The 72,089-nt window shown below is 41.0% G+C and overlaps 1 protein-coding gene and 1 long non-coding RNA gene across 2 annotated transcripts; one reads left to right on the top strand and one right to left on the bottom strand.

Moving 5' to 3' along the window:
- Positions 1–21,634: 21,634 nt before the first annotated feature.
- Positions 21,635–23,596, top strand: olig2 (oligodendrocyte lineage transcription factor 2). The gene is made up of 2 exons (XM_084361819.1): positions 21,635–21,741; positions 22,158–23,596. Exon 2 carries the CDS (start codon positions 22,180–22,182, stop codon positions 22,996–22,998), a length of 819 nt encoding a protein of 272 aa, XP_084217945.1. The 5' UTR covers positions 21,635–21,741; positions 22,158–22,179; the 3' UTR covers positions 22,999–23,596.
- Positions 23,597–33,155: 9,559 nt separating this feature from the next.
- LOC311262057 lies at positions 33,156–43,226 on the bottom strand. The gene is made up of 4 exons (XR_014623203.1): positions 40,797–43,226; positions 38,220–39,454; positions 37,678–37,846; positions 33,156–36,017 (listed from the first exon to the last, which is right to left on the bottom strand). It is a non-coding gene; the product is annotated as an uncharacterized lncRNA (long non-coding RNA).
- Positions 43,227–72,089: the final 28,863 nt, after the last annotated feature.

Raw genomic sequence — 72,089 nt, 5'->3', positions numbered from 1 at the left:
GGAAGCTGTACCCACGAGAAAGGCGCTACTCTACAGTGGATTCCCTCAAATACTACCTGCTTGGGAGGGAGTTTGTCCTGGAGACAGACCACAAGGCCCTGAAGTGGCTACAGAAGATGAAAGATGCAAACAGTCGCATAACACGCTGGTACCTAGCCATGCAGCCCTATCAGTTTGAGGTCCATCACATCCCAGGCAAGATGAATGTTATGGCAGACTACCTGTCGCGTTGCCTCAGTGAGAATCCAGAGGAGGGGGAGGGCTGTGGTGGCTACACATCGTGACTACCTTTAAGTTGAGTATTTTGTTATTCTTTTTATTCTTAATAATGACACACATTCTTTTCTTTCATAAATCTTGTTTATTGACAGTTGTTAATTAATTTGAGTGCACGCATTTTGATTAACAGGCTGTTCATTAACATTTTCTTTGTTTGAGTTGAAACTCACAGTGTGTCTTATTGTTTGCAGCTCTCCCCAGCTCTGGAAAGGAGGCGGCGCCTTCCAAGATGGCCACTTATGGAAGCAGGAACAGGAAGTGGAGGAGGCCACCTTGGAGGTGCCGGAGGGGAGGCTGTCTTTTTCTTTGAGATTTATTTAATTTGAGATTATTAAGGATTTTAAGTTTGCTTTATGATTTGAGTGTTTATATTGAGTGAGTATATATAGGTTTTCAGTTGTAGTCTCTGTTCACTTTATCTTTAGTTGAATTAGGGAAGTAGTAGTGTCTATCTCCCCCTATCGTTTGTGTTAGGCTAGCCAATGTCTTTATAACCCCCACCTATTGTCTCATTTAACAGGTCAGTTATGTTGAGTTAAATTGCTGTTTGTTTAAGTGGACCTCAGTTAATTTATTAGGGCCCTTAGTTAGGTGTTATTTTCCTATTTTTTTTGTATTTCTATTAAGATACTTTTTGGATATTGTTTCCTTTGAAATGAGTTGTAAATCACTTTTATTTTTTTTTGACAGTTACACCTTGAGTTCTTGAGCCTTTCTGTTTGGTCCCTGACAAGGGCTAAAAGCTAGGATAAAGCTCACTCCTCATCGGCTCTCTCTACCAAGCCTTTTCCTCACCAGTGTTCGATCCCTGCCGAACAAAATGTATGATCTGCGGCTGTGGATCACCACCCACAAATGGATTATGGACTGCAACATCATAATTTTCACTGAAACCTGGCTCAATAGCGACGTACCTGACAGTGCTATCGCGCTAACGGGGCGCTACATCCTCCGAGCAGACAGAATAGCTGTTGACTCCGGTAAGACCAGAGGTGGAGGTTTGTGCATTTCTGTTAACCCTCTAGGCGCCAGAGTTTATTTAGGAAAATATTCTGTTTGGATTTTAAGATTTCAAAAGACAGTAGCTTGGAAGTGGTGAGAGATAAATCCATAATGTAAATGAGAAAAATATTTACAATGACCTAAAGTTTGTGATGGGAGTAAATGTACTCATCTAATTTGCATATTGTGACGTCACCAGGTGGCAGCCATATTGGATTGTGTAACTTTCAGTAAAACTGATTTTTGAACATATTTACAGAGAAAAAAAATATTTATATTGTCATCTCATCCTCAAAATAAAGGAACAGGAGTGTGATTGGAGTAAATTTACTAATGTATTTGTATATCACCAGGTAAAATTCAGTAAAATGGAATTCTGAACATATTTACACAGTAGATTTATTTTTCATTTCATTTCATTTTTTCATAGATTTTTTTCATCCTCTCATCCTCAGAGTAAATGAACAGGAATCTGATATGAGTGAATTCCCTAATCTAATTTGTATATCACCAGGTAAAATTCTATTTTTATATATTTTTTTTTTGTTGTTTTTTTTTTGTCTTTATAGATTTTTTTTTTTGGGAGGGGGCGACTTGAACTTATATACATCTATCAAGATGGCATTGTTTGGGTTTTTTCAGTGTGTGGTATCTCTCGTTGCAAGGCACGGCACACAGACCTACTCCACACTGACTGCACCTGAACTGTGTCTGGAATCGCCCCTTAGGACGGGTGCGATCTGAGCAAACTACGCAATCTGGACGATCATCAGTATTGCAGAGCCAGTGGCGTTCAGTGAGCTGCGGCATTTCTCCCCCTTCCATTGAAGGCCTTCCTCCCTTCTTGCCTTCCTTCTTGGAGTAACCCTCAAGTAAAGCAGTTACAATGTCCTGGATGAAGGCCTTCAGTGGTTTGTGTGGGCCAGGACTACACCGACTGTAGATGATGTGGGCATTGACCACACTGATACTAAGAACCGCGTTGATAATGCGGTTGTACCATTTCCTGGATCGGTGTGGAAAGAGGTATGTTTTCATGCGCTGATCAGTTGTATCAACTCCCCCCATAAAGGAGTTGTAACTGTCAACGCACTCTGGTTTCTTGATGTCGCGAAAACCAGTCGCATTTGCCTTTTAACGAATACATTTCTGAACGCATGTGTTCCCGTGAACTGATGTCAGCATGGTGAGACGCTTTGTGTCATGCCATGCACAAGCCAGCAGTTGGCCATGTCGCATGAACACAGGCTCACCTCCCCATTTCGAAGGCAACTGAGCTGGTTTCAGGCCCCGTGGCATCCCTCGCCTGTTGCAGTTCACTGTCCCACACAGTCCAGTTCCATTAGCTGCTAACTCGTTAGCTAAGGCTGGTGATGTGTAGTAGCTATCCATATACACCTCCTGCCCTTTTCCAATGTATGGAGCCATCAGCTGACGGACAATACAGTGGGTCGCACCGAGATGATCATCCTCATCTGCTGTGTGTTTTTTTTGGATTGTACAGTTTCAAGGTTGACCTCCCCTTGAAAGCAATGGTCATTTCATCCAAGGAAAGTTCCTTGAGTGGACCATACATGGCTGAAAAACGGGGGATGACCATATCAAGTACTGCACGCACTTTGAATAATTTGTCATAGCCTGGCTGACCCCTCTCAACTTGCTCATCATTATTTGCAAAGTGGAGAAAAGAAAGGATAATCTCAAATCTGTTCCTTGTCATCACTTTGCCAAAGCCAGGTGTGTAACTTGGCCAAAATCCTGCCCAGTAGTCCTCAATTTCAGGTGTTTCGATCGTCATCAGAGGGCAAATCGTCCCCTTCTGAATTGCGATCAGCAAAGATCTGTGCAAGCACCTGATCCGCACTGTAAAGTCCTCTGGGCATTTTGTTATTTATTGCAATCTCTTTCTGTCTCTCTATCTGTCCAGCACGCTCATTCCACTACTCCGCTGCTCTCTCCTCTCCCACTCTCCAGCTCAGCGCTGCTGCTCTGACAGCTGGTGTCGGGTTTCAAACTTTTTTTTCTCAGATATTTTGCATAGAAACACACCCACAAATGATGTCAGGATTGAAGCTGAATCTAGTGGCCATCTAGTGGTAGCAAGCAGTAACAGCACAAGGCAGTAGATTTAAAGATATGGGCTGTTTTATTCAGCAATGTTGCCTGTCGCAATAATGCGACTTTGGCTCCTAGAGGGTTAACAAAAATTGGTGCACGTACACTACCATCATCGGGAGTCACTGCTCAGCTAACCTAGAGTATCTCATGGTTAAGTGTAGACCTTTCTATCTGCCCAGATAGTTTACATCTACTGTTGTGACTGCAGCTTATATACCACGGGATGCTAATGCTAAGATTGCAATGACACGTGTTAGACCCACAGTGAGGATAGTTAAAGTTTGGCCAGAGGGAGCAGACTCTGCACTTCAGCAGCATTTTGGAAACAGTGACTGGAATATGTTTGCCACTCAGGCCACCCTCAACTCCCACACGGACATTGACTTATATGCCTCCTCCGTTCTGGACTGTGTCAACTCCAACATCAACAGTGTTACCACCCTCAAACGGATCACCACATTCCCTAATCAGAAGCCATGGATGAACAGAGAGGTCCGACTCCTGCTGAAAGCACGTTACACTGCCTTCAGATCAGGCAATGCTCGGGCCTATAGCTCATCCAGGGCTAACCTGAAGAAGGGCATCAAAAAGGCCAAGCACAGCCACAAGCTAAGGATCGAGGACCACTTCAAGAACAACTCTGACCCCTGACGCATGTAGCAAGGCATCCAGGCCATCACAGGCTACAAACCCATCAACACCTCCACTCCATCCAGCAACCTCCTTACCTTTGTTTACATACATATATACATCTAGCAGACACTTTTGTCCAAAGTGACTTACAGTAATTCATACATTCATACACTGATGGCAGTTGCCATGCAAGGAGCAGTTTGGGGTTTAGTATCTTGCCCAAGGACACTTCAACATGCAGACCAGGGGAATCGGACCAGTGACCTTCCGATAACAAGGCGCTGGCTCTACCCCCTGAGCCACAGCTGCCCCTTACCTGATGAGCACTTCTATGGCCGCTTTGACAGGGACAACAAGGTGGTGACAATCAAGGCTGTGCTCCTTGCAGACCACCAGCCCCTCACACTCTCTCCCACGACATGCGAGCGGCACTGAGCAGGGTTAATGCACGGAAGGCTGCTGGTCCTGATGGTGTCCCCGGACACGTCCTCAGGGCCTGTGCTGTGCAGCTGACTGAGGTCTGGACTGACATATTCAACCTGTCACTAGCACAAGCAGCTGTCCCCGCATGCTTCAAAACCACCTCCATCGTGCCAGTGCCAAAACACTCCACTGCAGCAAGCCTTAATGACTTCCACCCAGTTGCACTCACCCCCATCATCACAAAGTGCTTCGAGAGGCTGGTCCTGGCTCACCTCAAAACCAGTTTACCACCCACACTGGACCCCTTCCAATTCACCTACCGCCAGAACAGGAGTACAAAAGATGCCATCTCCATGGCACTTCACTCCACCCTCTCCCACCTTGACAACTGTAACAGCTATGTGAGAATGCTGTTCATCGACTTCAATTCAGCATTCAACACCATCATCCCCTCCAAACTGATCACCAAACTCAGTGACCTGGGCATCAATACCTCCCTCTGCAACTGGATTCTAGACTTCCTAACCAACAGACCACAGTCTGTTAGGTTAGATAACCACACCTCCTCAACCCTCACCCTGAGCACTGGCGTTCCACAAGGATGTGTGCTGAGCCCCCTCCTTTACTCCCTCTTCAACTATGACTGCACACCTGCACATGGTTCAAACACCATTGTTAAGTCTGCAGACGACACAACAGTGATTGGTCTCATCAGCAGCAATGATGAGTCGGCCTACAGGGAGGAGGTCCAGCACCTCACAGTGTGGTGCGCCAACAACAACTTGGCTCTCAACACCAAGAAGAACAAAGAGCTCATTGTGGACTACAGAAAGTCAAATGGTGACTTCTGTATCAACGGGATGGAGGTTGAGCGTGTCACCAGCTTCAAGTTTCTGGGTGTCCGCATCTCCGAGGACCTCTCTTGGACTCTCAACACCTCCACCCTGATCAAGAAGGCTCACCAGCGTCTCTTCTTCCTGAGGAGACTAAAGAAGGTCCATCTGTCTCCTCAGATTCTGGTGAACTTCTACCGCTGCACCATCGAGAGCAGCCTTACCAACTGTGTCACAGTATGGTATGGCAACTGCTCTGTCTCTGACCGGAAAGCACTGCAGAGGGTGATGAAAACTTCCCAACGCATCACCAGATCCTCACTACCCTCCATCGATGCTCTCCAGAGCAAGCAATGTCTGCGAAAGGCGCGCAGCATCGTCAAGGACTGTTCTCACCCCAACCACAGAATGTTCACCCTCCTCCCCTCCGGGAGGCACTACAGGTCTATCCGCAGCTGGACCAGTAGGTTCAAGGAAAGCTTTTTCCCTGCATCTGTCATCCTACTGAACTCCACACCCCGGTGACGACCAACTGCACCCCACCCCTCCACACTCCACACACCCAGCGACTGATCCCCCCCACCCTACCCGGACACTGCACTACTCTTGACTATTTTTCACTTCATCTATATCCCACCTTTAGTACTGCTATAACACTTATATACTGTACAAACTGTATCTTTCTTTAGTACTGCCAGTAATATTTATATACTGTACATACTGTGATATCTGACTTTGCTGCACTATTTATACTGTACATACTTTGCACTTTACTGCTTTTTGCACTTCTGGTTAGACGCTAACTGCATTTCTTTTCTCTGTACTTTTGCTGTGCACAATGACAGTCGAATCTAATCTAATCAATGTAGAACTGCTGTCATAGAAAGTGTTTTTATCTTCGAATGAGCCATGTTGCACTCCCATCCAAGAACAAGATTGGTTGTGTCTTGTAGCATCTTTGATATCATGCATTTTTCTCTCTCTTGCCTTAGCCAAGGCTGTTCTGTGAAAGAAAGTAATTTTTGTAAATTACTATGATAAGTAAAGTTTCTTATCATTTACTCCTCCTTTCTCTGCTTTGATTTGTGAGGTGAAACAGGTGATTATACAATGTGCAGGCAATTCTGACTTGTCGCACATTCCTTCTGAGAGGGTGGGTGAACCCATATGTGTATGTTTTGATAATAAAACATGCACATAAGCCTGTAATAAAACAGGCAGTTGTTGTTGAAGTTTCATTTTTCTCACCTTGCTGTTGGGTAAAGAAATTGCCGCAACATAAACATTGTAAATTAATTTCCTTCTAAAAAAAAATAGAAAGAGAAGAAAATTATGAAATAAGTGTCCAGATTGTATATAGACTGTGTGCTTGTTTTGACACTCCCATTACGGAGTGGGGTTGTCCTTTTTAAAATAAATGTTTAAAGATTAGTTTTTGGCTACATAAGCACGGTAATTCAAATTTGAAGCGGGATGTTGAAAGTTTGTCTAACTATGGGTGTCTTGATCCATCTGACTTCTTTTTATGCTTTAAGTTTAAAGAAAGATGGTGGTCAAAGTTTAAAAAGACAACTTTGACTGTTAGAGGAGACACTTCATCAGAGTGGATGCCAATCCACCTTTGACATTTTGCTGCTCTTCTCTGTAAGTTATACTTCTCCCTCAAGGTCACCAGCTGGAGCAGGAACAATTGGAAGTACAACTTTAAAAAATACAAGCATTGGTTGAATTTAATTCCTTTTGCCAGATATTTATTTATTTTTGGCAGTTTTGCCTTTTTTATTGAATAGTTGATCATAGCGATACATACAGATACAAAAAGCGGCAAAGGTCAGATATAAACCAGAGACATTACAATTACATGGTCTGTGCCTTGACCACTACAGCAGGTCGCAACAATTAATCTTTTGTGATAGTAAATAAGGTTGTATTGAGTGAACAATTCATTTTGCATTGGGGCTTCTTTTCTGTGCACACTGCATTTATGTTTGTAAGGCCTTTTTGTATATATTGATAATGGAATCTTTACAAAATGTCTGCAAAACGACCCACTGTATGAGTTAAAACATTCAGAGGTATAACAAATTAAATAATCAGATAAAGAGTTTGATGTTTAGCAAACAGCTTGATTTATCTGTTTGAACAAATGGACCAGTCTCAGTGGAGGAATATGCAAATAAAAAAAGTGAGGACACATTTTGACATTCTTGATTCTGACAGGTAAGGAACATCAACCTGGAGTCCTATTAGACCCACATTTAATTAGAGAAGAAAAAAGTTTGCCTGCAACAGGTTCCTCCTAAAAGACTCCCTCAGATCCTTGCCATGTGGGTAGCTGTTTCCGCGGTGGCTGATAAAGGAGCATGTGCGGCATTCAACATATAAGCATATGTGTGTGTGTGTGTGCATCCACTCCAGGGTGCTCAAACTTTGAGGACAGCCCCTCCAGAAAACACAGGCCTGGTCCTCCAAACTCAAAGCACAAGCTCCATTCACCGCCTGGCAACGGTGCTGAGAAATGGAGAAGAGATGGGCAGAACGGAATGGGTGGGCAGTAAATTATCAGCTTTTAGAGGTAAAGACACGATATTTATTTATAGCATTCAGCTGAGCACTTTGGGAGAGTTGAAATAGAATGGGGGTGTGCGTCTTTTGCAAGGGGCATCCTAGGTGGTCAGCATTGACCTGCACTAACCTCTTGTATCCTGTCTCATTCTCCCACCCTTCACACTTGTCTTGTACCCAAGCTCCCGAGACCTCCCTGGTAATTAGGGAACAAGTCACACCCACTCCCTGCCCCCAAAGGCACTAAATTTCCGTCCTTCTCCTGGCCTTGTAACACGCACACTCACATATCCTCAGAATTGAAGCTGCAAGACACCATTCAGCCTGATCCCTACTTGCTCAATCCCCCACTCTACATTTTATCACCACCCCTTGTTTTGTTTTGCTGTCTCAATCCATCAATCTTCCCATTAGCCCTCCATATTACCGAAACCCCGGGGAACGCCCCCTTTACACCAGCCCTTCAATTCTGTCTTCCTCCTTGCACCTCCCTCAGCCTCCTCGACTCTGTCCCTCTATCCTTCAGTCCAGCCTCATTAGTCCTACCTGTTGCTCTCAAATGATCATACTCTTCCTTGTCCTATGTCTTCTTCCAGCTTGAGGTGACATCATATTGTCCATGGAAGACGGTGGAAATAATGGAGATGGAAATGGGTGAGAAGGATTGGGGATGCTGTGGGTGGATGGTAGTGGGGGTAGCAGCACTTTGGGTGGTATGTTTCCTGCGAGGGTTGAACACAATGCCCCCAGTGTTCAGGCAGGCCCACAGGAGCTTGTTTTACAACAGGGGAGGGGCGGGCATCAATGGTCAGATGATGTGAACCACCCTGAGCCGATTCACAGTGACAAACAGCCCCCTCCAAGCACACCCCACCCGCTCCTCCTCCTTTTTTCTGCTTTCTTCCCATCGCCTCCCTCCTTCTCTCTACATATTCTGTTCTGTCTGACCAAAATCAGGGCAGCAGAGAGTATGAAACCACACCGCAGCTCAATGGACTGTAGGTGAGGGTACACACCCACATAAATACACAGACAAAATGTGTATAGATGTACATAGTCAAAATTTCTCATATACATAATGGGCATACATGCATCAACTCATGAGCGCGGAAACACACAGAACAGACCCTTTCTGCCCTTCTCTGAATAATGCCTCAAGCAGTTTGCTGGATCATGAATTGGTATTAGTTTAATTGAACCAGTGTGGCCCTTATTTGTGTTCCTCTCTTCATTCTCCAAAAGGCATAATGGCTTGATGACAGCATAATTGCTGAAGAATTGAAGGAGAGCTAGTGTGTTGAGTTGCCAAGTGGGCCCTATTATTCCCCCCCAAGGGCTTGTAAGGGCAGTTCAGTTTTTCTGACCTGCCACCTCTATGATTAAGTCTGGTCTAGTTTAGGTAAATAAGGCTGCTTGGTTAAGTTCAGAGAATGATCGCCTTCAAGGTTAAAACATGTTGACTGATAGTAGAAGAGGGACACCTGGGATGTCGATTAAGGTCAACCCCAAAACATTGTCTCTCCAATCGGTGCTGAAAGTTAGAGGAAATTTAAACTTCTGTCAGGAGATGGGAGGTGGTGTTGAAGTGACACAAACGCATGCCAACGATCCACCAAAACCTCCCCACTCAGAGTAAGTCAACAGTAAAAATGGGGTGAGGGAGGGGCAAGCATTAAACAAACAAATCCTTCTTGCTGGAATCGAACTAACTGCATTGTGGTCATGTGGCATGTACTGTTACCATTCGGCTACCAAGGTGCACCAGAGAAATACTTCAGCACCGTAGTACTTGCTGGTTGCTAGTCTTATAATGACAGGTGATTCTGAATGTCAGGTCAGAGTTTTGGAATGGAACGTTTGGAAAGTCTACCTGTATTCCAGGACACAGTTCATTAGGCACTGAAAAGGAAATTTGTAAAACGCATCAATAAGCATTAAATAGTAGGCTAATACCAATTTTTCATTTAAAGCTCAAGCTAATTTTAACAGAACACATAGCCATAGCCATAGCCTATAATTAATTAATCGTCAATCTTACTGCTTCCATGTGCTCCTTCAAATGAACACTGCTTTCCACTTGAGGATCATTATGGCCAATCAATTTCGATTTTCGATTTTTTTTTTTTGAGCCTCTGAAACTTGCTTCCCTTTTGCTCTAAGCTTTTCAGCTCCTTTACTTTTTGATATTTTCATCTGTTGTTGATACATGTCTCTAGATTGTTAAAACAACATTTGTTTGACCAAGCAAGGCGTTGGTCAAACAAATTTCCCAGCAAGTCGTCCTGCGTAACCTTTGGGAAGAAAACAACCAAATTAAATAAATGGTGGATAGCACCATGAAATGGTAAATGGTCTGCATTTATATAGCGCTTTTCCAGTCCACTCGGACAGCTCAAAGCGCTTTACAACACATGCCACATTCACCCATTCACACACACATTCATACACTGATGCCGGAGGCTGCCGTGCAAGGCGCCAGCTGCTCATCAGGAGCAATTTTGGGGTTCAGTATCTTGCTCAAGGATACTTCGACATGTAACTAGGGGGAGCCGGGATTCGAACCAGTGACCTTCCGATAACTAGACGACCCGCTCTACCTCCTGAGCTACAGCCGCCTAATCTAATCTTAGTCTAATGATCATTTGTTTTATTTGTAATAAAACACTTTTTGGACATTCCCATAGCTGAAGGCAAAAAATACAAATAGATAAAAAATAAGTTGTAACTCAAAACCAACCATAATAGTGAATTACAATGAAGGAAAGTGGTATATATACCTGCTAGCTTGGCATTTTCTGTGAAGGTTGATACATTTGGAACTTTTAACTCAGTTGATTGATGATAATAACTGGTAGAAGGGATGGCTGGCCCAACGATGCAGCGGTGAACCGGGATCTGTGCCAGATTGCCAGTTCACCCCGGACAGAAATATATCAATTATAAAATCTGTATTGAGTATTTAGTTACACAGAGGTCAACAGAAAGTTGGCCTCCTTACATTGTTGCCACACTGTAAAGACTGTAAATATTTCCTGTACCTTTTCAAAATTTAAGTTACAGGAAAACAGCAGTTGACCTCACCATAACCACTCCAAACAAAAACACAACTTTAAGAGTCAACCTACAAGGTGTGCGCATGTCTGTGTATGTGTATGTCTGTTTGTGTTGGGGGGGTGACAGCCAGTTAGCAGTGGGGTGGTAATAAAGTAGTCCACCCTTTTGTTAGGAATGATGAGCTTATGTGTATGTGTGAGGGGATCAGGAGGCTGGTAGTGAGAGTAAAGGAATGTAACCCGGCCTCTCAGAGCCTCCAACAGAGCAGGAATGGCCTGGGCTGCTTGTGTACACCATTGTAACTCCTCAGCCTGTTGTCTCTGGCCTTCTGACAATTGCCAACTGAATCAGAGCATGTTAAGCCTGGCAAATCTCTATCATTAGACCCCTTTACATCTATTGTAATGCTGCGCTGAGGATATTGTAGGGCTACCAGTGACTTTAAGCAGGACTGAGGCCGTGTCCACTATGACAAAGATATATATGTATATATTTATTTATATGTTTTGTTTGTTTCAACTGTGTGTCCATCTTTGGATGCTTGTTATTTACTCTTATTTAACTGAGGATTGCAAAGAGAAATGTTTAAACTTTTATCACCCAGTGTTCTCTCCATGAGACACTACTGCTAGTGTTATTAAAGTTTACATGAATATATTCAGTAGGCGATTTGAAGAGGGATGAGGGGGAACACCATCTCCTTGTTAGCAAAATGACCAAAATGCGTCCCCCTTGTCAACCTGCCGTCCCTCTCTATCCCCCATGTTGGTCTGCACCCAGATACTGTCCTATTCCGACATGGACCTATAACCTATAATAGTGGTCATTGTATTCATTTTAAAAAAGGCTGTTAAGTTGTAAATACACACACACACACACACACACATATATATATATATATATATATATATTCCAGGTGGACTACACAGCATAATATACAAGTGAATCCTTCAAAATAAGATACAGTATGTAAGATATCAACAGTTCATAGCAATTTGGCAGTCCGACAGTGTTGCAAAACATTCAACCCAATTGAATTCATTACAGCTGTCTAATTGTCAGAAATAGTCCATTTTTTTATTCAGGCTTTTTAACGATTAAAATATTTTGGCTACTTGGTAACACTTTATAATAATCAGCATTAATGAATGATAAATGTATGTAATTTGAACCTTAGTTAATAGTTATTTAACTGTTAAAAACAATGAAATACTTATAAATCGTTTATTGAGGAATTGAGGTTATAAACACCAGCTACAATTTTATGATGGCCATCCAAATAATGTTTTTAGATGAATGACACAGTATTCCTTAACCATTTAAAAAACCTTATAAATATCAGTTGCAACTTTGCAATAAGCAATTGTGTACTAAATGGCTTATAAATGTGAACAGCGAAATAACTAAAGTTTAATTTACAATACATTTACCATTTACTAATGGTTATTATGAAGTGTTGCTGAAGCATTAACATTTGTATATCTTTATTGTGTGCTGTAAGAACACCATGTTAGCCAAATAATTACCAGGGATCTAATCATAGTTTTGTGCAGTTGTTTGACAACAAAAACTGATATGTCAATGACAACACCTGTGTTCTAATTTCTAATAATACAAGACATACAATCACACATGATCAAAGATAGTTGGAGGTGACTGAACAGAGTTTTATAATGTGTCCATTCAATCCTACAGCAGATCAGATGATGGTGCTTATAAGCAGGACTAGGAAGAGGAGAGACACACCTAATTGCAAGTTTATTTTGTACACCTACCTTAAACTAATGCAGTGTAATACAACAATCCTGCAATAAATCCTCCCCTTCATGAACGTTATGATGTTCAGTTTCTGTTGAAACTGTTTTAGAGATGTTGATTCAACTTTAGGATCATTTTAGACAATGTAATTTGTGGTGTGGTGAATTGTATTGCATTTTTTATGGAGATGTTTCTGATATGTAGCTTACTCGCATTGATCGAAATGATCAATGCGAGTAAGCTACATATTACTCGCATTGATCACGAAAATAAAAGAAGTACCTGTTAGTATAACACAATACTATTAAAATTTGGCTTGTAGTATCTTTTATCGTTCTGGTCTATACTGCTTGCCTTGTAACCATAAGCCCTTTTCACACAGAGCCTCTGCATTATCGCCGCAACGAACCACTGAACACTGAACCAAGCGGGCTTAAAGCCGCTCTAGTGTGTCATTTCATACAGCATGCCGGTGCTGCGGAACCAAAAGAGGCATGACGGTACACATTGTGACATTGACATCCGTGTGTTTTTTTTCAATCTAAACATTTATCGCGAACTGTTTATAATCATTTGGATGCTGATATAATGTGTTGTGATTGGGACCCACCATGCATCATGGAAAGGAAGTAACCTTTTTTTTGCTCTAAATTACAAATGACATAATTGCCATTAGTAAATAGAAGACCCTGTCTCGGCCGTGGGGGCGGACCATCAGAGGCAGTAACTATAACAACACAATAGTGGAAGGCGACAAAGACAAGGTGAGTTAAAGTTTTTTGCTCTAAATCACGTCACATAATCCCCGCCATTCAGCTGCGGGAGCTGCCTAGCTCCCTCTGCCGGGGACAGCCACTGTTTTTCAGAAGAAATGTGACGAAGACTCGGTAGGGCAGACAGGACGACAGACACTTTTCCCACAGTATTTTTTCCCTCATATAAGTTGCCAAAGACACTACTAGTTACTACATTACTGTTTTTGGGAGATTTCTCTTTTATTTGATGAGTGAAGTGTCTGTTTGGTTGTCAGACTGTGAACACCATCAGAACATCACACCATCAGAATTGTAACCCGTCTCCGCATCTGTAACTTTCACACAGACGGTGAGGCGGAGTATCGGCACGATTCCCGCCTTGAAAGGGCAGTGTGAATGGGGCTATAGACTACATCATAAGTGGACAGAGCTTCTGGGTCTGCGAAGTGAAGTCAATACGGAGGTGCCTTAAACCTGCACCTTTTTTAATGGCCAGCTGGGGACGACTCCACTGGTTACAAAAAGAAGTCCTATTGTATTTAACCCACTGAACACAGACACGTCCAAAAGACGCTAACTAAACATCTTTGTTAAACATTCAAAAAATGCCCACTGAAGAAACAGAATGAAAGTTTTTATCATTTTAGATGTCTTTTTAACCTTCACTATTGACGTCTGAAATACATCTTTATAACGGTTAAATTGTAAGTTTTGCAATGTCTTTTGTAGACCTCTTCTTGAAGATGTGTTTTTAATGTCCACTATTGACAGCTTTTTGCGATGTCATTTTAGACATCTTTTTAATGTTTACTGTTACCATCCAAGTGATATCATTACAGGGTTCAAGATTAAAGTTTTCACGGCATCATTTTTGGACGGCTTTCACTGATTCATTCCTTCTAGCTTATCTCCTTTCTTTTGATAGTAGATTACATGGTGTTACATGCAGGATTGAATGTGTGTAAGTGACAGGCACTTTACTGAGTTAGCTATCTGGCTAGGTGCTAGAACATGTTCCATTAATGGCAATGGAACATGGCAGTGTCCTCAATGCTTCATTCATCATCTTTGTTAAGTAACGTGTTTGTGTCATCAAACCTTCATCAGGTAGGTTATTGGAAATTTCCCCAAAGGTCCACCCCTTTGCAACCCTTGTGTAATTGGAATTAACTGAATAGCCTAGCTTTGAAATAATAACATAACATAAAGGAACCATTTCATTTCTTAATTGCCATTTTCACTGTCATTTAATAATTTTTCTTTATTTTACATGTATTTCATATTACTTTTTGTCAAAAAACTATATGACTATACAATAATGGCAATAAGATTTGTTCGGATGTTGAACATCTGACATCTTAGATGTCAAGATATTTAGCTTTCTTGTATTTCCACAAACATCCAAAAAAAAAGTCTGAGTGTGACGTTCAGAGATTAACCTGTTTTGCACCTCCACAAACATCCAAGAGGGGTCTTAGTCTGACGATCAGACATTAACCAGTTGTTGGACGTCTATGGTCGTCCAAGAGGTTCTCTAGCCAGACATTTAAATATTTAATCCGTGGCACATCCACAGATATCCAAATATGGTCACTTCTGGCACAGATATCATATAAAAACTGGCACCGGATCTGATTGTAAATGAAATGCTTGGAAGGATTAGGCCATTCACACTAATGCACAATGGTTTTCACTTATGGGCATGATCTTAACACTTAAATTTGGAGACAAAGTCTGTGTATGGCTCAATTGTTGCTTTTGTTCCAAACCATAAGCACAAAGTTGAAATGTCTTTGTTTGTGGTCCATAACTTTCTAAACATTGATAAAAAAAGCTTTCAACAGTCTAAAATAATTCCACCATCTTCTCAACAGGTGACAATAGACTGCAACACTCCATGAACATGACACTTTTTTGTCCATATAAGTTTGGTCACAGACCTACTGTGAAAATGAAACTGCCAGCTGGCCTGCTTTGCACACTATGCATCTCAGTCTAGTCTCCATCTCCCTCAAACAAGCATCTGGAGGTCTGGGGAGTGAATACAAGTTTGAATATATTCATCCCCATGCTGCTTTGTTAAATCTCTGGGCGTAAAGCCGTTGTACCCCCATGCCCCCCTGGGTGACCCCCGAGGATCACAGACCAGGTTGTCGAAACATTTGTAACATTTGGCGAAAGCAAATCTCTGGCTGCCTGTTGAATTGAAGCTCAGACCAAAGAGAAGAAAAAAAATCCCCCTGGAACCCTCAAAACACTCCTCACACTGGACCTGGACCCCCCTCTTGTTACTTATCCTTCATGCACACACACTCACACACAGCAAGCTTGGAGGCTCAACCCCTTGCAACCTCCAGCAAATCCCCTTTATCTTTTCCCAGCCAGATGGGGCCGCTGGAATAATAGCCAGAGCCCAATGAGTTCCATTCAATTTGTCATGCCGTCTAAAGGACCTTGTAAGCTTCCATTTGCAGATATGTTATAGTAACTATGGAAGGCTCTACAGTGTTAGGACTTAATTACCTCCTAATAGCTGTTGTAGAGATAAAGCCCCCAGCCAGCATAACACTGTCCAGCCCCTGAGTCACAGAAGTGTGAAGACAGCCAGGATCCACATGGTTCATCATGTGTTTGATGGCCTGAGCCTGACTAGGTTAGTGACCTTTTCACCCCATATGTACTTGGATGGATCTGTAATAGGTAGGTTATCAGATAAGTCACCACATAGATCAGACTTTTGCAGTCAGAGACTTTTGGAGGAACTCCCTTCCCTGTCCCTCCCATGATGCCTTATGGGAATTATGGGCAGAATTATTACAGAACGTGCCAGACGTATCTCTGGCACATTCTGTCACTTAACCGTAACCAGCATTTTCCATGGTAACAGGACTCTAATCCTCTTTCTTAAAGCGATTGGTATGGTGTATCATTCATTCATGAAGATCTTATGGAGCAGATACAACTAACAATATTATTATTGCTAAGCCCACTTAGCTAATGCTTCTAAAGCCTTGAGTGTGCCACCGGTGTCTCAGTTATTATGCTACTCTGTTATTCAGCTAGTTTCAAAGAGCACTGGACAAATCACCAATGATTCCCCCGAAACCCCTCCAGTTTCCCCAGGAAACTTGTGGATAGGAAATGTTCAGATTAATTTTCTCATGTGCATTGATATTTCTTTTTACCATGTACTTATGTGTTTTAATTTCTGTTTTTAGCTGCTGAGTTGTGTTAGTCAGCTCACCACTTACATTCATGGCCCCCAGAGGATTAAGCCTACTGACTTTTGTCATCCTCTGACTTTTCCTCTAGTGCCACCATGAGGTTCGCATTTGTGGTTTTGAGTGAAATGTATCAACACTATCAGAACGGACTGCCATGTGCTTTTGTACATTGACATTAATGCCATCCTCCAATCCAATCACAAGCAAAAAAATTGGCAATGTTTGTTTCTGCAAACCATGGATATGTTGAAACTTAGCACTTCTTTAGGTTAGATTTTCTATTTTATTCTGTGACAACACTGTGTTTATAGTTTGGTTAGATTTAGATACAAAAAAAACACTTGGTTAGGGTTAGGAAAAGATTGTGTCTTGGCTTGCCAGAAAAATGCTATTTTTATAAAGAATAAAATTTGCCCAGAAAAGGCAGCCTTCAATGTAATATTTTAAGGCATTAATTATGTTAATGGCCAAATCTCATGAATGTGGTAATCATCACCATCAGGCTGAAACGAGCAACGTATGATGAGTTTGTGCAATTAAAAGTTTGCTGATTCTGACTTGGAACACTTGTATGAGCAAACCTCACAGAAATAAAGTTTGAGAGTTTTAGGATAAGAATATGAAAATGCTCGAGGTCTTCTGAGCATACATTCTTCCTCTATCCAATTCATAATCATTCATAGACTAGGTGGTGCTTTTCATTCCTGGTCTCTGGTGACCCAAATTGTTCCTAAATCCACCATCACGGAGGATCTTCTGATTCCTTTCATCTACCCTGAGGAGACAAGGAGCAAGGAGAGAGGAGGCATACAGTATGGAGGTGCTTAGAGCAAGGAAACAGGCCTCTTCTAGCTTCCTTCACTCACAGCTCTTCCTTGTATCTCTGTCTCACATCCTCGCTGAAGGAGCTAGGGCATGAGGAAGAGATGACAGTGAGGGGTACCGGGGACATGTTAAGATAATGAAACGCACCCCAAACCAAGGGTGAGGGGCCCCCAAAACAAACAAAAAGTTTGCCTGCAATACAGACCTGACAGAGCATCACCAGGGAAGAAACCAATTTGTTTGGGTCTGAGATGGAAAACAGTCACATTTGTCACCAAATATTACCCTCTTCTGATTGTTCTATTCTGATGATTTTTTTGCATTAATCCTGTCACCTTCATCTCATTTGATGACTATGGTCCTATAGTGACTGTTTTTCTCAGATTTATTTTTAAATATTGTCTATGTCTATGACTTTTTTTGCATTAACATAATTGTTTTGTTTGTGTACTCTTTCACATTATTACTTTTGCTTCTTTATAAACTGACTTCTTTTGGAAATTTCCACCGTCATAGTGAGGAGGACATGATGCAAACTCAGGACACTTTTTTTCACTCCATTTCCTGTACTTGCACTTAACTTTGTCATTAAATGTACAGTAAATTGCTAGGTTAGGAGAGTGGCATGTAAATCTAACTAGGAGACGTGACCACACGTGACACACACAGTAACAGCAGTGGTGGTGGCAACTCACATTCCTCACTACAGATTTCAACAAAAGCAAGAATTTTGCTTCATTTCGTTTCACAGAGAAAGGGATCGAGGGAGAGAGCCAGGACATTATTCATGTCTTTCAGTTCATTTGGCCTCAGCCCAGACAGAAAGAGAAACCTTCTCTCCTGTTTTTTCATCCTCCTCTCTTTTCTGCTGTTTTTGTTTCTTTTCTTTTTTATTTTGGAGGAAGATTAGCAGGATTAAGTATGGCTCACATATGCTCCTCCTCACTATTGGTATTCACCACAGCACTGGGCCTACTGCCACCCAGACTGATGGACAGAGAAGGAAAGATTGAGATGATGGCAGTGAGGAGTGTTAGTCAGAGTCAAAGCTGGGAGGGAAAAGGAAATGCTGAAAACACTGCTGTCAACATACTTTTGGTTCAGGGCTGTTTTCAAAAATTGGTTTGTAGCTCTTTGTAGGACTTTATCGCTACAGCATACATTTTTCAACAAAACTGCTTCCAAAGTTAACAACCTAAATCCAGTCAACAACCTGATGAAAGCCCCTCATGTTTCAACATGTCATTGCCCCCTGTGCATAAAGCCAACTCCATCAAGAAATAGTTTTGGCAGTTTCCATTGGAAGATCGTGAGTCAGACCCGTTCACTGAAAGAATGGACCTCACAAATGCTTTTGTGACTGGATGGGGGCAAATCCAGTCAAAATCTGGTGGAAAGCCTGAAACCAGAAGAATGGAGGCTGATAAAGCAGTAGATGAATGCCCATGGTGTGAGAATCTGGGTTTAATGTTTCTTTCATTCTTTCTTTTGTTTTTGACAAAATAATGAGATATCATATATATATATATATATATATATATATATATATATAAAATAATTTTAGCCATTATTAAGAAATGTATTTGCCTGTCACAAATTGCAGAGTTTAAGATATGTAATGGGAGGCACTGCTTTTCCAGATTATTTGCCACTTATTTACTTATTCCTTCATTCATTAATTCCTTCATTCAGTTATTCATTCATTCATTTTAAATTCATTTTTTAATATCATTTATTTATTGTATCCAGTGTCTAGCAATCTGGAAAATATTTCTGATGAATCATGATGTAATTGCTGGATGGAGGGTTGACATGCACTAGCTACACCGTTGGGGTATGACACATACATATATATACATATTGTGTTTTCTCAGTTCCAAATCACCTTTTTTAGACAAAAACAAAGTACATGTGGGAGAGCACAGCTCAGTCTGATGATAACATTTAACATCAGCCGTTTTAAAATTTAGTAATTTAAAATCACAGGTTTTGGGAATTTTTTTCTTTTGGCTTTCAGATGGCAAAAATTCACAATCAATGGGACCCCTTTATTCAAAGGATATTTCTAAGGATGAAGGCCGACTTTCATTCATTTGATAGGTTTATAATAAAAGCTTGAGATGTATCATTGTGTATATATTATCGATTTGATGCTCCTTCCAGGCTTTTTAAAAAATAAAAAATAAGAGCCTTTCTACTTGAGGACTCTAGTACATCAAGTATTTGGACCTGAAAATGAGTGAGATGCCACAATCGTTGAGAAGCTCTTTTTAAATCTATGATTGAACATTAGGAGAGGGAAATTAGGATTAGGGAGACAATCTTTCTGAAGCAGCCTGTGAGGGTCCAGACTACAACAGAACCTCCATAATTCCTGATAGATGTAAGTAATTTTATTAGCTAGGCTACTTGTCTTAGCCATCTTCAAAAATAATTATGCATAATGTTGAGTTAGAGGAAAGCCAGTCGGCTGTGTGAATCCAGTGTGAGACTGTGGGAATGTCTAATGAAGGAAGTGGTGGCACAGATACAAGCCTCCTGATTGAAAATGCCACTTTAACTGTCTAAATTACCATAATGTTATTTAATTTATTAACACAGCGGACAGAGGACGGAGGAAACAACCAAATGTAACGATGAGAAAAAAAGGAATCTGTGTGTGTGCGCGTTTGTGTGCGTGTCTGCGTGTGAGTTCCTTTGTGTGTGTCTGCGTGTGTGTTCGTTTGTGTGTGTGTGTGTGTGTGTGTCACCCGGGTGTACGACCCTGATTTTGGGACATCCGTTGGCTGACCGTTATGGTCACATAAGATATTCGTTTCTGATTGGCTGGCAGGTAAAATCAAATATAACCCCTTAATCAGCGTTATAAGTCAGTGCGCAAGGTGTTTTAATCTGCAGGTAACCTTGGCAACAACACATTGTCTTAATGGAAACTAACTCGGACTGACCACAGAAAATAAAGAGACAGATACAATTTGCAACACATAAGATTATTTAAATTTTTTTAATTGAGCATTTAAGTTAAAAATATTAGTTAACACCCCCGTTTTAATATATATATATGTATATATATAGGCTATATAGCCTATATTTGAATACATTTTTTGTTTTAAAATCCACAGAAAATCGGACATTTTCTGATCACATACAATTATTGTAAATTAAAACCCATTTATTCATGAACAACTGAGAGAGGATATTTCGAGCCCAGTCTCATTGAAACAGATCAACTTGTTGAGGCAATTAGCGCTGATTGTGTCTGACTGCACAACACAACTTGTCATATTTCGGGACAATGGTGCTGTCAGGTTCAGTTACGCCCGGGAGCAAATCACCGGTTTGGGCCCTTATGTCAGTCAGAGGCCGCCTGAGCGCCAGCAGCAGGCCACACTGCTATCGTTCACGGTAGACTAATTGAAATGTTAGGGATCATAACCGTTAAAAACAATTTTGCACACTTCATTAATCAACGTTAAAGATGCACTTGAACGGCAGCTGCTGGTCGACAGCGAGTAAAAACGGAAAACACCATATTAACACCAAAACTGCAAGAAAGAAACATATTGCGCTGCTTAATGGGTTCCGATCCGTTCTTAATGTTCATTTTAAGGTCATGCCTGATTTTATGGTCGGATTGGCTACAGGTCGGAGGGTTTAATAATAAAAATGTCAAAAAAAAAAAAGAAAAAGGGAGATCAACGAATTTTTACATTTTATTGGATAATGGCAAATATTTCAGGTTAAAGATTATCACAATGATAAGATATTTAAAAGAAACAATTATATAGTCATAGTTTTGTCACTAATGGAATTATCATTTAAATAAATCATTAAAATTTGTTTGGATTTATTGTTTTCCCGTTTCCGGATCTATAATGATACAGACATGTAGTCAGCCAAAATATGACTTTTTCTGTGTGTTATTATAATTAAATCCATCCCCACGCAGGCCAACATTTTCACAAGAAGGGCCCATGTAGGAGGGAGTGTGTATGATTTCACTTAATGCTGTGTGTTGGTAATTACACCCCAAAGTCGTCTCCCCCCCCCCCCCACCCCCACCCCCGACAGGACTGGAGCTGATTGGTCGGACTGAGGCAGCCGGGACAGAAACTGCGTTGTCCTGGTGACCCGGCCTCTGTGCACCTCAGCCCATTATAAAACCCTGCGGTCGCACGCAGGCGTGCCAAATAGGCTGTCAGATGCGGTTTGGAGTAACAAGTGGATTTGACGTTCAGGTTTTACTCACCATCGTCCTTGGAAACTCTCTTGGTAAGTGTTTGATTATTTGTTTTCATGTTACACAGATTTTATGGCTGTTTTATTCTGTTTTATTTACACAGAACCGAAATAGAAATGCAATGTAGAATAGATGCGCACTGACTAGTTGCTTATCCCTTATGCCTCAAATTATTATAAAGATAACATTTTCCCAGAAATTACTTTTAAGTTGTATTTAATTAAATATTAAAGTTCTGCTGCATTCAGGATTAAGGTTCCGCTTTAGCGCTAAACATTAATACAAAGCCACATTTAGTTTTAACATAGGGCTACTTTTAATTATTTGCCCAATTAAGGATGCAATTGCAATAACAAGTGACAACTACATGTGACCACCAAAAAAAAGTCGGTTTTGTTTTTTTGTGGATTTGGAGGTTTCTAAATTCAAAAACGTTTTTCCTCTCCAGAGCACCGTGCTGGAGTAGAACCATGGACTCAGATACGAGCCGCATGTCGAGCAGACCGTCATCTCCCGAGGTTGACGACATCTTCCTGTCCACCCTGAAGAAGTCTGTGCACGGCTTCTCCGGCGCCGTGTCCTCCACACAGAGCGACTCTCCGTCAGATATCCCCGGCATGCGCGGCCTCTCCGCCGCCGACGAGGAGTCCCTCGCACTCCGGCTGGCCAAGAAAGACCGCAAACTCTTGTCAGAGGGCGAGCTGCAGTCCATCCGCCTCAAGATCAACAGCCGCGAGAGGAAAAGGATGCACGACCTCAACGTAGCCATGGACGGGCTCCGGGAGGTCATGCCCTATGCGCACGGACCGTCGGTGCGCAAACTCTCCAAAATCGCCACCCTGCTGCTTGCTAGAAACTACATTCTGATGCTGAGCAACTCACTGGAGGAGATGAAGCGGCTGGTGAGCGAAATCTACGGCACCAGTGGACACCACGGCGGCTTCCACCCATCAGCCTGTGGGACTATGACACACGCGGGGCCCGTACCGGGACACCCGGCGGCTCCCCATGCATCACACCCGGCGGTGCACCACCCACTCCTCCCGCCCGCGGCCGTCTCCACCGCCTCTCTGTCCGCGCCCGGCATCGCCGCAGTCACCTCGGTCAGACCGCATCATGGACTCCTCAAAGCGCCCGCTGCAGGTGCTGGGCCATTGGGCAGCAGCTTCCAGCACTGGGGCGTCGGCACCGGGATGCCTTGTCCATGCAGCATGTGCCAAGTTCCGCCTCCGCATGTGTCCAGCATGAGCACTGTCACCATGCCGAGGCTGGCCAGCGACTCCAAGTGACTCCAAACTCGGTGGAGACGAACTTTTGGGGCTGTCACAGACTCCCTCCACAAATTATTATGCTTTTGTATTTATCTTTGTTGCTTAATTCGTTGCATCGACGGAGCCAGTAAAGACAAATGAACAAATTGATTTTCCTCACTTGGAGTTTGGGGTTTTGCAACTAACTTAGTATTTTATGGTAATTAACCTCAATTGTAACAGGTGTTTCTTCACTGAGCTCCCAAAGCACAACAAAGCTTCAGCTTGTTACTGGAACTATTTGATGGCCCAGAAATCTGTGTGTCTTATTTAAAGATCAAATAAAATCTGGTGATTCGTTGCTTTTCCGTTCTGTGGGCCTGCAGTGCGAAAAGGTTCTAAATCAAACTACAAGTGTAAATATGTAGATGGATTATTCTGTTCAAATAGCGGGAGATATTATATATATTAGAGCCTTGTTAATGTGCGGGAGACCCACCCGCGCGTGTTGCACCTGCTTTATTCTATTCGTCTTCTTCAATGCTTCCCTTCTTACTTTCTCTCTAGTAGGTTGATATTCTCTGTCCGAGGCGAACAATGACCACTTCTTTATTTTTTTAATAAAAAATGAAAATGATATTTATTTACTTATTTTGGACGGCGATTTCAGATGGATCTCTGATTATGTTGGGGTTTGAAATGTAAAATAAATACGATTAATTGAAAAAAGATAAAGTCTGGTCATATTTTTAAAAAATCTGTGTGTGGCTTACACAACAGAAGGATGAACATGTTCCACAACAGCAGCCCTGATCAACCTACAGATCACAGAAACACTGAACACCAATACTGATACACTTTAACACATACACTTGGCTCCTTTTGGGACAACTTTTAATTAAAACATTTAAAGTACTTAAGGCTTAAAGGATTTCACTTTACTGACTTTTACTTTCATAATTATCCTATTATAATTTTCAAGCGACCAGGCTATAAACATAGCTAGAAGAAACCTATTACAACTGAGAAATTGCAAGTAGAAAGGTCCATCTCTTTTCCACCTTAAAGAGAAAGGTGGCCTCAGTTTAGCTTTACACATACCCTCCATTCATCAAGATAAAACTAAGAATAATTTCATTTCATGGATCATATACATAAAACATTTTTTACTTGATTTTATACAAAATCATTCAGTGTACGTGCAGCGTAGATTGAAATTGTCCAATAAAAAAATGTATAGCTGTTCAATTTGAGAATGTGGATTTAGAGTAACTTTAATCTTAATTATGAAATAGAATCATGATGTTCAATCTCATGAAACTGTAGGTTTTCTGTTGGAAAATTGCAGTTTTTATAGATTTAATGGTGAATATGTTTGATAGTTTAATATAGACTAATCTTAATATTTTATGATATAGCCTACTAACCTTTGACAAACTTATTGAGAGCTCGTGTCTCCTGCTGAATGATGTTCAGATGACAAAAAATGTATGTTTGTGATCATTCATACAAAGTGAACACAGCCTACTGGAAATCTCACAAACCAAACGGAGTAATTTTACAGGCTATACGTTCAACTGGACTTTGTTCCTCTTAAACCATATGATGAAAAACTTGACTAGGAATCGTCAGCTTTGCACAATCTCAATGTAAACTGCCGTCGAGGACGCGCACAAAAAGCTCTGTTAGCAGAAAGAAGCCGGTACACTTTAGGAAAAGATAGCAGCTGCATAGCAGATTGCGCATGCTGTTGCAATGTTTTCCAAAGGCTTTTGAAGCTGGAACGATATGAACTAAATCTCTGAATATTCATGCACGCTTTTGTTTATTCGTCTCATTACCGTGATTTAATTATTCAAAGTCCTTCCGCGTTTTGTAGGACGTTTCAGAGAGGAAGAGGTCATTTGGTGCAATACGACAAAACATTCTATTCTATTTACAGTTCAGCTTTACGATGATCATTCTTTAACTTAACTCTTAAACTCTCAGAACAGTAATCAATGTAATTCCTCTGCTCTTAAGCTCACACTTAGAATTTTAAATTTTACTCAGTGCGACTATTGTTATGTAGTACAATTTCAAGACTTTCATCACAACATTCATTTTCACAGCAAGCTATAGTATCTTCTGACTCCTCTCTTGCAGTCAGGTATGGATCCATATTTAGTGACAGAGAACAGATTACTGACCACAAAAAGGAGCAATTTTCTTCTAAAAAAAAATTAAATAAGTTTTCAAAGAACAGGAAACAGCTCATTATAATAACATTAATATTACATATCTGAACAAATAACTGTACAAGATGCAAATAATAAACAAATAAATAAAAAATAAAAGGCCCGAATAAATATTAAAGAGGGAAGAAGGGAAAAAGAGAGGGACTATTTGTTGAAAAATGACATGAGCACACAGAGGACAAATTTGATAAAATACAATGTAGTTCAAGCTGTCTAACATTGACTGCTTATGTCATCAGAAGTATGTCTTAAAATTCTGGGAAAGGTAGGTGTTTTACAGACAATATCCATTACGACCTTCCACAGCTGCTGTTCTTCATTACCTCAGAAAGATTCGAGGCAGCTCCCTCCATTGAAATCATCTCTCGGAAAGTTTGCAGCCATTGTTCCTCCTTTAGTTGATGTATGTCCTTCCAGTTTGTTGCTACCAGTCTTTTAGCTGTCATGCATCCAGTTGTTATCATTTGTTTGGTGTGTTTGTACCATGTTTCTTTGACAGTGTATTTCAGAAGGCACATTACTGGATCACAATGCACTGTATTACCAGTTATCTCTCCAAGGGAGTCCATAACCATTTTCCAGAAGATTTGCACTTTGGGGTAATATACCATGCTAGAAAGTACCTTTATCCTGTTTGCAGTGCCAACAAAGGTCTAAGTCAGGTACACCCATCTTATGCAGTTGGACAGGGGTGAAATATGTTCTATGGACACAATGATAATTTATCGTTTTGTCTTCACTGATTTAGAATTTTTATGGCAGATATGATTCCAAAATTAAGTTTCCAAGGATATACCTACATCAATTTCCCAGTTTCTTTGAACTGCATTCCAATGACTCTCTGTTGTTTTATTTATCAATTTATATATATTTGACGCAATTTTGACCTTCTGTTTGGTAACAATTTCTAGTTTGGACTCAGTTACAGTTAATTTTGGTGTAATCACACTTTCCCTGAAATATCTGGTCAGTTGTGATCTTATTTGCATATATTTTATAACTTTATTTTATATACCGCATGCATCTTTAAGTTGTGCAAAAATTCTCAGTTTACTGTTGTGTGGATTTGTCACGTCGTCTATAGTTCTAATACCTTTTGCATCCCAGTGGTCATTCCTAAGTGGCCTGCCATTCAACATAAATTGTAGTTCAATAGTTGTTCCATAATGGAACAATAGGAGAGTTACTGACCTTAAAATTGATCAGGTTCTGAAATGTTTTTGCAATGGAGCAAGAAAATTAAATTAAAAAGTGTTGTCGACATTCTTACATACGGGGCTGTACCACAGGCCTTGCAAAGAGACCTTTTTCTTTTAACATGTCTAAGTCCTCCTGGTCTATACCCATCTTGTGTCTCTTGAATTAAAATTATAGCCCACTTTCAAAGGATATTCAAAGTTGAATGCAACTTAATATTTATGTATATTCGGAAGGCCAAGACCTGCCTTTTTCCTGTCTACATGCAAATAAGGTTTCTTATTGTTCCATATGAATTCTCTAAATAATTATTAACCTCTTTGACAAAAACTTGCATCCAAGGTGAGGGGAATAGCTGCAATGAGGAAAGTAATCCTTGGTAGAATGTTAATCTTTAAGCTATCTGTTTTCCTCCAAATACTTAGAGGGAGAGCTTTTCCATCCCTTTAATGTCTTCTCTGACATCATTTAAAAAGCTTGTATATTGGATTTTAGAGTCCTGTCAAGATAACGCATCCCATCAGGTGGCAAACTGGCAATATGTGACTTATGGCAATAAACATTTAAAGGCAACACTTCTGACTTATCCCAATTAATCTTGTATCCAGAAATGGCATCTGAATTCATTTTTTTTTTGTCTAGAATATATTCTTAGGAATGTTGGAGGATCTGCAACAATTTTGTTAGCTAAATGTCATTGGTCTACTGACCGCTCTACAAAACTCATCACATTCATCCATTCACAAACTGCCATGCAAGGTGCCAACTGCTCATCAGAAGCAATTTGGGGTTCAGTATCATGCTCAAGGATACTTCAACATGCAGCTGGGGTAGCGAACCAGCGACCTTCTGATTACTGGATGACCCTCTCTACCTCCTGAGCTATAGCCAGGAGCCATTAATTCATTTTCTCTAATAGGTTTGGCCAAGGGTTCTAGTGATAAAACAAAGAGCATAGGACTCAAAGGGCACCCCTGAGGTGTCCCTCGTCTAAGTTCAAATGGTTCAGAAATTATGCTTTTTGTAATACTCTCTGCCTTTGGCACTGAGGATATTGCTGAGATATTATTTATAAATTAAAAGCCAAATCCAATTTTTTTCAATGTTTAAAAAAGACATGACCATTTAAACGCTTATGTAGTGTCCAAGGACACCGCATTTATTGGTTCAGATGTCAAATTAGCATAATGCATTATGTGAAACAGCTTTCTCATATTGTCTGCAATTTGTCTGGATCTTTACAAAACCAATTTGGTCAATGTGAAAGAGTTTGGGTTAAATTTAATCTAATGTCTTTTTGCAAATATTTTTCTCTCTGAATTTAAAAGTGAAGTAGGACAATGTCCACCACAATTTAAGGTCTCCTTGTTTGGCTTCAGTAGAACTGTAATGAGTGAAAAGTGTGTTGATTCAATAGGTTACCATTTCCTTTGGCCTCTATTTTTATAAAAGTTAATACTGAAGATGTCCTCACTGGGAGCTTTGCCACTGGCCATATTGTTAATGGCACCTAAAATCTCAGCTTGAGAAATTGTTTTTTCAAGATTTTCCCTATCTTCAAGGGTTAAAGTAGGCAATTTTACCTACTGGTGATCATTCACTCTGATGATGGCCGGCTAGCTGGTGAGTAGCGCTGTCTATTCATGGCAGAGTCAATGACGTAGATAGTGCACAGTACACACAGTACATTCTCCACTCATACTCTGACTGTACCATAGAAAAGTTTCATCCAAAACATGTTTGGTAAGACAGTTTAATAAGTAGAAGTATGTATTGTTTGCAACAGGGTTGGCGAATAACACAACTGAATATCTGTTCAAAAGTTCTCATGTGTAAAAGTGCGTTGAGATCTGGTAACTGAAAAAGGTAGAGCATTGATCCACATAATTTTGTGTACTTAACACCAGCATTTTTTTTTGTTTCTCAACTCATTTCTAAAAATAAACTCAACACAACTACCAGTCAAGGCTTTTTTGAAACCCTGTAAGCCCACCAGCCTGTAGGTGGGCCGGTTCGGCCCGTTCCAAGTAGGTCAGTACCACATATGAGGATATAGATGTTTAAACTTGTTGGGTTAAATTCTCCACAGTTCACATAGTTCCTTTTAAGGAAACCATGACCACCAAATTATAATTCATTCAGATTTACCAGCATAGTAAACTGTACAGATGGGAAAAATGTGGCAACACCTTACCTTTGAAGCAGTCATAAGGTCCAAATACGTGTCCATGGCTTGATAATTTACATTCCTTTAGTCCGTAAGGGTCCAGTGATAAAAAAAAATGGTTTTCATAAATTTTTCATAAAATTAATCAAAGTTGTGAATATTGTCATGTCACGTTCGTTTCGCTCTGTCTGGAAACTTTGTTTGCAAAACAAAAACAAATCTATTTTTGTGAAGAGACATGTTTTCTCTTCTTCCTGGCTAGAGTTGTTGGGTATGTTTGCTTTCGTTTGGTTGCTGTATACAACATGAAAGGGACCCCATCCCTTTCTGTTTATTTTTCACCCCGGGACAGCCTCTGGAGTATGGCAAGTGCTCCTTATTTGAAAGGCCAGTGGACCCTGTCATGTATCATTCGCGGCCATGCGAGAACAAGGTATTATTGGCTATCAACAAGTCACACTTGTAAGCCAATCATTTTACCTTTCCAACGATAATATGCATGAAAAATGAGGTTGCATTTGAGACAAGCTATATTAGCAAACTATTTCAATGCGTCACTGTGTGCCGTCCCTCCTGTTATGCAGCTGAACACGCAAGCAAAACCGTCACCAAGAGAAACGTTTTGAATTCAGTTCAACGTGGTTTGTCATTATGTATAATATACTAGCATTCTGTAATGTTTTCAATGATTGTAAAAGGTTTTATAGTCATAAAAAAGCTCTAGTATGATTTCCAGTGTCACAGCAGTTAGTAAAGGTAATTCTCACATTTTGGCCACTTGATGGCGCCTTCGACACAACAAACTAAAATGTCCCTGGTTCCCACAAAGTTAGGCCTAGACATTCCAAATTTTACATATGTGAAGCCAACAATATATAGAAGGTGTGTGACAATGTGTCATTAAGCATGTCCTAGTTATTGTTATTTAAATATGACTTATTATAAAAGAGGACAACAAAAAATGTTTTTTTAGCTATGTTTGAACTGATGTAGTTTTGGTTGTGTTGTAGCCATATGCTAAATTATGAATGTTCACTAAACTAGAAGCTATTACTTTTCAAAGGAAGTATCACACTTGCATTTTGACCTTACAGTTCCTCTGTTATAAGCTTTTCCATGCGGGTATGCAAATGAGTCAGACATTTCTTTAAAAAGGGTTTTGAATAAGGGACTATTTTGATTAGGTTTTTTTTAGATTTCTAATGAGAGTTAATCTATTCAACAATCAATTAAACTCCACAATAATTGATAGATAGTAGTTATCTTCATGCTGAAGATTTTTGTCTTTTTGTATTTCTATTTTGAACACATTTTGGACTATGCTGATACAATGACATCTGACACGCATGAGAGAGTTTTTCTTCAATACACCGGATAAACATGGTGCTAAACCTAAAGGAGAAACTGACTGAGAAGCATCTTTTCAGCTCTGCCTGAACACTCAGCTTGGCTTCACATGCTTGTGACTAGAGTTGAATAAACAGCTCTGTATCCACTGTTGGTGGCAGGTTGATTTATCCATTGATGCTGAGAGTCGGAGGTTGATACTGTGACGGTTTAAATATTCATAACTTTGGACAGAAGGGGAGCATCAGTCTTACACTGTTGTAACTGGATTTAAACCTTCCTGAAAACACTGCACAGATGTACACTCTTTCAGCTTTGCGCATCATGTTGTGTTAGCTGAAAGGATTAAAGATTGGTGGGATACATCAAAGGTGGCGGAATAACAGAAAGAGAAACAGAGTCTATGATGGAGCAAAGGAGAAATGAGGGAGAGAAGATAAACAGAGAAGCTGTCAGAGACAAAGGCAGGATTTGGAGTTACAAGGGAATCGATGGAGCTCCTAAGGTGAATTTGAGACCTCAGAGGTCACACTTTCCCATGTTTATTCCAACACAGCCTCATCTGCTCACCCTTAAAAACTGTGATGGACTCTAATACGCACAAAGAAACACTGACTATATGGGTTACACAAGCAACAAGTGGTAGCTTAGCTGAGTATTTAATTGTTTTTTTTGCAGTAAGAAAATGGTAAGTTTTTATTGGCTAAGTTATTTAAAGGTATAGTTGGTAATGTTGGAGAGCTAGCAAGATTTGAAAGTGGCACCTCGTCTAAGCTCCACCCCCTTCTCCCCCTCCCGTCAGTGCTCCGTCCAAAGCCCCGCCCTCACAAACTTGAACGGCATCAGACAGTCCGTCAGCAGGGCAGAGGAGAGCTGTTAGCATTGGGCTAATACAAGCTACAAAAGTAGCTAAGTTGGCTAACGTTACATATTTCATGAAAATAACAAATCCCCCTAAGCAAAACAAATAATTACCTGTCCAACAGAAAGACAGCAACCTCTGCATCACTTCTGGAAGTGCTACTTTTGGCTGCATTTTCTCTGCCATTGTTCTCTCCTGCTAACTGTGCTAACTCTTCTTCTTCTGTTGTTTTATGGCTGTTGGCAAACAACTTTTAGGTGTGCATTACCGCCACCTTCTGACCTGGAGTGGATCTCCTGCTAACTCCATATGGAATGTGCTGAATATATCCGGCAACGGTGACACGTGATGAGTGTGCGCAGGGAGGAGGGGGGGGAACAGAGGGGGGTGCAGGCAGGACGAGACATGAAGGCATCTGATTGGTCTGATTTATTTCCTTCCTTTTTCTGAACACATTATGTATGGACTACTCTCAGGGTGGAAAGACCATTTCACCCAGTATAACAAAAAGTGTTTCTGAACAGGATTACCAACTATACCTTTAAGTGATAGTTAGACATTTTTGGAAATAATCATATTTACTATCTTGCCAAATTTAGATGCGAAAATTGATCCCTCTTTCATATCTGTCAGTTAAATATGAACCTAGAGCCAACAACTGATTAACAATTTCTTGGCTTGCCCCTGTAAAACCACAAATTATTGTTTAAACAGTTCAGTCAATGTATGAAATGAACAAACAAGATGTAATATGCTAATTAATGAGCTTCAGAGGTGCTGGTAGGTGAATTAAGTTACCTTCAGACAGACACGTTAGCTTTTCCCCCTGTCTTTGTGCTAAGACAAAATAACCAACTGCTGTCACTTAATATTAACAGAACAGATATATTGATCTTATCGTCTTAATCTTTTAGCAAGAAAACAATAACAAGTGAACCAAGCATCTTTTTATAAGCAAACTAAAGCAGCGTGGTTATAGGCATCAGTCATCAGTCAACCACTTGGTTCCAAAATGAAATATCGCAATTACATTTTGGATGCATTCCTGTAAAATTATGTACACACATACATGTTCCCCAGAGGATCAATTCTCTTGTTGAAATTTCTGGGTTTAAGTGAAATATAAGTGGGCCTATTGAATGGAAAACCATGACATTAGGCACATAGTTATTATGTTCCCCGCTAGGACTTGTCATTTCATGCATCATTGGGTCAAAATTTTAATTTGTCCATTCCCATACACATATTCATTTTCCAGGCTTCAAGACTCCTCATGGTGGCACTTAGGGTAAAGTGAACAGATGTTAACTAACTTTTGGTGAAAAAGTCACTTGCAGGGGGAAAATGGTGGACAGTGCAGAGTCACACAGATTAAAAATATTTTAGTGAGATGGATTTAAGAGTGTTAATCATTTTAACTCCAGAACTGTTCTGCTCTTTGGCAGTTAGACCTTTTGCCAGTTTATGGCTGTTTTACATTGGCATGATGGCACATGTGGACATGGACAAGTTTAAATCAGTGTAAAAGTGTGTGTTAAAGAGAAACTAAGCTACAACTCCATGCACTTTTTATTCATTGTTTCATCTCTGTTGTCAAAGTCTCTAAAATTGACACTACAATGCAGTGAGTTCTGTACATACTTTTTGCTTTCTACCTTTTTGGGGGATTTTTTTCTTCTCTTTCTGTTATGCGATGTGTCACGTATTGCTGTATGGTGATAAAAAATTCTTGTCAAAATTACGGTGAAAAACTGGCAGCTGTGGTTGCCATTTCTTCACCGTATAAAACACAGAGATCTTGTATATGGATTTACGGTAAGGTATATTAAGACTTGTAGAATCAACATTTTCAAGATGTTACAATAAAGGGGAGTTACTGTTTAAATAACAGTGACACTCATGTAGGCTCATGGTATATAGCTGTATAATTCACAATGCAACCCTGTTGTTTTTTAAGTGAAATACTAACCATTCCACAGCATTCATTGGCCTATTTTACAGTCAATTTCTGTTAAAACAACAGAAATTATTTATGCCTTGACGGTATGACTGTTCAATTTACAGTATAAAGCATTTGTTTTTAAGGTGAATCTCTATTCATTCCACAGAATTTATAACCTTATTTTATGGTTCAATCCTGCTAAACCAGCAGCACAATTGTGTTGCTCAGGCGTAGGATTCACAGTTTATACATGTTGCATTTAAGTGGAATTCCCATAAATTTCACATAATTACCTCATTTAAGAGTCAAAAAGTCCTGTTAAAATCTGAAATAAGATTAATCTGAGAAATACCAGTACCTGTGGATGGCAGCACCACTGGACAATTAAGATTCATTCAATCATTTATTACACTCATTACCAATATTAAACACAGTAGCCAGGTATTCAAGCAGGTTTTTTTATTATATCCAAACCTTGAATAATCAGTTTTGGCGGATATGACGAAAATCCAGGACCAAACAGACAAAATACAAAGCCCTCATGCATTGAAGAGCACATCATACCCATTTCGATAATCCATGTACATTTTGGAAATAACTTGTGCTTAAGTTCAATACATCTGCTGAGTACAACAGAAAAAGCAAGGTCAATAATATAACTTAAGTGACCCTTTTCCATGATTTTTGTTAAATCAAAAGTGCACTCACTTTTGCACCTCTATAACTGCACAAAAATGGAACACTGTCACATGTTATACTATTAACCTTACTTTTCTTTTGTAAGCTCAAAAGATGCATTAGACTTGCACTATGCACATTTTGTGGACGACATAGGTACTTATTGGAACATTGTTCAAAAATGTTCATTGTATAACATAGTAGGGCGCTCTTCAAGCAGAACTTAAAACAGCATTAAAACCATCTCGACACTCAATCAAACTTTGAGGATGAATAGTAGAACCACCAACGTCTCGGGGTAAAAAAAAAGTTACTGTGGATAGCCAACCAAAATCCAGAAGCAAAGCAACACTGCTGAGTTTACAAAAAAGTAAGGTAAATAATACAACTTAATCTGTGTCAGTTGTCAGACAACAAAACGTAGACCCTCGTCTAACAGCTTCAAGCCTTTATTGACAAGACTGTGGCATCTGTTCCCCACAACTAGCCCTTCGATAACATCCTTTAATGAGGATCCTTGCCAACAACCTTTTTGGCAATTTCTGTAGAAGCTTGCTTCATAGGAGACGGACACACCATCATCTCTGTTGCAACGATTCTGATCACTTCTCTTAAACTCGGGATAAGTCTCCTGCCTCGAGACATTGGGTCGACCGCTTTGAAATTCCTACTGAACTTTACGGAGGCTCTGATGCAATCGCTATTAAGCAGGTTTCTGGAACACTGTCAGTTATATTTTACTATTAACCTTACTTTTCTTTTGTAACTCAACAGATTATTAAACGTATTAAACGTACGTTTTGGAGATACCATGTGTACTTATTTTAAAAAGGTATTTTAAATAATCAACTCCTATGTCACAGGGTACAACCCCCAAAATACAAAAACAATTAAAACGTAACCAAAAAGTTAGCAAGTTGGCAAGTATCGTCAGTCATTAAAGGATGTCATCGTAAGGGAAGTTGGTGGTCCAGATACAACAGTCTTGTTCAACAGCTCCAAGCCTTTTCTTTGTCTGCTATGAAGCAAGCTTCTACAGAGACACGCCATCATCTCTGTTGCAACAATTCTGATCATTTCTCTTCTCTTAAACTCGGGACGGGTCTCCTGCCTCGAAATTACTACTGAAAATTTTTCAGGAGGCTCTGATGCAAAGTGGTCAACCTAATCAGCATTAAGCAGGTGTCTGGAACACTATGTCAGTTATATTTTAATATTAACCTTACTTTTCTTTTGTAACTCAGCAGATGTATTAACCTTACTCTATGCACATTTTGCACAAATAGCACATGTACTTCTTGAAATAATGACTATACCCCTTGTGAGGTGATATTTTGAACATTACCTGTAAAACACAGACTTATATTCAAGAGGGACTTTGAAACAACAAACAAAAAAAGAACAATAAATTCCAATAACAGCCCCCACACTTATGCATATCACAAATGTACATCAAGACTGAAGTTGTCTTTTGGACCAGTCCCAAGGAGCTGTCTCGGCACGAGTGCAGGGCGTGGGTCGTTGTGGCTGATTATGTGTGTGCGTGTGAATGAGCACGAGAGAGATGGATGTACCTGAAGGCAGGTGCAGGACAGTATGTGGGCCTACGCGTGTTATGCCAGGTTGGATGGGTGAGTGTGCACTTCTATGAAGCCATCACATTGCTGAAGTGGAGCAGACCTGCTACATTATATACATTCCTGAGCACACCACACTCCTTTTGAAAAATAACATTTTGTATAATATTTCAATTAGCACAAATTCTTTCCAAAATGTGCATATAGTAAGTTTACAACATCTGTTTAGTTTACAATAGCAAAGTAAGGTTGATAATAGATCATTAAATCTGTGTCCTTTGTCGTCTATACAGGCTTGAAGCTTTTTAACAAGACTGCTGCGTAGGAGACGGACACGCCATCATCATTTCTGTCAGTTAAGAGAAATGACCAGAATTGTTGCAACAGATTTTAAAATCCTGAGTTTGTCAAACAAAAAGTGACATGCAACCCCAAGAAAACAAAAAATGTTAACCCTTATCTATATGGGCTTGAAGCTCTTTAAGACTGGTATCCGGTCCCTACGACTTTCCCAGCGATAACAGCCAAAAAGTTAGTTGGCAAGTATTCTCAGTTATTAACAGCCCCCACACTTGCATATCACATATCACTTGATGCATATCACAAATGTCCATCAAGAATGAAGTTGTTTTGGGGAAAAGTCCCAAGGAGCAGTCTCGGTACGACTGCGGGGCGTTGTGGCTGAGTATGTGTGTGCGTATGTACACTGGAGTTCTTTCAGAGGTGTGTGTGTGTGTGTGCGTGCGCGCGCGCACGCACGCACGCACGAGATTGATACACCTGAAGGCAGGTGCAGGGCAGTATGTGGGCCTATGTGGCACCGCTAAAGGAGTGGCACAACTAGATTGGGAGCACGAGTGCGCATGAGTGTGCGTACCTATGAAGCCATCACATTGCTGGAGTGGGTATCCAGAGTGTTAATTAGTCTCTCCACTCATGATCTGCTAGATCAGCGATGAGGGTAAGGACCCTAGGGTTTACCGGCAGTTGCTTCTTGTTTTTTTTCGTCTCGACCTTTGTGCCCTTCTCTGGATTGATGTTGAAAAAGCACCTATGTAAAGTAAGAACACAAAAACACAGTTGTTGAAACACCCAAATACACATGGTGTGCCATGTTCAGACAACTTTGACAACAAAGAAAAAAGGTCAGTATTTTACAATTTCAGCCCCATTTTTGATTAAATTCTGATATCGAATCACTGTATTTCGAGAGGCACTGTCTGCTTCCACCAGCTGGGGGCTATACTACAAAGCTGGTTCAGGAGAAAAAACAGGACCCAGTTTGTCAAAAGCATTGTTGCTAACCAGTTAGCAAAGATGTTGTCGAAAAACACACCCCAGGTTTAGTTGAGGTAAATAATCTAATAGAAGAGCAGAGTCCTCATTTTCTTGAGGACTCCGTGCTCTTCTATTAGATTATTTACCTCTTTACTGCTGAACCAGCTTTGTAGTGTAGGCCCCAGGTGAACTTTGCGGACAACACAAAACTGGTGGGTTTCATCAAGGCTGATGAAACCCACTACAAGAAAGAGGTAAAACATCTGGCTCTATAGCATGGGGAACCCTGAGAATCCACTCCACCTGTATCACTTAGTGGGGCAGAAGCTGTGTTATGTGCCCAGCATTTCAAGCTCACAGTGGCTTAAGAACAAAACAAGTACATGCTGTACTCGGGGACAATGCATGCAACAGAAAAGCGGGATGTCCAACATCTTGAGGTACAGCAACTATTTTCTAAAGCACACCATTCAAGATGGTGTAACTATAACCATGCTTTTCCAAGATTTGGGCAAAGCACTAGATGACAATGCTGTAATGACCACATTTAGGGATGTGAATCGTTTCCATCCTTGAGCACAGTCTGCTACTTTGACCAAACAACAAAGAGTGAAGCAACAGAACTGTGCTAGTTCACTATTTTGAACATCTAGTCCCTTTTCTGAATTGCCCTTAACAAAAAATTAATACCACTACTTTATTAATGTTCCTTGCATGGTTGCTTTGGTTAGGCTAAATAACAGACAGCTGCAAACATCAAAAAAGTGAAGACCACTATATTCTAGACAAATCAAAAAAGGGGCTTAATATTGAAATTAGTGCAGTTTAAAGGGGGAATTGCATTGTGCAGAAATGACACAGAACAGGCCATTAAGTAAAGAACACTAAAACAATGGCATACTTCTGTGACGTACTGTGTCCAGAGCATGGAGGACATGCGAGGAGATATGCCAGTACATCAGGGGACGTTTTACAACCCAGTAGTGGGATCACCATCTCTTTCCTTAAAGGTGCACTGTGTAATATTTTTAGTAGTTCATTTCCAGAAGTGGTTCATCATTCCATTAATGAATTTTACCTTTTTAACAAATACTTACCACCATCAAATTTTAAGTATTCATTATGACTGTTAAAATTGAATTTTCATTTCTGATCAGGGTTGTAAAACGTCCCCTGATCAGAAAGGGACTTTGTGAGGAGGGTTATGAGGGTGCCTTGTAAACAGACCTTAAATGTGGATACCAGGCTCTCATACTCTCCTTATGAAGTCAGTTTCTGATGACTTGACCATCAACATGCAAATTAGTGGACTGAACATTTCATTTTGTAGTGCTCTTCCTGTGCCATCTAGCAGGAGGGGATGGCGATCCCGCTGCTGGGTTGTTAACCGTTAACCCCCCCCCCCCCCTCCCCCCACACACACGCACACACACCTCTGAAGGAACTCCAGCGTTGACCTCAACTGCACTGGATAGTGTATGTTCAGGCAGTAGTAGCTGCCGAACATTACGTTGATGGCGGCGATGAATTGGGTGATGTTGTCATTGACGATCTTGCCATCGATGCTCAGCATGAATCTTTTGGCACTGTAGCAGGAGGCTCCTGTAAAGATTTAAATATCAGGCATTACAGGTTTGTTAGTAGGGTCACCACTCATCTGTTGAGAATGTGAAGGATTTACCCGAGACTTCTACATACAGTATAAGGAGAGAATCTACACCTTTAAAGTGATACTGTTCCATTTTTGGAAATAAGCTTACTGTACACCTTTCCTTGAGTTACATGGTTGAGCTTTACCTTTCTTTCTCCTGTACTTCCTGCCGTTCTGAGTATGGCAGTGCAATTTTTTACCTCTAAGCTAGCAGTTAACATTGAGTCCTATGAGACCAGCTAGCCACCAGCTGGTCTCATAGGACTCAATGTTAAAGGCTGCAGCTGGGGAAAAACAAAACAGAAAGCAAAAAACCTCACTTACCACACACAATGATGCATGGCGTCGCCGGCAAGCAGTCCACCTGAACGTCATCTGCCTGGTTGGTTTCAGCAAAAGCAGCATATCCTTCACGTCCTCCGAGCAGCCCTCCAACTGCCCTCTCTGGAACTTCAGCTTGGTCAATGTCTCAAAGACTCGTCTGGTCTTGTTTGCACAAACAGTTGCCATGAAGTTTAGGAGTCGTTTCCCTTTTTTCCCCACACTTCTCAGGAATGTCTCTGTTAGTGGCTGTCCAGTCAGCTCCCGGTAGTGGGAAGAAATCCCAATTTCGTGAAACAAAAAAAACAACAAAACAAAACAAAAAACCCTTTGCGGATCCAAGTGGATTACTGACCTCAAACGAGTCTTCATAGAGCACGAGTTTTAAACTGGATGGATTGCTCTTGAAAAACTCGCTCTGTTTAAATAAGCTACCATCACTAATGTCATTCAAAACCCCCGTCTCTGACTGTTCTGTCACATGTGCACTCTGATCTAGCCAAAGTTTAGATTCTAGGAAATGTCTCAGAGTGTCTTTGATGGGAACATAATATGCAAATCTGTCTTTCCCATTTTCATCTCTTCCTAAGAGTAATTTCTGTGGTTCCACATAAAGGAACATTTTTTTGAAAGTCTCAGTTCTTGAATACACAGTCCTCATTGGCCCTGTGTGACATTCAGTAAAGAGATCAGACTCTTTGACAGAATCACAAACTTTAGTTATGTCATCATCAGAGAGCGATGTGTCCTTTTGTAGTAAAGAACGAAGTCTGCTCAAAGTATATGCCTGGCCTAACTCGTGAATGTTAACCATTTCCTCAACAATACTTTGAATGGTTGAAGCAGGAAGCAGAAACTTTCCCTGCAATTTCAAATAAAACAAACTCACATTTCTCAAATACAGATCACCAAAATCTCCTGATGCATCCATATCCTCTTCCTCTCTCCCCTCCGTCTCCATCACATTACCAGTCTCGGTAACTTCAGTTGTAGCTACGCCTACCGCTGACTCTGATGGCCGCCTTGGTAAGTCCCTGTACATGTCATTAATTCTGCTGTCTGTAATGTCTCCATGTTTTCGTGAAATGTGAGATGTAAGTGTAGATTTGATTTTAAAAACACTTTGACATCCACTCACCGGACAGCATACTTCATGCCCTTCCTCCAGGTGTTTCTTCAGATGGCCTAAAAGGTCCTTGATCGTTTGGCATTTGTGGCTGCACAATGCAACTGGACACCTGTAAGCACCAACGACAGCACCAACATGATCAGATTCAGGCACATTGTGTTTGCGGTAGAAGTGTGCTTTAAATGCACCATATCTGAAAAATGTCTTGGAGCAACCAGAGCCATAACATTTAAACAAACAATGTGGCTCATTTCTATGAAGTTTGCAATGGAGAACATAACCCCTTAGTGTTTTTAACGATTTCCCACAGAAGTTACACTGCCACATTTCTAGGTAGTTGTTGTACCATATAAAACTGTTACATTTTTTCTTTAGTACCCATTGGGCTTAAACATTCACTATGCATACACAACATTCACTACGGGATACACACACTAGTACAATGTATAATGAACTTATTTCTCATCACAAACTAAGCCTGTGCAAAGTAAATGCCTGGCCTTACTGAACACTTACAGCAACATACAGCAGCTTAAACAACATTCAAATCCTTACAACACTTAATGCATGCATGTGGACTTGGTGAGACCCTGTGCATACACGTCAGCGAAATCTCACAGGTAGCCCAGGATACATGGTTTTCAAACTACTTTGCAACAAAAAAACAACTTCACACTGCTGCAGCCCAACATAAAACCCAATACTGCATAACCTTAACCTAACACAGAAAGAGCGGTACAAAGGAATTATCTGCAATTTCAACAATGAATCGAGTCTGTACAAAATATGCTTCGAAAATGAAAATAACACGTGCGCCTTGGTTGATTGACGCTGCACCAGTGCGCAAACACTATTGAAGCAAAGCCACTCACCCACGTGGGCTGCCTTGCAACAACTATGTCACGTTACTGCAGCCCAACATAAAACAAATTAAGTGGAATCAAGTCTGTACAAAATATACCCGACTAGCTGCTTCGAAACTAAAAATTACACGTGTCTTGCTTGGTTAACACCACACCAGCAGTGAGCAAACACATCTCGAGCAAAGCCACGGTCACACACAGCCAGGGACACCACACTGCTGAAGCCGAATATAAAAGAAATTACCTAACTAACAGAAAAAATGGTGCACTGCAGATATAGACCTGCTATCGATTTTAATAATGCATTAAGAAACTCGCTGAGTATTACACTTTTTCTTGCAGTCTTACCGTTTGCATGCCTGATTAACACCTGATGAAGGTCGTTCAAACTAAAAGTAGCATGGGGTTTCCCAGGCTAGTATGCATGGGCATGCCCGGGCAAATGCCCGCTCTAATGACAAAAAAACGAAGTCTGTACAATGTACACGCCAATGCATCTTACTTAGCGCCCGTGTTGCATTTCACAATCAACAAGATCGACATCATTAACAAAACAAAAGAAAGGCACATGGACATGCTGAATCTCACCTTGGTAAACTGCAACGATGAGGAACTTCTCTCCAATGTACGTGACTTCTGATTCAGTTGGATTGCAAAGGGATTCTTCGCTGTCGTCTTCTTTTTTATATAGGGAGGGGTGGGAAGTTGAGGGTAGGTCGCCACCTTCTGGCCAGGAGTATGTCTCGGAAGTATTAGTCAGTTATTAGCAGTGTTGGGAGTAACGCGTTACAAAAGTAATGTAATTACTGTAATGCATTACGTTTTGCTGTAACGCGGTAATGTAAGGCATTACAAAGGAAAAAAAGGTAATATTTTACTCGGTACAAATGTCAGTAACGCGCGTTACAATGCATTTTAAACCCGAAATTAAGTTGTTAGTTGTTTTTATACAAATTCGCCAACAGTGCGAGATTTGCAGAGGAGAAAAAAAGTCCGCGCAGATGTTTACTTCCTGTTAGTGCTGAGCCGACTGCAGGACCGTCTCACTGAATGTCATGTGACCTAAGTAACATACTGATGAACGCAGCTGCGGCTAATGCTAACGTAGCTTCTCAGGGATTGAAGCCGTTATTGTTCTAACTTTGACAATCTAACATGTGACAGCATATTAGCTCAGAGCTGAAGGGCTGTGACTGTTGGTAGTTGTGGTTGATTTTGTTCAAATACGCCGAATTGTGATATTATGGGCTATTATTGTTCAGACGATTTAGCTAAGCTAGCTAACAGATGCTAACGTCAGCGGTCTCTTGTTGCCATAGCAACAGTAAACATTCACGTGGCCTGATGAGCTGTAAATAGAGATGAATCAGGCTGAGATACTTTGAATTTTAGCACAAAATACAAGTAAACCTATAGGAGATAATAAGTTTAATATGCAGTATTTACCATTGAATTTATTGTAATCTTTCCATTCATTTATTGTTTACTGAGGGGATAACTATCTAATAGGTATAATTTGTGTGTAACTTTACTTTGTGTGTAAGTGTGTTACTTTTACTGTAGTTTTCTAATGGCTGTGTAAAGTGTTGTCTTGAGCATTTTCAGGTCACAAAAATCTGGCTTTTTTGCATTGGAAAACACCAGTAAAGTGTCCTAATGAAAACATGATAAAGCCATTTGACTATCTTGTTCATATGATGGTGTCAGGACTTTTTTTTTTATTATGACACACACACTTTCATTGATATGAATACTTGGTTTTGAGGAATGACCTCTATTTGAACGCAACTCTATTGAACGCAATAAGATATATTTAGAACGCCAAATCCATATTTCCAGTTATTTTGGTGAAAGTAACTTAAAAGTAATGCAATAGTAGTGTAATGCCTTACAATTCAAAGACAGTAATATTATAATGTAACTAATTACTTTGAAATGACACCTGCCCCTCCAAAGGTCTCTGCACGGGCCTGGTCCAGACTGTGATTAAATAGCCTACCTTAGGCCTGACTATGGTAATAATGCAGAAAATAGATACAATAATAAGGGAAATTATTAAAGATATAAGGAAAACAAATTATATGAATTAGGCTAGTATTTCTCAGGAAGCAAAGCTAAATCTAAGGTCAATGAATTTGTAATGACTGCACTAGGCCTAATGCAGTAAGTCATATTTTCCAGACTGACATAGGCTATAGGTGGAAGTGTGAGCTTTTGATTCTCAGCACTTGCACTGTGTACCATGGGACACTATTTTGGTCAGTAGAATCCACACAGACTAAGCTTATGCACATTGTTGGTTGAATGTATATTGTTTGTTGGTGATTTTTTTATCTGTGGAAAGGCTGGTGCCTAAATTAATTATAGTAATGTGCTGTTTTTAAAGGGGCTCTATGTATGATTAAAAGTTTAATAAATCTGTCCCGAGTCAGCCGATGCTTATTTGAGTGATTAGTAAGTGAACGATGATCTTCGCGACCACTTTGACAGTCCGTCCGCTGAGAACCCCACATGTAGGGCCTAACTTTGGACAGAGCGGTCTGCTACGAGTGTCGTGGGAAACACTTTTCATACAAAAAAATCGCTTTAGGCCTACATAGCGTATTCAACTGCTGCAGTATCAACTGCTGGCCTTCTGTGATGAAAAACATTCTCACAGCGAGCAGCATTTTTTCATGAAGGTGTAGATTTTGAGACAGGCATGCCAGGGGCACCACGCAAACTACTTAATCCTACATTGTGCCCCTTTAATATTACAATCTATTACCATTTCCGTTTCAGTTTTCACCCTGTATTTCACGTATTATAATAGTAAAAAATATCATTGACAGCATGTTTTTTAGTTAAGGTATTTACACTGTGAATAATACAGTAATGTGCTATTTTTAATATGACTGTCCAATGCTGTCACCATTTCAGCTTTTCACCATATATTTCACATGTTAAAACAATTAAAAACAACATCTTTGACATTTTTTTCCTTTATGGTAATTCTGTGTTTATTCTACAACAATAAACTTTTTCTAGTTTTACAGTTTATTTCTGTTGCCATTTCACAGTTTTTCACTGTCATTTTCACCGACTTTTTTAACAGTATACTACTCACCCATACTCTGGCAAGCAGCTCTGATCCTGAATGATTAGGTCCTGGTCAGCTTTGTGGGTCTTACAACAGATTGGGTTGGGTCCACTGAGGAGACAACTGACAGGTCCACTGAGATGATTTATTTGCAACTTGACCCATGCAAAACGCTTTGTCGCGCATTATTAAAGAAAGTCAGAAAACAATCCTGGATCTGTCCCTTTGTCCAAATATGCACCAAAAGTAAGTGGGGTCTATTCTGTATCTCAATCCAAGCTACATGCAAATCTGTTCAGCAGTTGTTCTGTAATCCTACTGACAAACTAACCAATCAACGTACACATCCGAAAACGTAACATCCATGTGGTGCTAATAAGAAGTGCAGATACATGTACTCATGTGTAAAAAAAAACTCTGAGGTGCAGATGCCTCATACCATTTGTATATATAAATAAATATAGTATTTCTGCAACGCAAGATACTTACCGCATACGTTTGTGTGCCTGTCCAATAATGGATGAACAGCAGCAGATGAACTCCTTGATCGGGTGGATCAATGTGTTTAGTAAAGCTCAAAGGGACAAAGACAGAAGGGAGTGAGAGAGAGAAAGAGAGAGAGAGAGAGAGAGAGAGAGAGAGAGAGAGAGAGTGTAAAGGAAAGCGAGAGAAACAAAGCAAGAGAGCAGAAGATTCATTGAGTGTGTTTTCTGTGGCTGAAGAATCGCCCCCAGTTGCTTTGAAAAGAGGGATAATCCTGTCAAGTAAGCAGACCTTTGGATATTCATGACTGGCCGAGCAGCTCTGCGGACTGAAGGAGGACACAGTCAGGATGGGATTAAACATCAAAGTGAATCTGAGGAGAGCAGGACTGGAACATGAATCCACCAAGGGAGAGACACAGAGGTCTCAGAGGGGTGTGCTGGGGGCCATTGGGGACCGGTTGCCTGGTGGGTGGACAGCACTTTGAATGACTCTGGGATGAGGGCCTCCTGAAGGCCATTCAGAAGAGTGCAATGGTGTGGCATGTGCACCTGTTCCCCAATCTGAGAAACATACACAAAGCACAACATTTACTACCAAAATAAGTTCTCATTAGTGTCATCCCTCAGTCAGAGCTGCTAAGAGTGGTGCTAACAGAAAACAAAAATGATCAAGTGATTGGACGCACGCACTGTTTTGTGCTTTCGGTCCAGGCCTGTTTTTAATGCATCAGAGGAGGTCCCTCAGACCCAATGAAGGCAAATCTTCATTCTACAGCATGCACATTTACCTTGAAAAACTGTCAAGAAAAATGTGTTATATGTGACATTCTCTGTCTTATACACACCACGCACACATACACTCACACTGATGTAAAGCTAATTCTTCATACCCAACAAAGTGTGTATGTGCTGTGTGGATGACATCCCATATGGTTTGCTGAACATCTCACACTCACATATGTCCCCTGGCAGTGGCCCAACCAGCTCTGAATGCTGGCAGCTGAGATGTTTGGACAAAGAAACTCAACATGACAGGATTCAGAGAAACTAAAGTGCTGTTGGGGAAACAAACACACACACCCGAAACACATATGCACACGGACACACATACACACACACACACGCACACTCCCATTTGGCTAAGAGGGTTTGAACCTGTGCTCAGACCTTTCTGACATGTCTCACATTGCCAAAAATGGATGCATGGATCTGTACAGATCACAAGTCACACTTTTTTTTTTTTAAATTGACATACTGGTCTAAAGAATTAAGAATTAAGATCTGAATACCAATGCTGAAATAAAGATATGATGTAACTTCTTTGCCACTGTGAGATGTTTTAATTACTACAACCCCAATTTTTCAAGTTACTGAAGCCTGCTATCATGTTGCGCTACAACATATGTCTGCCCTTAAAGTTGTTGCTTCCCCTGGGGTCCCTGTTTCATAAATCAAATTAGCACCACACTCAGAATAGCTGCCATCTGATTTACAAGTGACCTGGACAGAAGTAAACTAAAATGATGGTCTCTGTTTTTTATTTTTAGGTTTATATAAAACCATTAAATTATTACAAAACTAATAAAGAATGTGTGTATCACCTGTTATCACACAATTAGTCCTCAGCGGGAGGTCCGTCGTGAGTTTGAACAACATCTTTGATAAACCTGCTACAGTTTAATCGGAGTGGAGGCTGAATAGAATCGGAGAGGGATTGCTGCTTCAGTCTGATCTCTCAGGTCTTAGTGGGGATTTCAATGTGCTGAGAGGCTCTGAGAAGCAGGAGCAGAGTGGGAGGTGAATGAGCTGCAGGAGGATGAGGAGGTTGTAAGGCATAGCAGGGAGGTGTGTGTGGTACAGGGAGTAGGCTGACAGATGTGAGATGCCTGAAAGAATCATCTTAAATCCATCTGCCAGCCTGGTGTGGCAAGATTTTGTGAAATAAGAACAATGTCTTCAAATGCTAAATAATGCTCTCTATTCAACCAACAAGAGGAGAAGAAAATGAGAAAGGGTTTCCCACCATGAACAGAACACTTTATCCAAAGTTTCCAAACATACCAAAAATGTTGGAATACAACATTTACAAAGAGCTGCAATAAGACATATGAAACATTTCTGTTTTATGGGGAAGGGTAGCCATAAAAAACACTGTTTAAATCATGCATCACAGTTCCCCCAGAAGTGTTGAAAAAAGCAGATAAAGAACATATATTCATTATGTCTCATGGTGTAGTTTTTTTTCCATTCCAAGACAAATAAGCGAAAATTTAAGGGTAAATTTGGGTGTTTAAGAGGTTAAACAGACAAAGAAACCTCAACCTCATTATGCAAATGAGGCTGCATTCATTTAGGGGTGTCATGTGGCATAATTTCTATCAGATGGTTTAACAATTGAATATTTAAAATAAAAAGTTTGTGGTACAAAACCTGTGGTGATCAGCAGACAACCCCAAAATTGGAAAAAGTTGAAAAGCGCTAAGCAAAGATTTTCATTTATCCACTGATCTATTCATTCACAGAGCTGCATACACAAGCACTTAGTGAACCAGAAACCTTCATTCCCAGCAGTATCTTTCATCTCTTCCTGGTGGATCCCTCAGTGCTCCTTGGTCAGCTGGGAGATGTGATCCCTGCAGCATGTCCTGGTTCTGCCTTGTGGTGTCCTCCCAGCTGGCCGAGTGCGAAACATATTTAAATTGGCTTGTTTACCACTTGTTTGCCACCCATCAGAATGTTTACCCAATGCACTTGTCAAAAAGTGACGCTTTGGGATGGCAGCCAACCTGCCAGTTTTTGATGAGTTGGGAAACCCAAAGCATCATTATTCGACAAGTTGGGAATAAGACTCAGAAATCAACTTTTCTTACAAATAAGACCTTTAAAAGAGGAAATTTTGTCAGTATTTTTCAGGAATTGATTTTCTATTTACATAATAAAAACTGTCCCAACCTTAACCAAAGAACAGTAGCTAAAGATTACATTTCATGACTGCTTGGATGTGGCAGTCCTGAACATTACGTGTGATTCATAAATGTAGTGTTTCATTCAATCAACATGTGGCAGGCATGAAAATTGAAAAATTAATGAACATGTACACGATTCCTGTGGATTATATTTTATAACAATTTCATGAACTGCCATGTAAGTAATATGCTACAAATATAGTCGGACAAAGTCAAAATGTGATGGAAGTTCTAATCCTACAATTCACCTTCATTTTCTATTCCCAATATGTTGTATAACTGAGAGGTTTGTGTGTAATCTTTATATTCTGATTGCCTGACTGCTCATATTTCTTCCATATGACTTCTTTTCAGCGATTTCAATCTTTTTTTTACTGGTAGCAGCACAAATTAAGAAAACAATAATAGACTATCCAATTTTATCCAATGTTCTGCAAATGTATCACAAAAAACAAACAAATTTCCATCTTGCAACCATGTTTTGTTGTCGTCTTCATATTTGGATACACATTCAGTGTCTGCTTCCCTTTCCCTCACTAAAATGCTTCATTCAGAAGTGTCATTTTGGGGACATGTATCCTCATCCATCATACTGCTATCAGAATTCACTTGGTCTGTCAGTTGTCACTTGGTCTAATGGTGACTTTAGTCTTGCTGCACCTATACAGATGGGAATAACCCCTTAAAACTCACCCTTGGCCTTGTACCGCTAATAAAACCCAAAAAGAAACATCCCAACCCGCCCCCTCAACATTTAGACTTTACCTGTGGTGCTACTGGCCTTGAGAAGAAGAAGGCGCTCTGTGTTTGACTTTGCTCTGGCTTGTTAGAGGTCATTGTAAATGACTGCAACAAAAGATTAGAGTACTTTGGATGATTTTAGGATTTTTGCAAACAAATCAATATAAAACTTCAAGAATATTTTTAAATGTCAAAGAATTTTAAGGCTTTTCATTTGAGTGTAACAACACAACTCAATGTAGCAGGAAACAGCTATCAGCGCCCATCTGTATTTAAACTGAGCGTGTGCAGCTATTGAGTGTGAAGCATTTAGGTTTCCTTTCACAAATGGCCCAAGGGCTTAAACCTTACACCCCTCCCACCTTCATTATCCCTGCCACACTATGATCAGCACCAAATGGTGACTATCCCAGGCTGGTGGCTGGTGCTCACAAAGCCTACTGGGAAGGACAAAAGCAGACCTTCAGCCAATTGGTTCCACCTTATTAACAGCTTGTAATCTTCTCATGTCTTTGGCCAGGCCTCACAGAGCAGGAGTTAGGGCCAATAGACAAGTGTGTCCACCACCCCTGCTTTGCTGCAGAGCAGCCTTTTCCCTCTCAAACGTCCTGCTCTGTTATATTTCCATTGTTGCTGTTGCACCTGTTTGCCCGCAGGGACACATGGTGAAATCATCAGTCATTGGCAACTGTTAATTTCTCATTAGACTCTTTCTGCTCATTGTAAACAGAAGACAGTTTGGGATGTAAAGCCTATAGCAGGTGCACCTCCTCGTTAAACATTCTGGTTAGCAAATCTGTCAAAAACCTTATGTATATATAAAAAAATATCAGAAATATTGTTATTGTTAAAACAATAACAATTAATAACATTATTATTGTCATTTATCCAAACAGGACTTTGCAGGGTATTGTTGTGATTATTTTAACAAAACAGTTTTTAAATGGAAAAAGAAAACATTTGGTACAATTTTGAAGTCTTACAATCTGACCTGTTTTTGTCAAAAACATATAAATAATGCAAGAGATCTTTATCATTTCTGTTCGTTCTTGAGATCACAGCATCACAATTTTCATGAGTGTAGGGAGCAGGGATACAGGTTCTCTTTCTGGAGTCGCCCCCACCTGCTGGGAGCAGACGGCCTTCATCCTACTGGAGTTGGCGCTGCTGTTTTGTCTTGCAATATAGACAGGTGTTTGAAGCAGGTTTGACACCAGAGATGAAGCGCTCGGCAGGTCGCAGGTGACTACAGAGCCTGCTAGTGAAACAGTTAGTTCTGATATGGAGTCTACTAGCCTAGTTAATATGGCTAGTCATGGATATAGTGCAGTATAATACCAGATTGATAGCTTAGTTTATAACATTGAGACTGTCACCTTCCCTCGCCACTTTCTCATTGAATCATCCTCTAAATGTGTAAATCACAATAATCAAATTTTGATCTCCATCTTTGGCAGTGGGGAAACGTCTCAGCTAACCTTACACAGTCTAACATATAAAATACCAAAGCTAATCACTGCTGCATCCCGTCATCCCTACCTGCGAAGGCAGCCAAAACATACTATTACTAAAAGGTACCTTGTTCCAGTTCCTAAATTATCTACCATTAACTCCACTGAACGGCCTGTCACTTGAAACTGCAGCTCCAATGAGCTTAAAACCCTCAAATTTGGCTTCATTAATATTAGATCACCGTCCACCAAAGCCTTACTGATTAATGATTTGATTACTCAGCTGGACATGATTGGCTTATGTGAAACATTGCTGAAACCTAATACTTTTCTGCCATTAAATGAAGCCTCCCCTCCTGACTATAATTGACAACGTTTAACCTCCAACCAGGATATTAAATTTACTTCATTTGAGGCTCTGGTTTTAAAACCATCTTCATCAAGTAGTAATTACCTTATCCAGAGAACAGGCTTTCACCTGGTGGTAAACTACAGACCTCCAGGGCCTTATTCTCAATTCCTAGAAGAATTCAGTGAATTTCTTGCAGATCAGTTCAGCTAAGATCCTAATTATTGGGGATTTCAACATCCACTTAAATAACCCTTCTAAGTAAAGCTTTTCTGGCACTTCTTGATATTTCTGGCTTCATTCAGCTTGTTCATGAACCTACTCATTTCAGTGGTAACACTCTGGACTTGATCCTTTCCCATGGGTTGGTGTGTCAGCCGTGAATGTCTTCCGTGTCAGACCACTTTCTAATTACATTTGAAGCATCATTAGCCTGTCCTTGCACACAAATGTTTTTACTTCTCGTCATATCAGCCCAGCAATCATAGTGACACTGTCACAGTGACATGCAACTGTGACAGAACCTGTGGCAAAATTCACTGATGAAGTTAACTTAGTACTTGTTTCTCTCCATGATTCTGTAGCACCGGTCTCTACCAAGACAAGACAACCAAAGAAGTCTACTCCCTGGTTTACTGATGAAACCTGAGATCTCAAGCAGGCCTGCAGGAAAATGGATTGTGCATGGCGAAAATCTAAATTGGACATTTTTTATCTTGCATGCGTTGATAGTGTACTTAATTGTAAGCATGCTCTTAATGGTGCTACAACTGCATATTTCTCCGGCCTAATAAACAATAATAAACACGACCCTAGATTTCTCTTTGACACAGTGGCTAAACTTACTCAAAAACCACAGCCTGTGAGCTGTGCACACTTTAATGCAAATGATTTCTTAGATTTCTTTTGCAATAAAAGTGATGCAATTAGAATCAAAATTAAAACTGCAAGCAGTGATGAGTGGGCCCTCGCCCCACGTACATCGGGCCGTGGCGCCGACGGCGGCTGCGTGCCCAGATGTGTGCTCACCCATTGCCTGTGGAAATTTCCTAACTAAATGGGATACGTGTAACACAAAACACAACAGTGACATCTTCAGTGACTTCCTGTGTCCAGTGGGTGGCGCTATGGATATGACGCAGTATTGATGCATGGAAGGACTGAGGGTTACACCCTCTACATGTGTGAGCAATTTGTTGTAGATGGGAACTTGTATGTTGAAGTTTTAAGGAATTCCTGCTTATGGCGAGTAATCGAAATTGACCACCCCCGCCACGCCCATCAGGTGTAACGTAGGCGAAAGCTTTTGGCAACTTTTCATCATCAAGGTATGAGGATGAGACTTAGTGACTGGGAAGTCTGTGGTGTTAAATCGGTAGGACAAGTTAAATAAAGTACGAGCCATAGAAATGGGTGAAAATGGCGGCGAAATCTAAATTTTGAACCAAAATGGCAGACTTCCCGTTGGACTGAGGGTATGGGTCAAAGAGGATTTTTTGTGCGTCTGGTCATGATACATAAGCGTATCGGATTTCGTTCATGTATGTGCATGTAGGAGGCGGGGCTTCAACTTTGAAATATTCCAGGGGGTGCAATGGAGCCATTTTTTCACTTAACACAGTATTGATGCATAGACCTATTCAAGGCGAGCCCCTCTACATGTGTGACCAATTTGGTGTAGATGGGAAATTGTATGTTGAAGTTATGCGGACTTCCTGCTTTATGGCAAAGGATCGACTTTGAATGAGAATGGCCAACTTCCTGTTGGACTGAGGGTTTCGGTGCCTGTAGGTATTTTGTGCGTCTGGTCATGATACATTTGTACAACGAATTGCAATACGTGAAACGCAACAGTGCCACCTAGGGGACAGTTTGTTTCCAACAAGAATCACTTACAATGGGCAAGCATCGAAATTGACAGCACTGCTACGCCCACCAGGAATAACGTAGGCGAAAGTTTTTGTCAACACATCATCAACAAGGCATGAGGATGAGGCTTAGTGACTGTGAAGTCTGTGGCGTGAAATCTGTAGGCCAAGTTAAATAATGTACGAGGCATAAAAATGGGAGAAAATTTGAGCGAAATGTCTACTTTCAACCAAAATTGCCGAATTCCTGTTAAACTAAGGGTATGGGTCCAAGAGGGTTTTTTGTGCGTCTGGTCATGATACATAAGCGTATCGGATTTCCTTGATGTGTGTGCTTGTAGGAGGCGGGGCTTCAAGTTTGAAATATTCCAGGGGGCGCTATGGAGCCATATTTTCACTTATCGCAGTATTAATGCATAGAGCTATTAAAGGCAACCCCCTCTATATGTGTGAGCAATTTGGTGTAGATGGGAAATTGTATGTTGAAGTTATAAGGACTTCCTGCGTGATGGCAAAGGATCGAAATTGACCGCACCGCCACCCCCACCATTTACAAAGCAAGCTGTTGAAGGTCTGAGGATGCTACTGAGTGAATGTGAAGTCCGTGGTGTTAAATCTGTAGGACGAGTTAGTTAAAGTACGAGGCATAGAAAATGGGTCCGTATAGAATTGAAAAGCCATAAGGGGGGCGTTAGGGGGCGCTACTGAGCTGTCGTTCTGCGCCTGAGGGCAGTTATGGTATTGAATTAATGTACTCATGGGTTAGAAGCTACATAGCAAATTTGGTGAGTCTGCGACCATCCTAAAGTCCCGAAAACAGTGTTGGAAAAATGAAAATCGTCACACGCCATTCAAGATGGCGGACTTCCTGTTGCGGCAAAATTTAATTTTAATAGCAGCACTCAAATGTGACATATGTTCCAAAGTTTGGTGAGTTTTGGGGTATGTTCAGGCCGCCAAATATGCAGTCGAATGGAAGGAAAAAGAAAAAGACAAATAATCCTTACAGATACAATAGGTCCTCGCACGAGATTCGTGCTCGGGCCCTAATAATCATTACAAAAACAACAGCGACCTTGCAGGTTTCCTGCTCGGGCCCTAATAATTATAAATAATCCTTACAGATACAATAGGCCCTCGCACTGGTCATTGCTCAGGTCCTAATAAGAATCCTTACAGATACAATAGGGCCTCACACTCTCAGTGCTCGGGCCATAACAATCCTTACAGATACAATAGGGCCTTCGCAGGTTTCCTGCTCGGGCCCTAATTATCTTTTCATCTCTTGGCTTCCTCGGCAAAGTTGATTGTAAAACATCCTTCTGCTGATTCTCAGTTAGTCTCAGCTCTTAACACTTTTGAAAGTATCTCTCTTGAGATATTGTCTAAACATGTCTCATCCTCAAAACCAACTATCTGTGTGCTGGTCCCCCTTCCAGCAAAAGTGTTTAAGGATCTATTGCCAACCCTGCTAGTTTTAAGTCTGCTGTGATTAAGAAAGATTTTTGTCCCAGCAACTTTCAGGCTACCTTCTTAATAATAATAATTATTATTAATAATAATAATAATAATAATAATAACTTTTTCAATCAGCTTTCAGAGCCTGTCATTCCACCAAAACTGCCCTTACTAAAGTGGTAAATGACATTCTACTCACTTTGACTCAAACTCTCTCTCAGTGCTTCTGTTACTTGATCTCAGCGCTGCATTTGATACCATAGATCATGGCATATTGTCAGACCGACTTGAAAGTCATTTCGGCATCTCCGGCCTGGCTCTCACATGGCTAAAGTCTTATCTGTCCAAAAGAACACAATGTGTTTCTTATAATAGTACTACATCAATATTTACTGTTGTGGAGTATGGAGTTCCTCAGGGCTCTGTTCTTGGTACTTTGCTCTTTTCTTTATATATTTCACCTCTTGGCCAAATTATTAGAAGTTATGGAAAACATTTCCACTGCTATGCGGACGACACTAAGCTGTATGTGCCCATAAAAGCCAATGATAAATCTCAAATCTTGAAATTAGAGACCTGCTTGTATGCAGTGAAGAAATGGTTTTCAGAAAACTTCCTGCTCTTAAATTCAGATAAAACTGAGATGCTGGTCATTGCCCCCGCTCAACAGAGACACCACTTTGATCAGGTGATCGTAACTCTGACAATTGTGTTATTTCTCAAAGTTCAACTGTAAAGAACCTTGGTGTTACATTTGACTCTACCCGCTCTTTCGATCAGCACATTAAAGAAATTACCAAGATCGCTTTTTACCACCTGAACAACATAGCTAAAATTAGGTCCTTTCTGCCCACGGCTGACACAGAGATCCTGATTCATGATTTTGTTTCATCTAGGCTGGATTATTGCAATGCCTTACTTTCGGGTCTGCCGCATGAGAGCACTAAAAGTCTTAAGATGGTTCAGAATGCTGCAGCTAGAGTCTTAACACGTACAGGAATAAAAAAAATAAGATCAGACTTTAAGGTGCTGCTGATGACATACAAAACTGTACACGGCATTGCCCCATCGTACATGTCAGATCTCATTATACCATATATTCCAACTTGTGCATTACGCTCTCAGACTTCAGGGCTCCTGATGGTTCCCAGTGTTAAGAAGAAGTCCGCTGGCTGCAGGGCTTTTTCCTATCGTGCCTTTCTCTGGAATAACCTCCCAGCTGACATCAGACAATCTGTCTCTATTGACACCTTTAAATCTAAACTCAAAACGTACTTCTTTGACTTAGCCTTTATTTAGTCCTTGACTTGGATTGCTAGCTTCTTCAGTGGGTCGGTCTCAGTCTCAACGAGATACCTATAGTATTAGAATTCACATTGTCCTGCCGACAAGAAACAACCTGTTTGTTAGGGCCCGAGCACTGACAGTGCGAAGGCCCTATTGTATCTGTAAGGATTATTAGGGCCCGAGCACTGATAGTGCGAAGGCCCTATTTTATCTGTAAGGATTACTAGGGCCCGACCACTGACCACTGCGAGGAACTATTGTATTTGTAAGGATTATTAGGGCCCGTGCACTGACCAGTGCGAGGCCCTATTGTATTTGCTCGGATTCTTATTATTGTTCCATCCACGGAATCGCATATTAGGCAGGCTGAACATACCCCAAAACTCACCAAAGTCGGAACATACGTCACATCTGGCGAAAAATTTGATAATTCAATGTCATTGGGTGTGGGTGTGGCCAGGGGACTCTCTAGCACCCCCTGGAATGAATCCCCACCTCCGACATGCACATACATTAACGAAATTCAGTACGCATATGTATCATGACCAGACGCACAAAAAAAACCCTGGACCCAGACCCTCAGTCCAACAGGAAGTTGGCCATTTTGATTCACAGCGGCCATTTTGACGCATTTTCCGCCTCATACTTTAATGAATATGGCGTCATTTTAGTGCCAAAATCCGCGCGCATAAAGACCACTCTCTGCACGCTCGCGGTCACTCTCTGCGCGCTCGCCGTCTCTGCACACACGCTTGCTGTCACTCTCTATGCCTTCTACGTGCTCGACTTTGCTGAGTTTTGCCACTCTGGGGGCGGGCATTGAATAGACGGCCCCGCAACCCCCCCTCCTTTCTGATTGGTCACTTTAAACGCATACTGTCTCCAGGTCAGAGCCAATCCGAGGCAGAGTAGGGCGGGTCATCGTTGCGGTTGGCGGCAGAAATTGATGGAGAATTGTGGATCGACTCGAGATGTCAGAGAAACAAGAGGTAAGTTGAGGAACAGACAGATATTTAAATTATGAATTTATTGAAGAGCTTGGGAGTAATTGTGATGGTTTACTGACTTGCTACAAGGGAGAATGGAGGCTCTCTGCCTCCACCGCAATCGGCCTCAATCAAAGCACAAAGCCTAATGTGTGTCATTGTTGCCTTGTTAAGTTTTACTGTTAACAAGACAAGGCAGGATGCTGCGCAGCGGCTGGTGTCCTTGCTGCAGAGTGCCCTGTCTGAGCCAGCACCTAGAAACAGTGAGGATTGTTGTTATTATCGCCTTAATATTGTCTATTAGCATGTTTAAATGCATTTCATGATGAATTAACACAATATTACCAGTGGGAGCTAAATCAGTATCATTTTGGTCATGGCACTTGATTATTCAAATGATAGTCCCTCATGTGTTTTTGCTCAGACAGATAGATATACAATGTTAGCCCATAACAGCAGTGGCTATGCTTACAGTTGCTGCGAAAAATTGCTGACCCAATACATAACATTCTCATAACCTTCCGTTACAGTGGTCTGATCACAGTGGAGGAGACCTGGCAGTTTCCTGGGGGAAAAAAAACATTTTCATGGGGCTATCATGGCTGAGCAAGTAAGTCTTACACAGTTAGCCTATCTCTCAGATTTAATTTTGATATCACTTGATTTTATGCCGGGACCAGTGGGGTAGTAGGATTTTTCTTAGTGGGATGTATGTTTATGGGTTTCACATAAATCACCATAGTAAACAGTGTTTGATTGTATGCATTGTCACGCGTGTTGTTTACCCTGGTTACTATGGAAATTTGGTGACAAAAACCACAAGAGTGTCCAAAACATTGTTAAAATCTCCAGCAACCATGTAGAAAGCTTCCTGGCACCCATTCTCACCTGATACAAGCAGAGTCACCACAAGCCCCTCTTGACAGCAAAGTTGCGGTTAAAAGTGGGCGGACGGCGTCCCCTAACTACAACCCTGACACACTCATGATGGAGCTGTGCCAGATAAACTGGGACGTCTAGTCAACCCTTAATTTACTTTAATCTGGGTTGTTCACAGTAACGTAAATCTGTTCTTTTAAGTCATATTAAAATCCTATTAATTAATTCTATTGAAATTATACTTGCAATTATAACATCAACAATTAGGCCCACATGATAATCCTGCAGTCCTGATATGAAGTAAGCATACAGAAGCGGGTTCAGGTGGGTCTACTCTTAAAAACAGACAAACAAGGAAAGAGAAATATTTAAAAGATTTAATTTGCATGATTGACTGACATCTGTTGACTGGTTGTATGTGTATCACAAGAGAGACATTGATCTTGACACTTCATTAACTATACTATGTTTTCTCAACAGCTGAGACATCAACTTCTGGAAAGACTTTTGGAGAAAATACAATTGGCATTCACCACAACCCCACTAAATTTGGATTACATCGAATTTGTTTGTCGCCAGGAGCTGTATCTTCTGCAGGCCCTATCCAACCACATACAAGTGCCAGCTGCTATCACCCAGGCTTTGCAGGAAATCTTTGAACTTGTGAGAGTACAACTGGAACATCCAGCCCCATGTGTCACAGTGGAGCTCACAGGCACCTAAGGACGGCCCAAAATTTTGGTCGACGAGCAGCGTTTGCAGGAAATGCTTGATGTCCAGCTTCCTGTGCCTTGCATAGCCACACTGATGGGTGTGTCAAGAAGGACAATCTATAGACGAATGCAGGAGAATGAGCTCTCTGTCAGGGAAATGTATAGTTCCATTACTGATGCTGAACTTGACAATTTGGTTTCTTCCATCAAGAGTGATTTACCAAATGCAGGCTACAGGATGGTGAAAGGCAGACTGGAGTCTCTGAGACAGAGTTCAGTGGAGACGAGTTGCATCCTCCATGCACAGAGTTGATTCCATGGGCATCATCTCAAGACTGTCAAGTCTTGGCTGTGTGGTACGCAGAGTCTACTCTGTACCAGGGCCCTTGTCCCTGGTACATGTGGACACAAATCACAAGTTGATCAGGTTTGTATAAAAATTTTAATTTTTAAATTTAACCTGGTAAGTCAATTGACAACCAGTTCTCATTTGTACAATGGTATTTTATTTTACATATGAAATACATAGCATATTTTTATTGTATTGATTGTTTTTCTTAGTACTTTTGCACTGTTCTGGAGCCACTGAAACAGAATTTCACTCTGTTTGTACACTGTAGTGCACAAATCCTAAATGACAGTAAAGTCTAGTCTAAGTTGAAGTCATATGTTTGCTTCCCAGATACAACATTGTCATATTTGGAGGAATCGATGGTTTTTCCAGAAAGGTAACTTGACTGTTAGTAGATTTCCTCTGCACTGGCTATACCAGCATAGACCTGTGTTTTGATAAACATTGTGTAGTCTGTAACACTTAGAAGCTTTGATTAACCATCCAGAAAATGAAATTAGAATACTTTGTCTTTCTGTGGTTTGTTTCAACATTTTATTTTTTGAGGTTATAATAGTGCCTTTACAGTACTGAAGTGCCACCCCCAGGTCAAACATTTAACTTGAACATAACATCTAATTGTAATGAGTCAAGAGCCATTTGCTCCATTTACTCATGCTTCCCGGGAAGGAACGTTGTAATTTTTAATTTCACCATCAACTTCCATGTAGTGCCACCCTTTGGCCAATATGTCAGATTTGTCTCATGATCTAAGCACATTTATGCCCCAACTATTTGTATTAAAGCCAAGAAGGCAGCAGCGGTGGAGGGCTGTACAGTATGAGGCAGAGGGTATCTATGTTTACCCTCAAGGTAGTGTTATTCAGATTGTTACAAAGCAACATATATTGTCAAATTTACATAGAATATTGTGTACATGTCCTGTTATGCCAGAATAACAGCATTGAGTATTTTCCTATAAAAGTTGATGAAAAGTGAAAAGACATGGGAACATATTTTATGCCATTTCTCCATACAGACACACTTCACAGACATTCTTCACTCATAGTCCTTACTTGTGGAATTTGTTTTGCCTCACACTACATGTTTTTAGCTTTAACTAGAAGAGGGGACTTTAAAGAGTCAACACAAAATTAGATTATTGGGCACATTTATCAATATTGACAATAGTTATTGTGTAGTGTAAAAGGTTACAAAACCTTCAAAGCCGTACAAAGAAAAATCAATTGTTCTGTTAATTCCTCCATAACTGTGATTTCAGAGTACGAGCTGACCAGGGAGTGGAGAATGTGGACATTGCCCGGTTTATGTTCACTGTCCGTGGCAACGATCGGGGAAGTTTCATCTAGAGGAATAGTGTCCACAATCAAAGGTACAATCACTCTGTCTTTCACATATTAACACAATATCATGTTTTCCTTCATGGTAATGCAATTTTTTTTGTTGTTGTTGTTGTTGTGACCCTCCATAGGACCCCTCTTGCAGAAAATGACTTCCTGGACATCTCGTGTACAGACGACATATTCTGTGTCCATTACGTGTTTCTTCAAAGACTCGAAAAAGACTTGGAGATCTTCACTGAAGGCTGGAACCACCATCCACTCCGCACTGCGGGAAACTGGAGTCCGATGCAGATGTGGGAAACTGGACAGATGCTAAACAACAGCAATGTCCATTCTGAGAACCTTCCAGTAAGTGTTTTCTTTACTGTACGTTTCTGGATAAAAAACACCCAAAACACAAGGATTGAATGCACGTTTAATAGGCAAAGATACCGTGAATTTAAATAATATAACCATATAATCTGTAATGATCTTGTGTAAACTGAAATACTTTCTTTTGATACATTTTATAGGACCTTCAAGAGCCAGACATTGATTGGGAGACTGCGGTTGACTACAATGGCAATGACTCTGAAACTGGCGTTGTTGTGCCTGAATACGAGTGCCCTCTGACGGAGGAGGAGATGGATGAACTCCAAACTTTAATTGATCCTGCTGACCCAAATTTTACTGATGAACAGCTATACATTGTCTGCTATGAACATATAAAACGACTGCGGGCACAAACTTAACCATCTTAACAGCGGCTAAATTCATAGCCATGGACAATGGCCTGAGAAAGTACAGTTTTGAACTGTGCATATGTACTCAGGTGTGCAACTGGGAATGTCACTGAGCGGGAACATGCGTTAATCACAGGATAGCAGATGGTATGGTTTGCACCATAACGAACCTGGCAGTCATGGTCAAATTCCATGACTATTTTGAAATCTTCCCGTTCTGCGTGACTTAATGGGATATGAGACTGTCCTGTCAGCCACTGGCAGAACTTGCCAACATTAATATGCATGTCATTTTTCTGTTTTTCTGCCTCGTCAACATTTTCATCTTCACCCATGGTCTCTTCAGGCATGTCTTCTCTGTTTTCATCCTCTGCTGAAAAAGTGATATGTAAGCATTGTTAGCCAAGTTCATTTTAAGGCTCATTACAAGTATTGTTACTTGTCAATAAGGACTTTTCAATCAAATTACAGTTCCTTTTTTGATGTAGAACCAGGAAGTGTTATGATTGCATTGATGATAAAAAAAAAACACATCATAGTTTAAGCAACACCAGAGCTAATACGATTATCATCTAAATATTGATGATGATTGATAAGTAAAGGACTTGAAAATATATGTAATCCCCCAATTATTTGCTCTATCTCCAAGAATAAATAACTTCTAATAAACTGTACTTTGTAAGTTTAAGTGAAGCAACAATATTTTTAATTTTAACAAATTATTCACCTTCATCCTCCATGTCCTGTACAAAGTCCTGCAGAAAGTTGACCACTGTGGACTCTCTCTGATGCCTCATTGTACCCACCCCATCTCACTGAAGACAGTTGACAGTGACTTCACTAGAAAGTCAGCATCCACCTTAAGTTTTCAAAAAAGAAGAAAGTCATGAAAGTTTAATTTTGAAAAATATATCTTAAATGATTCAATGCAGATTATCTGTCAATGGACATTATTTATTATTTGCCTTGCAAAAAGATCCAGGAACAAAGAGCTGTCTGCAGATGTCCTTTTCTTGCTGGACCAAGCTGAGGAGGTCATATAGTTTCATTCCAGAGGAGATTTGTTGCAGCATGGGAAGTAACCTCACTGTAGAGTGTAGGACTACAGAGCTGTAACAAAAATAGTAAATTGAATAAAGTTTAAAAAGTACAGTCCTAGAAGTTGAACTTACACTGAAGGAAATGTCCTACCTCACAACGTCTTCCTTTCTGTGGACGGACACAGGCCCTGTGTATCCACATGATAAGATCCTGTCCGTGCACTCCATCAGGGTTTCATTGTCAGCTGCCTCAATCTTTGAAAAGTACATAAGTAATAATGATGTCACAACAATATACAAAACCTAAACATGAAATGATTCAGAATGCATTTTTCCCACATAAATGAGCTACCTCTTTTATTAGTTCCAACAGCTCAGGGTACACAATGTCCTTTTCAGTTATTGATCCCTGGTCAAGTTCTCCAGTGGATATGTACCCGTAACACCACTGCATTAAAAAGTTTGGTGGTGGTCCACCCTGTGCAAGACTGACGGCAAATATCTCTCCAACAGTCCTGTGATCCCTAAACAAAAAAAAGACATACTATTACTTATACAATAATACTGCACAATGGGTAATCTGAAAGATGTTAAAATGACAACAGTTAATGTTAATCTTTTTGAAATAATATACTTCTTATAACATGAGTATCCGTGTGCATGTGAAAAGACTGCGCTTATAGAAAAGCATTGCTGTAGTTTCACTTTATAGGCCTGTTTTTTACATCCTACTTGAAGTTGTATTTTTCAAAGTCTGTCATTGAGTACTTTGGTACTTTGCCACTGATGCCTCCCTCAAAGAACCTCCTCTCTATCCCTGCCAGCATTTCTTTTCAGAAAAGTGAGATACAAATTAGTCAGCATAGAATACGGAAGTAACAATCATCTACATGACCAATATAACCAAGATTTGTTAAGACTGATGACATGTTACCACACATTTATTTTGAAGGTCAAAAAAGGAAAACATACCAGTTAGAAATTCCTTTCTCAGAGCCCCACTGTCAATACCAGCCTCTCCTATAAATGAAACTCTGAGGGGATTTTTGGGAGAAGATTTCTTTTGTCGCTGCCACTGTTTCATGCCTCTATTCAGCATTTGGTCCCTGGTAATGCAGATGCTGAAAATTGCTGCTTCATCCACCCTTTTAGCTATGCTTTGGATGACATCAGCAATGCTTATAATATTGGGAAAAAAGGCAAAAATAAATTTCAGTCAGACAACTCTGGATTGAGTTCAATATTTCTATTGAGCCTAAACATTTGAAGCAGAACATAAATAATTATAGCATGGCTGAAGCAGGTTTGGCATCTGGCTCTGTCTCAAGTTATTCATTCCCTGAAAATGATCACAATGATTACAGGGAATGAATAGCAGAGCCCTGTAGACGATGTAGGGAATTTTAGAAACAAAGCCCACAGGAGTATGTTGGGGAGGTGTTGAGATTAAAACACCTCATGGGAAGCCAGAGCAGCAGCAATGAACAGTAGCAGCAGTGACAGCAGCAGCAGAGTGGCAGTGACAGCAGAGTAGTAGTAGTCATGAACAGGTAAGCAGGGGTTTAAATATCCCACCCTAATCAGATGAGGAAAGCATGTGACTGATCAGCTGATCAGGATTGGCACAGCTTGTGTTGTCTGCCTGATCTAGCTCTGCAGGATTGGCATCATTCAACAGTTTATTAACAATTACCTGAACTTTTAGAAGGACTTTTTTTAGGTACCTTTTAATCTCTTGGTGTCTGCGTCGTTTTGGGCATATCTCTGTCCCATCGGTGTCCTCATCATCTGAAACTAAATTGATGGCCTTGGTTTCGTCACAAGCTCTGTAGGAACACATGTGACAAGGTTTAGTCATACTAAGATCTGAGATACAGATACAAAAAGAACTGTCCAACATTTGAAATTTTGCTTTAGAAAATGGATGGGAAAACTTAGAAATACCTTGCACCACAGAAGCTTGCATGAACTCGACATATTCGGTGGGATACAACTGCTGACAAATGGGACAGGCTGTCTAGAATGTACCACAGCATTAGTAAATATATTAATACTGTATTCACACAAAATTGCCTGAGGGCAATGGTTACATACTGTAAACACCAAACATTCGTTAATTAATAACTTATTAAAAACAATATTGAAAAAGGAAGCTTAAGGTTCAGTTGGAAGTAAAATTGCATGCATGCCCTGGACAGTTTTGTTCTTACTTTGACATTAGGAACATTGGAACGCGAAGGAAGATCTGTGGAGTCCTTTACATGTAAGATTAATGGCAAAAATGTGTTGAAATGAGTGTAAACATGTGTACATGTGAATAATAGCAAACATAACTGACTTTATATTTGCATCTTTCACAGACTTACCGTCAGAGACATGTCAATATCATCTGGGGAGTTTTCCTGGATGGTATGACTGTTTTCTGGGGACCCCAGAAAGTCTGTAGTCTGTAGAAGGAACAAACAAAAACAAACTAGCCAGAGGACAAAAAGAAGTAAATTAATTTACTTATCTATCATCGTGAGTAAAATATTCTTGCCTGTTTGTTGGTGACATCTGAGAATTGCTCTCTTTCGCAAGATGCCACATGTGCAGCTAGTAACTGAACTGGCATGTTTACTGAACAGGTAAGGCATGTTGCTTTTGGCATTTTTTCAAACTCCCTTGCAGAGTAGGGAAGAGGTGTAGTATCAATACTTCCTTGGACCGGTACCATGTACAGTGCTGAATTCCCACGTGCAACTGTATTGAGGTAAGGACCTGTGTAGCCTTCTGCTTCAGGTGGCACAATACACAATTTTCTTTGACCAGATCCACCTACAGGAAAATCCGTTTAATGTACGTACACAACCTGAAGTCAATCAAATTTGCCATTGGACAACATACACAAGACAGTAAATAAAGCCAGAAAGCTTCAATGTCTTACCAACAGCCTTGTACAACATCCATGCCCCTTTCAAAGTGACCATTTTGGTGAAGGTCTCCTCAAGTTTTCTGGACAACTGTTGTTCTGTCCTCAATGCGTATCATGCATGTGTTGACAGGCAGCTAAACTCTTCACTCCAAACAACACACTGGGTATTCCTTTTGCCAGATTTATTGATGAAGTAAAGTGTGAAACTAAAAGAGACAAACAAAATAATGAATATTGCATTTATGGAGATGCATAAACCATAAAATAAACAATTACCAAAGCCTGGCATGGCTACCTAAATAGCTCCCTCAAAGTAGGCTAAATAAATGTGAAACACATAACACAAATAAGTACACAATGTACCAGTAATATTTTGCCACTTAAGACTCAAGCATACAACCATAAATTAACATGTAAACAACACATACCGACGATGCAACTCGAAGATGTATGCTGGAGTGGCTAGTCATGGCTAGAAGCTGGCAAATGTGCTGCTCTGAACTTCTTTGTTGTTATTTTCCTGTCACTTCCTGGATAAAGGTTTTATTCAACATTGACAAAGCCTAGCCGCTGAACCAAAATCGGCCAGTAGATGGTGGTACTGCTATTTGACTCACTTATTTTTAACTTACTCAAATGAGACATCATGCAATATATGAAATTAAACACATCAATCCTTTTTTAACTAATTTTAACTTTTTTATCTGAATCTTATGAATTAAACTGAACACTCCCCGCCTGGCGTTAATTGACCCCACTCTATTATGACACACAAAACAACATTCTTATTAGTTTTTATGGCTCTGGGGGAACAAGAACTGCTATTAGTGAGATGGGCCTGGCAAAGAGCTTGGTTCCCTGTGGCCCAGCCACCTTTATCTCCACAGAGCGCACCTTGCCATCGGTGCTAGGAAACACATTGGTCACGAGTCCAAGCGGCCACTCATTTCTTGGAAGCTGAATGTCTTTCAGAACAACAACAGTCCCTGGGTTCACATTTGGATGACTAGACTGCCATTTGCGCCGGGTTTGAAGTGTTGAGAGAAACTGACGTCTCCACTTGTCCCAGAAAACATTAGCAAGATGTTGGAGTTGACGCCACTGGTGTCTATAGAGATCAGAGACAGCAAAGTCACCGGCTGGAGCTGAGAGAGGGTTGACTTTCTGTGTGAGGAGAACGGCAGGAGACAATATGAAAGGGTCAGTAGGGTCCGTTGACACTGGAATGAGGGGGCGTGCATTTATTATAGCTGACACCTCCGCCATGAGGGTGACGAGAACCTCGTGAGTGAGTTTTGTGGTTTTGAGCTCAAAGAACATTGTGTCAAGAATTCTCCTGGCCAAGCCCACCATCCTCTCCCACGCACCGCCGAAATGAGAGGCGTGTGGGGGATTGAAAGTCCATGAACATCCTTGTTCTGACAGGTAAGTTTTGACTGCTGTATTGTTTACGTTTGAGGGTATCTGGAGTTCTTTGCAAGCACCAATAAAATTAGTGCCACGATCTGAATGGATACTCTTCACCGGACCCCTGATGGCCAAGAACCGTCTGAGTGAGTTGATGAAACTTGACGTGTCAAGCGACTCGATCACTTTGATATGAACTGCCCTCATGCTCAAACACGTGAAGATGACAGCCCATCTTTTGTTGTGTATGATGCCTCCTCTTGTGCGTTGTGCAGAAACACTCCAGGGGCCAAACACATCTAAGCCCACGTTTGTAAATGGGGGGTCAGTTGAGAGACGTTGTGCCGGGAGACTGGCCATTTTTTGAACACTGAGGGGGGCTCTCAACCTTCTACATCTTACACAATGGTGGATAACACAGCTGACCTTCTTTTTACCACCAACCATCCACCAACCTGCTGTCCGAACAGCTCCTTCTGTGAACAACCGACCTTGATGGCGCGTCTGTTCATGGTGATGTTTCACGATGAGGCCTGCAATGTGATCTTGGCCAGGAACAATGAGTGGGTTCTTTTCTGCTTGACTTAGATCTGCCTCGCCGATGCGTCCGCCCACCCTAAGCAGACCATGGTTGTCTAAGAAGGGATCCAGATTTTTGATTGGACTGCCCTTATGAATTTCCTGTTGCTCTTTAATGCACTTGATCTCTCCAGCGTACACTGCCTCTTGTACTGATCGGATGACAATGTTTTTAGCTTGCTCAAACTCTTCCACTGTGACTCCCATTTCACAATAGTGCCAGTCCTTACAAGAACTGTCTCTATTGGTGGTTTGCTTGAAGGCGTGAACAATGTGGAACAGACGAGCAATGGCACGAAGCAGGGAGCTCCAGTGGGAAAACTTTGTGAATCTTTCAGAACCAAGCAGTTTCACGCTAGCTGTGGTTTTCAGGGCTGAGACCTGTGGTCTGACATCAGTGTCTGAACTGGGTTCAACAAGGTCATAAGTGTCGTGGATGGAGCTTTGATTGTCTTTGAGCAGGAATTTGGGGCCAGTGAACCAGTTAGTGTGCATGAGCTGATGTGCAGGAACAGACCGTGTTGCAAGATCCGCTGGGTTCTGGTTAGTAGGCACGTAATGCCACTGACTTGCTTGTGAAGACCTCCTAATCCGAGCCACCCGATTGCTAACATAGACATAAAAGCATCTGGTCTCGTTGTAAATATATCCCAAAACAACTTTACTGTCTGTGAAGAAATGGGTGTTGTTCAGCTGAATGTCCAGCTCTCCTGAGACCAGATCAGCGACCTCAACTTCTAGCACAGCAGCACACAGTTCTAGTCTGGGGATAGTTTGATCAGGACGTGGCGTCAGCTTTGCTTTCCCCGTGACAAAGCCAATTTCACAGTTCCCGCCTGCATCAGTTACCTTCACATAAGCCACTGCTGCAATGGCTTTGGTTGACGCATCACAGAAGATGCACAGTTCTCTGCACGTCGCTTCTGAAGGTGAGAGAGTGTATGTTCTGGTGATCGAGATGTTAGACAGCGCACTCAGTAACTCTCTCCAAAGCACCCATGACTCCTCCATCCCTTGGGGCAGCGGAGCATCCCAGTCACCATTATCTGCAGTGAGCTCTCTGAGGATGGATTTGCCGTGGATTGTGACGGGCGCTACAAAGCCTAGCGGGTCATAGAGACTGTTTATGGTGGATAAGACACCACGTCGTGTGAAGGCCTTTGTCTCATCAGACACATTGAAGGTGAAACAGTCTTTCTTGAGGTCCCAAAGGAGACCCAGGCTCCGCTGCATGGGCAGTGCATCTGCTTCAAGATCTAAGTCTTTGAGATCTTTTGCATGATCTTGAGATGGAAAAGCTTCCAGGATCTCTTTTCTGTTAGCTGCGATCTTGTGCAACCTCAAGTTCGACTTGGCAAGGATATCTCGAGTCTTCCGCAGGAGAGTCACGGCCATTTCTACAGTGGGAAGAGATCTAAGGCCGTCATCTACATAAAAATCAGGTGTCACAAACTGCTTGACATCAGCGTCGAAGTCCATCTCAGAGCATTGGACAGACTGATGTAGGCCAAATATTGCTACTGCCGGAGAGGGACTGTTACCAAAAACGTGGACTCTCATCTGATACTCTGTGATGTCATTGCAGAGGTTGTTGTCACGAAACCACAAAAAACGGAGAAAGTTCCTGTCCTCTTCCTGCACGCAGAAACAGTAAAACATCTGCTAGATGTCTGCTGTGAAAGCTACTGCTTCTTTCCTGAAGCGCATGAGGACGCCAAGGAGTGAGTTGTTGAGGTCTGGGCCCTTTAGTAAGACATCATTAAGTGACAGTCCATTGTACTGAGCACTACTGTCGAACACAACTCTGATTTGTTTCGGCTTTTTGGGGTGATAAACCCCGAACAGAGGCAAATACCATCTCTCCTCATTCTCCTTTAAAGGAGGGGCGATTTCAGCATGACCATTTTGGAAAATCTTTTCCATGAAAGCTATGAAATGGTCCCTCATCTCTGGTTTTCTGACAAAGTGGCGGATCAGGGACATGAGCCGACTCATAGCCTGTGGCCTGTTGTTGGGCAGCCTTTGACGTGGTGATTTGAATGGTAATGGAGCTGTCCAGTGATTGTTTGTGTCTTTTGTCATTCCTTCTTCCATTATTTTCATGATGACATTGTCTTGAATGGAAGGTGAGACTTGATTGTCATTTTTGGTTTGTTCAAACACACAACATCCAAGGTGGTCTGGTTCACAACTAGATCTGTCGCTTTGTTGTGGTGTGTTGTGGTAGGGGATTTGGAGCCCGCAGGATCTTTCTTTTATCTTAAACAGATTAGGGCAGGGCTGAAAAAGTGTAGGCCATCCTCTCTCTGTTGTGTTTGTGTAGAAGGCATTCACAGTGATTGTTTTATGAACACCACCTAGACACACATTTCCCACTACAATCCACCCCAAGTCTAATTTTTGTGCGTAGGGTGCGTCGTTGGGGCCACTTATCTGTTTATGGACTTTGTGAACCCTGACGATGTCCCGTCCAAGCAACATCGGTATGTGGGCGTTGGGGTCAAGTTCTGGGATGAGGTGTGAGACATTCTTTAAATGGGGATGATGGAGTGCTGTGCTGGGCGTGGGTATCTCCTCCCTGTTGTTGGGGATGTCATTACACTCAATCAGACTGGGCAGGGGGATGTGGAGTGTCCCATCTAGTGTCTCTACGACATAACCAGTGGCTCTTCTTCCCATAGTCTCTTTAAGGCCTGCACATGTTCTCAGTGAGTAGGGAGAGCTGGGGCCATTTTCACTGAACACTTCAAAAAACTCTGAATGGACAAGAGAACGGTTACTCTGTTCATCATTAATTGCATACAGTCTGATCGCCTTGTCTGGATGGCTTCCTGGGTATACCTTCACAAGGCAGATTTTAGAGCATGACCTGCCAGCGAGGTTCTCAACACAAACTTGAGTGCATTTGGAAGTGATTTCACTCGGCAGGGCGGCACCCTGCTCCCCGCCATGCTCTACATCGGGGTCAGTTTCTTTGCTCCAGGGAGCTGGGCCTGGGTGAAGAGCTGTGTTGTGATTCACATTGCCACATTCAGAACATTGCACTTTGGCCTTACACTGTTTAGCAAAATGTGTTGAAGAGGCACAAAAACAAGGGTCTAAAACAAATATTGTTCTCTTTCAGAAACGTTTTGCGTTCTTCAATGGACTTCTCACGAAAGGCTCTGCATTTCAAGAGGGCATGAGGTTTTTTGTGCACTGGGCATAGTTTGTTACAGTCATCTGTCTTCTTTGAATTCCCATATGACTCGTGACTGGGATTTGGAAACACCTCTGTTTTATGTACTGACACTTCTCTCTGTCTGTTAAATTTCCAGGAGGGTTTCTCAGGTCTGGGTGCAGGGTCAAGGTGAGTGGCAAAGTTAAAGCTTGGGTCATTTTTAACAATGGCCTCTTGACAAACAAGATCTACAAAAACATGAAATGGAGGGAAAGAGACCTGATATTCACGTTTGTAACTTGCACCGACTGAAACCCACTTTTCTTGCAGGTAGAAGGGGAGTTTTTGAACAATTGGGTTCAAACCCCTTGCAGAGTCCAGGAAAGAGAGGCCAGGGAGGTCTCCCTCCTCCTTGGCACTCTGGAGCTCCATGAGTATGTCACTGAATTTCCTCAGCTTCACATAGTCTCTGTTTGTGATCTTTGGAAAATTGTCAATTCGTTTAAACAGAGCATCTTCAACTACCTCTGCTGAGCCATAACATTGGTCAAGTCTCTCCCAGATCATCTTTAGCCCAGCATCTGGACGGTTGATGTGTATGGCTCTGATTTGTTCAACATGCTCAGCGGATTCCTTACCGAGCCACTTAAACAACAGATCCATCTCCTCCCTTGCTGTTAAATCCAAGCCTCTTACTGTGTTCTCAAAAGAGCGTTTCCAGGCTCTGTAATTCTGTGGTTTGTCGTTGAACTGAAGGAGACCCGTTGCTACAATTTCCCTACGAGCAAAGTATCTGACAAATTCATTGATGTTTCCATCATCGTGGCCTGAATGCCTGGAGTTGCAGGTAGGATCATAGCTGTGACCTGATTTTTGTTGTGTCCAATTGTGTTTTCTATTACGGTCATCTGGAGGTGGATGGGGAGGCAAGAGAGATGGAGCTGGAAGGTGGTGCCTGTACACAGGTTGTTTGGAACACATTTTTGTTTCTAGTGAGGGATGAGTACCACTAGGGGGGTCAACTATATTAGCTGGAGGTTTATCAAATGATGGGGGCTCTTGTATTTCAGTTGTTTCATTCTCTACAAACTGGGCTTGAGCCACGACATACTTTTCAGTCCAGTGTGCACTTTCAAGAGAAGGCAGATCATCCAAAACATGTCCAATGGTTTGTTCATCTATTTGTGATTTAACAGCAGCTTCTAAGACTTCTGCTTCTGCTGTGGCTGTAGCTGCTTCTTTCTCACATTGGAGGAGTTCAATGGATGCCTCTAACTGAGCCTTCTCTAGTTTTAGAGTTACTTCTTTCTGAGCAAAGGTTAGACGAGTCTTTGCTGCCTCCGCTCTTGCTCTTGCCTTGGCTGCTGCTGAACCAGTAGAAGAACACGAGGCCTGAGATCTGGTTTTATATGATTTAGCAGACATGATGGCGTTGATAGCTTCTGGTGAGACACTGCTGTGGTAGCCGTGCTTCGCTGATGCGTAGTGGCGTCTTGGAAGTGTCTGTTGTTAGCCTGCTCAGCGTTACCTTGTTCGCTGAGATGCCGTCGTTTCACTGTTCTGTCCTCAATGCGTATCATGCATGTGTTGACAGGCAGCTAAACTCTTCACTCCAAACAACACACTGGGTATTCCTTTTGCCAGATTTATTGATGAAGTAAAGTGTGAAACTAAAAGAGACAAACAAAATAATGCAGTCATGAATATTGCATTTATGGAGATGCATAAACCATAAAATAAACAATTACCAAAGCCTGGCATGGCTACCTAAATAGCTCCCTCAAAGTAGGCTAAATAAATGTGAAACACATAACACAAATAAGCACACAATGTACCGGTAATATTTTGCCACTTAAGACTCAAGCATATAACCATAAATTAACATGTAAACAACACATACCGACGATGCAACTCGAAGATGTATGCTGGAGTGGCTAGTCATGGCTAGAAGCTGGCAAATGTGCTGCTCTGAACTTCTTTGTTGTTATTTTCCTGTCACTTCCTGGATAAAGGTTTTATTCAACATTGACAAAGCCTAGCCCCTGAACCAAAATCGGCCAGTAGATGGTGGTACTGCTATTTGACTCACTTATTTTTAACTTACTCAAATGAGACATCATGCAATATATGAAATTAAACACATCAAATCCTTTTTTAACTAATTTTAACTTTTTTATCTGAATCTTATGAATTAAACTGAACAACTGTGTACAATTTATATAATGTAAATCTTTTGTTAAAGAGAAGCCTGTGTATAATGTGTATTCCTTAATTACATTAGTTTTATTATCATTCTATCTCTCAGGGGTTATATACTAAGGGGTTATGTACTAAGCTTTAATGGCATCATCATTTCTATCAAGGAAGATTATTCATATTTCAGTACAATGTGTGAGTGACCACTGCAATTAAACGTGTTGCAACTTACCCATAAATGATCAGCATCCTCTGGTACATTGATGGTCCTCCGACCCATCCCTGCCTGTAAAAGTCGCAGTTCATCTGATGCTTTTGGAGTCTTCTCCATATATTTGTTAACCAGGTAAAACTGTATAGCAAAGGACTTTGTATTGTTGGACTTTGTACTTTGTATTCTTTTATTATCTGAGGAAAAATAACTTCTCTTTTTCCCTGTGATTTTTTTCCCAAAGAGTGCTGGGAAGGATCTATAAAAGAGTAAAATAAGACAAAAAGACACCATGAGAAAAGCATGATAAGGTAAACAATGTTAAGCACTTCAAACTACAAACAAAATATATATTTTTATTAAATGATTAATGATGAACTGTCAAAAAAACTGTCAAACTTTATTGCCTGCATATGACATACCTGGCCATGTTCTGCTCTACTGAGCTACTGACCTGCTGTGGGACTCCCTGTCCACCATTGTGGTGTTGGTTTTCTAAATCTGCAGAATTGTCATAATTTCAAACACAGCAAAAACACATTTGTCATTCTTACAAGGACCATCATTTGAATAATCAAGTGCCATGACCAAAATGATACTGATTTAGCTCCCACTGGTAATATTGTGTTAATTCATCATGAAATGCATTTAAACATGCTAATAGACAATATTAAGGCGATAATAACAACAATCCTCACTGTTTCTAGGTGCTGGCTCAGACAGGGCACTCTGCAGCAAGGACACCAGCCGCTGCGCAGCATCCTGCAACTCTCCCTATCATAACAGTCCACATGGAGTAACATTAGTATATGAATGGGCCTATATAAGCAGATCGTTTTGCTGTTCAAGTGTAACTGTTGCCAAAATGCAACCTCGACTTATTTAGTGATTGAACACGAGTCAAACCTTCGTGTAAAAGCATAATTACGACGAAAAAGCCACTTTTAAGATTCACCGTAGTTTCGTTTCCGGGTCAAACTCATTTACAATAGAGGTCCACGGGGCAACTTTTCTGTAGCATCAAAATCGCTATTTTCAAAACACTAAGCAGACTCGACACAACATGAAACTTTGCTCGTAGCATCACCAGGGTCTCTACACATGAACACGAGCATTGAGAACATCGTTTGTGTACACAAAGTTTGCTAAAAAGAAGGCTTTTGAACAACTCACGTTAGCAGTAACTTTAGCCGTCCTGCCTACTGCTAACGTGAGTTGTGCACCTCCATTGTAAATGAGTTTGACCTGGAAACGGTGAATCTAAAAAGTGGCTTTTTCGTCGTAATTATGCTTTTACACGAAGGTTTGACTCGTGTTCAATCACTAAATAAGCCGAGGTTGCATTTTGGCAACAGTTGCACTTAACACGTCTTGTCTTATTAACAGTAAAACTTAACAAGACAACAACGACACACATTAGGCTTTGTGCTTTGATTGAGGCCGATTGCGGTGGAGGCAGAGAGCCTCCATTCTCCCTTGTAGCAAGTCAGTAAACCATCACAATTACTCCCAAGCTCTTCAATAAATTCATAATTTAAATATCTGTCTGTTCCTCAACTTACCTCTTGTTTCTCTGACATCTCGAGTCGATCCGCAATTCTCCATCAATTTCTGCCGCCAACCGCAACGATGACCCGCCCTACTCTGCCTCGGATTGGCTCTGACCTGGAGACAGTAGGCGTTTAAAGTGACCAA

This window comes from Pagrus pagrus, assembly GCF_965226575.1.
Source record: "Pagrus pagrus genome assembly, chromosome: 9".
NCBI classification, from domain to species: Eukaryota; Metazoa; Chordata; class Actinopteri; order Spariformes; family Sparidae; genus Pagrus; species Pagrus pagrus.
The sequence above is the reverse complement of the archived record's forward strand: the minus strand, read 5'-3'. Positions and strand labels throughout refer to the sequence as shown.

Coding starts and splice junctions, on each gene's coding strand:
- olig2 (XM_084361819.1), top strand. CDS start 22,180: ATGGACTCAGATACGAGCCGCATGTCGAGCAGACCGTCATCTCCCGAG.